At 35.0% G+C, this 72,089-nt stretch overlaps 3 protein-coding genes across 3 annotated transcripts; 2 read left to right on the forward strand and 1 right to left on the reverse strand.

Annotated features, from left to right (window-relative positions):
- Nucleotides 1-6,288: 6,288 nt before the first annotated feature.
- klhl20 (kelch-like family member 20) lies at nt 6,289-17,672 on the forward strand. The gene is made up of 12 exons (XM_051138613.1): nt 6,289-6,419; nt 7,615-7,981; nt 8,093-8,299; nt 9,982-10,140; nt 10,977-11,071; nt 12,443-12,558; nt 12,660-12,843; nt 12,937-13,080; nt 13,194-13,327; nt 14,187-14,395; nt 14,472-14,578; nt 16,453-17,672. The coding sequence occupies exons 2-12, from the start codon at nt 7,646-7,648 to the stop codon at nt 16,535-16,537; spliced, it is 1,776 nt and encodes a 591-aa protein (XP_050994570.1). The 5' UTR covers nt 6,289-6,419; nt 7,615-7,645; the 3' UTR covers nt 16,538-17,672.
- A 2,698-nt stretch (nt 17,673-20,370) lies between these two features.
- Nucleotides 20,371-24,508, reverse strand: cenpl (centromere protein L). Its single transcript, XM_051126274.1, has 5 exons — nt 24,447-24,508; nt 23,965-24,124; nt 23,626-23,877; nt 21,330-21,881; nt 20,371-21,240 (listed from the first exon to the last, which is right to left on the reverse strand). Exons 1-5 carry the CDS (start codon nt 24,461-24,463, stop codon nt 21,166-21,168), a joined length of 1,056 nt encoding a protein of 351 aa, XP_050982231.1. The 5' UTR covers nt 24,464-24,508; the 3' UTR covers nt 20,371-21,165.
- Nucleotides 24,509-24,757: 249 nt separating this feature from the next.
- Nucleotides 24,758-49,066, forward strand: dars2 (aspartyl-tRNA synthetase 2, mitochondrial). The gene is made up of 17 exons (XM_051122611.1): nt 24,758-25,301; nt 25,720-25,819; nt 25,898-25,964; nt 26,084-26,185; nt 26,273-26,368; nt 27,159-27,282; nt 27,372-27,418; nt 29,810-29,916; nt 32,502-32,571; nt 33,022-33,201; nt 34,872-34,979; nt 35,574-35,636; nt 39,517-39,669; nt 42,776-42,994; nt 45,379-45,489; nt 45,946-46,021; nt 47,803-49,066. The coding sequence occupies exons 1-17, from the start codon at nt 25,124-25,126 to the stop codon at nt 47,997-47,999; spliced, it is 1,998 nt and encodes a 665-aa protein (XP_050978568.1). The 5' UTR covers nt 24,758-25,123; the 3' UTR covers nt 48,000-49,066.
- The last annotated feature ends 23,023 nt before the right edge of the window (nt 49,067-72,089 follow it).

Here is a 72,089-nt window from a genome sequence, read left to right on the forward strand (position 1 = left end):
CATGTGATCAAGTAATGGGTAACTGACCTTATTCTCCAGAGAAACAAGCACCTCACCATCTTTAGAATATTGTCTTTGAACTTTCGTTTGTGCGGTATTAATTTCTCATTATTCCCACATAAAACATGGTTAGGAATGGAAATAATTTATTATCCACCTTTTTACTCAACGCGGAAGTCTTGCCCGAAAGGAACAATGCTTTGCATTTCTGGTTTCTGGTGTTTCTAGTCAAATTAACGATCTTTTTCCCGTTTTAACATGGATTTCTTTGGAGATAGGAACACGAGGCCACCCAAACGGAAGTTAGAATTCATCATGGTGGCGCTCAATGGTTACTCAGGACAAATGTGGATAACAGTAAGAGATGAGCATTTATTTTGACCATAGTGTGTTAATAAGTAAAATAGCAAACTTGTTACTTTTCATAATTGTGTTAGTTTAGTTGCGCTTCAGCTTATGAATTGTTTGATAAGCATATATAGACCCCAAGACTTTTATTTTATTATTTGCTCCGTTGAGAAATGCCAAGCTTTAGACAGCATAAAGTAAGAGTAAGTCTGTAAAATATATTATTTGCTTTAACTGACCACATTTACAATTCACAAATCGTCCCCAAGAGAAAGATGTGAGGTATCACATATGCCTGTTATTGTCCACCTAGGACTGTGTTCATATTTTGGTACAAGTTAAATATACTTTTTATGGGTTGCTAAATGGTTCCTAAAAATCAAACGAATCATGACCAGTTTCCTTTTTCAAACTGGCAAAACGGATACAGCTTTTGCTGATTAAGCTCAGACTGAGGGCTGTCATTAGTGGAAACGGTCAACCAATCAATGGCTCAAATGTGGTCGGTTCGGGAAGGTGGATTTGCTCGGACTGACTGAAGCGCCCGGGACTTTCCAGACCTGACCGTACACTGCACTTTCCGGATCTTACCATATCTTTGGCTTATTAAAAGTCATTATATACAGAATTAAATGTTTTTAAAGTCATTTTGTTGTAATTCTACAACCTGGTTGTCCACATAAGGCCATACTACACATTATTGTGTGTTTTAAAATAATATATGTGCCATTCTACAGAATTGTTTCAAAGACAAAGTTGGAAATGTCTTAAAGAAAATGTGTCTTTTTCCACATAATTTGTATGTATAATATCCAAGGTGCACATCTCTAGTAATTGTGCAGTGACATATTGTTGTTGTTTTGTCCTCTCCCCAAATTTGCCACTACTGAAACATATAATTAAATATATAATTTAATAAAAATATTGACCTGGTAAGATTTAGCTTAAATCTTCATTGTAAATGTATGTTTTTCTATTTTGTTAAAAGGTTTTTAGAGGTAAATCAATGACAAATTAAATTTCAACAATATTTCAGTGTAATTTATGAGATTTGTTGCATTTTGAATCAAATTGTTCTTTGTAAAAGGCAAAAAGTTGATCATACTGATTTCAAAGTTAAGGATTTATTAGTTTGAATATACATTGAACCAAACACTATTATAACATCTTAGTTGGTAATTTGGTATACATTTTATTTTTGACAAAACATCCCATGTTTTAGTCGTGACAGCACATTTTTGGTAGTGACAGTAATGGTTTGGTAGCGACCACATCACATTACAGAATTTTAATCCACATACCTAAACACTACTAAAACGTACAAAAATACTCCAAAATTTGCATAACAGTACAAAAATTGTGTTTATTTCCCCCAAATAAAGCCAACGGACTAAAACATACACTGTTTCGGTAGTGACATGAAAAATGCGAGGCACATTTTTTTTTTTTTTTTTTTTTTACATTTTACGTTTCATAATTTACAAAGAAAATATAGAATTAAATATTTTTTTGAACTTCAGTTTTAAAAAAAATCAAAAAGATGTTTTTAAAAACAAATATGGAATAAAATGCAAAAAATATTTCAATATCATTTTCATAAGTTGAAATTTAGGGGTTAGGGTTCAGGCCACCTTGCAGACTTAGGTAATCACTAAATGATGATTTTATTATATTAAGCTTACTGATATTTTAAATATTATGTGGGTTTCAAAAGATAATAAAAGGATCTTAGTAAACATTTAAGATTTGATTCTGCTTTTTAAATGTATTTTTTGGTTGTGGGACAGCAGTTTGCACCAGTTCTGTAGAATGACCCATATATAAGCGAAATCATTTTTGGTGCTTTGAAACTCATTTGCCATTCAGCATATCAATACATGTCTAGTTTCACATCAGTGAACATTTGTTCTGAACTACAGCAATTTCTCCTTTTAGTGCCGTGACTCCTGATTAATGATTGCCCTCTGGTGGGAAACTCAAGCGATGCCTCTTTTAGCTCCACTCATATGGTGCCTTGACTAGAAATGAGAATCATCTCTCTCTGTTATTCTCTTTTCTTGAAATATTACTCTTCAGCACTTGGTCTGTGAACTGCACTTTGCTATTTGACCTCGTAAATTTCTTTCTTCGATCTTGAGTTTTGGATTTTTTTCAACTTTGGGTTATTATTATGATCATTTTCAATCGAGGTCCAGGGAAATACTGCACAGGCTGCATATAGACGAAATATAAATATAGGATATATTTAATAATTTATTTCTCTTTTAAATAATTTATTCATTTATACTGATTTGAACTGAAACTACTGTGACCCTGATGCACAACCTAGCCAGCAGAAGTGTGAGGTTCTCCCTACAGCCTTGTTTATTTTATGGATTCTACCAAAATATGTTTTAACATATTAAACTTTTATTAAAATAAATAATTTATACACAATAATGTTTTTGAAAGAAAGTCTCTCATGCTCACCAGGACTGGATTTATTTGATCAAAAAATGCAATAAAAACAGTAATATTTTGGAATATTATTACAAATGAGTGTTTTCTATTTTAGAATGTCATTTATTCCAGTGATGACAAATCTGAATTTTTAGCATCATTACTCCAGTCTTTTCTCCAGTCTTCGATTTGGTGCTTAAAAAACATTTCTTCTTCTTATTATAAATGTTGAAAAGAGATGTGCCACTTAATATTTCTCTGGAAACTGTCATATATATATATATATATATATATATATATATGAAGAGATACAGAGATAACTCTAATTTTCAAAAATCATGTTTTTTTGCATTACACTTAATCTCAATCAAACTGCAGTTGGGTTATTTTGATTAAGTAAAAATAATTAAAAAATACAGCTAATTTCCACAATAAAAACATGATAACATGATAACATTAAAGTAGATTCTTATGTAACGTTATAAAAGTCCTTACTGCAACTTTAGCTAAATTTAATGCTTCCTCCCTAAATAAAAGTATTAATTTCTTTCAAATAGAAAAAAGAAAACTGTGCTAACAATGTCTCTTATGCTCTACTTATTATAACATAGTTAGGGCCGGAGCACAGTGGAACAACCTGGTAAGAATAAGTTCTTTGGCTAATTACAAGACAGCCCTTACGTCCCCTCCAGTCCTCTCCTCAAGAGTGGGCCCTCCAGGTCCAGTGGCCCCTCCCCCCCACCCAAACCTCAGCTGCCCCACCTCCTCCTCCCTCTCATCCTCATGCTCTTTTCTCCTGGTTGCCTGGGCAATGCCTAACAAAGCCATCATTTCACCAATTTCCACAGAAACAGGTGCTGGCACAATGGCCGCTTCCTTCTGCACTGAAAGAGAAGGTTAGTGAGGTTCATGGGAACTCGGGCGGACAATCTCAGGGCTGTCCAAGTGTCGTCCTTAGGCTCTGACATAAAAGAAGGCTAATTTGTTGTCGCTGTTTTCCCAGGAGGGGGGGAAAGGAGGGGGGACACATTTCGGGAGAAACAGACCCTCTGATATCAATCTCAGAGTAGCCGAGAGCTCTTTTTCTGATGTGCTTGACGTTCAGTGTTTTGCCTATGTGGAATGACACATGTTTTATGTGTGTGGTTGTAAGACAAAAAAGCCAGGACAAAAGCACAAGTGATGTCATTGCTATCAGATGTTTCACTGGCTATTTGATCCTGGTATTCACCTGGTATTTCACACTATTCCTGCTTCTTTTTGCCTTTACAACTCCTCAGAACTAAAATCCAGGGATTGGGTGTTGGCAGCAAAGTAAGTCTGGATTTTCAGGGAAGGGGAGGTCCCTTTTGCATGGTCCAAAATGATGTTTTGTGGTGAAACAAACTGTGTAAGACAATGACTATGTTTAAAAAGCATCACCTTTTTTCAGCAGTTGAAAGCCCTAATATAAATATTGGCAAAAAAATGATGCATGGGAAATAAATAAAACTACATCATTTGGATGCACAATATCCTATGCAATTTAATATGAATTTCAGACACAGCTAAATCCCTTCAGGTCATTTATGGTATTTGAGGAGTTCAGGCTGATTAATCAGTGTCTATTGAAAAGGTCTTGTTTACCTCTATTAGTGGTGTTGTTTCCCCCCACATCAGGCTCAAAAGCACTGCCTCCTATGGTTCAATTTGGGGGCCACCAATGCGCAAAGTAAAACACTTTACAAAAGAGTTTAATAAAACATGCCACAGAACAGAAACAGGGGAGAGAAAGAGAGAGACTGCAGGAGAGAGAGAGAGAGGGAGGGGAGGGGAGGGAGAAGCTGAGTGAGCGAATGAGAGAGAGAGAGAGAGAGAGAGAGAGAGAGAGAGACTTGTAAACCTGTCTGAAAGCATTCCAATAAACAGTGGAAGAATGTAGGCTCATTTGAGTCTCATCTAGAATGTCTTTGTCAGAAGCAACACACCTTCAAAAACAGACAGGCAGTCAGACACACACACGCATAATGGGTTCCATTTTTTTGTGGGGACATTCCATAGGCGTAATGATTTTTCTACTGTACAAACTGTATTTTCTATCCCCTTAGCCTAACACTACACCTAAAACTACGCTTAATTCTATATGATTAATAAGCTGTTTTCCTCATGGAGACCAAAAAGAAAAAAGTCCCCGCAAGGTCAAAATTTACTGGTATTACTGTACTTTATCCTCATTTCTATTTGGTTCTCATAATGTAGGGAACCCCAGGTACATAAGGATCAAGTGCAAACTGAAACAAACAAATAAACAATCTTATAATAATGCCTGAATGCCATAACGAAGTTATAATTAAAAAAACAAAACAAAAACAAAAAGACTTCAGAATTAAATGTGCTGGGAAACCATGTTTACTTTAATTTTATATATATATTTATATTATTTATAACTTATTTATAACTATTTATATTCATTATATGCTTGTAATTTAGGGGTTTAGTGTGAATTTAGTAACTAGAATTCGTTCACTTTTTATCTGTTTATTATTTTTTGTTTTTTTTGCTGACAGCTCGAAAAAGCAGTATTATTTTACAATTATTTATAATACTAATACTAATATAGTATTTATTAATATAATCTGTTATTTTTTATTTCCATTTTCATTTTAACTGTAGTTAATATGTTGTACCATTGTAAGTCTGTTGTACCTTTTCGTTACCCTTATGTTGTAATTTTTCATTATTACGTTTTTATTTAATTTCGAAAGTTATTTTATTTCATATAATTGCCAGTGCAACATTTCTATTGTTTTCTGATTTCTTAAGCTTAAGTTTTTCAGCAAATAGTTTATTTTATTTACATTTATTTATCTTTATTTCAGTTAATATTTTAATCGTTTCAGTTACTTCAGCCGTTATTTATTGCCACTTTGGTAACACTTTACAATAAGGTCATTAGTTAGCGTTAGTTAACTACATTAGTTAACATGAACTAAGAATGAGCAGTACTTCTAAAGTTAATTTCACCATTGTTAAAATCACAAGTTGTGTTTGGCAACATTAGTTAATGCACTGTTAACTAACATGCACAAACAATGGACAGCTGTATTTTTATTAACTAACATTAACAAAGATTAATAAATAGTGTTATAAATGTATTTTTTATTGTTTGCGGTAACACTTTATAATAAGGTGTCATTTGTTAACATTAATTATTGTATTAAATGACATGAACAAACAATTAACAACATTTATTACACTATTTATCTTTGTTAATGTTAGTCAATAAAAATACAGTTCATTGTTTGTTCATGTTGTTAATACATTAATTAATGTTAACAAATTACACCTTTTTGTAAAGTGGTACCGCTACTTTTGTTTTTGATGCTGGTATGATCATATAGATACGTCATAAATGTTAAAATTAACAAATTATAGTCTCCAAATTTAATTTCACGTATTTCTGGCAGAGCGCATAAAAAGATGCAGGACTTTTATTTTAAAACGCCCATTTCCTGTGACTGTCAGGAAGCTCATAAGGAAAATAAAAAATAAAAGTGGACGGTGCCCCGTAGACCCAGCGGTAGTCTTGATATTATCTTCCCAAATCCCGACGACTTAAAATTCAATCTGGACCGATTTAATGGACAAATAAGGTGAGGGAATCACGTCTGTTCTGTCGTATTCTTTACAATGCGTAACGCCACCTTTGAACAACTGCTAAAACAGTACAAATCCGATACTTCGATCAAGCTAAGCTAGAGCTAATTGACACTCCGTTAGCCAGTGTGTAAACAGCGAGTATTGCACACAGATATGCTTTAAACCTTGACATTATGTATATTAAAACCATACAATTATTTGAATAGTTCTGCATAAGGGATATCGCATCTACTACCGCTAGGGTTAGCATAAGGAATACTCTGGGCCCTGTCGAATTGATTATAAACATAACAAGACTAATCTTCAATACGTTAAACGTGTCTTTAAAATATGCAGAACATAATTGAGCTGATTTGTGTATGTATTTGCCTCACATTTAACTCCCATTTCTATTTTGCTGCATTGTCACATTACAGCATTTGGCTCTCCAGAGCAACCAGTTACCCCAAATAAGTACAAGTTATACTATAGTTAAATTTCATTAAATAGGTCTTAAACAGAAAACACTGCAGTTAAATGTCAGTACGTAAGACGTCCACGTGTTTTTTATTTGTTAAGGAACATATGGGACATTCTGATAGAGTCAGTGAATTCATTTGTGATGTTTACTATGGGCGTGTGTTGCGCTCATATTTGTTAGTCATACTGTTTTAAGCTTGTTTGCACAGAGTTCAACCTGCTTGATCTCTAGATAATAATTTTTCAAAGATAACTCAACATTATTGGTGCAACCTTCAGATTGCTCATGTGTGAACAAGAGAAGCGTTTGAAATCATGTTGGCATGCTTTGAATGTATTGTAAGTATGATATTTAATCTTTTAATCTCGTTATTTAAGTTAATTTCTATTTAAATAATACAAAAGTAGTTTCCATTGAGCAGATACGTCCATCTAAATTGACTTCTCACAGTCACCTTTATTTATATAGCAATAATACATTACCATTTTTTTCAAAAGCAGCTCTACAGCTATAAACAGTAACAGAATTACTTCAAATTTTGCTTTAAAGCAGCTCTGAAAAAGACAGTAGTGTTGTTATTCAGCTTGAGTAAGTTTGTTGAGTTATTTGAGTTCATTAACTGTAAAGTTAATGAGTTATGAAACATGTTCAGCTATAAGCACTCTAAAGAAGGTGAGATGAAACAAGAATCGAACTAGCATCAACTAAAACCATTTTTTTTCCTTAAGGGGTACCAGTGCACGCCCAGATACCACAGGAATGGATATCACAAGTCGCTGCACCCTTGGTGACCCCAACAAGCTCCCAGAGGGAGTACCCCAGCCTGCCAGGATGCCCTACATCTCGGACAAGCATCCTCGGCAGACCTTGGAGGTCATCAACCTGCTCCGCAAGCACAGAGAGTTGTGCGATGTGGTTTTGGTGGTGGGAGCCAAGAAGATTTATGCACACCGTGTGATCCTGTCTGCCTGCAGCCCCTATTTCAGAGCAATGTTCACGGGGGAACTGGCCGAGAGCCGACAGACGGAAGTCGTCATCCGGGATATCGATGAACGAGCCATGGAGCTGCTCATCGACTTTGCTTATACCTCGCAGGTATGAGTTTCTAATGCTGTATGTTCAATATTAAAGTTCCATTGAACGTTCAACTACTGTAAATTGTTGCGTATTGATGTTCAGATGTTAAACTTTAAACCTGGCCTGCAGGTGACTGTGGAGGAGGGAAATGTGCAGACTTTGCTGCCCGCTGCCTGCTTGTTGCAGCTGGCAGAGATTCAGGAAGCCTGCTGTGAATTCCTGAAGCGGCAATTGGACCCCTCGAACTGCTTAGGCATCAGGGCCTTCGCCGACACTCACTCCTGCAGAGAGCTGCTGCGTATTGCTGATAAGTTCACCCAGCATAACTTTCAGGAGGTAATGGTTGACCTCTACACACCCTCTATTGTGTTGACAATGAATGTACCATGACTTTGAACTTTAATCTTTTTGTTTCCATTCCTTACTTGTTTTTGCTGTCTTTGTGTAGCACAGGTCTAAGTATATTCTGTTTACTAGTAGTAAATGATCTTATAATTTAAGAAGGTTCAGTTTGTTGATAGATTAGGTGTCATTAACAACTTAATTTTTACAGCATTTATTAATCTTGGTACATTTTGGTTTATAAATATAATGTTCATAAAACACTAACATTCAAAAGTTTGGAGTCAATTTTTGACAGTTATACTTTTATTCAGCAATAAACCATTAAATTTATCCACAGTGATAGTTGTAGATTTTTATTTCAACTAATTGCAGTTCTTTTAAACTTTCTATTTAAAAAAATCCTGAAAAAATGTATCACAGTTTTTACAAAAATATTAAGCAGCCCAACTTTTTAACTGTAAAAAAAAAAAGTTTCTTGAGCACCAAATCAGCTTATTAAATGATTCTAAAAGGATTCACAAGAATAAATTGCATTTTAAAATGTATTAAAAATAAAAAGTGATTTTCAATCCTGGTCCTGGGTGTCCACTGCTCTGCACATTTTGCATGTCTCCCTTATTTAACACACCTGATTGAGATCATCAGCTCATTAGTTCAGTTCATGGACCTCTCTCCTAATGAGAACCACTGTTTTAAATTGTAATAGTATCTCACAGTATTACTGTTTGTACTGCATTTTTGACTAAATAAATACAGCCTTGGTGTTTCAAGAGATGTTTCAGAAACATTACAAAATCTTATTGACCCCAAATCTTTGTGTATTAACATAAAAAAATAACATAAACCTAGTTTAATAAATGCTGTGCAGTTATTATTCCTTGTTAGTTTATGATACTTAAAGAAACCTTATTGTACCTTGATGTTGTATGATTTAAAAAAAGAAGCTAGATTCAGTAGTTCTAGTCTTATTTTTTTATAAGTAGGGTTGTCACATTCCTGGAAACCTTGTAAAAGTGGTTTTCCAGGTTTGGAGGAGTCTATAGTCAATATAAATGGTTCTAGTTATAGTAAATAAAAATGTCTTAGAATTTACACTACCAGTCAAAAGTTTTTGACTGGTAAAAAAAGCTTTGAATTAAGTACATTTCATTTTAAAATATATTCAAATAGAAAGCAATTATTTTAAAAAGTAAACACATTTCAGAATTTTACTGTTTTTGTTGTACTTTGGATCAAATAAATGCAGGCTTGGTGAGCAGAAGAGACTTCTTTAAAGATTAAAAACATAAAAGATCTTACTGTCCAAAAACTTTTGACTGATAGTGTACACTGATCGGAAAGTGTAGGAACCTTACATAAGCCTCAGTTGTGACTTCCCTGTATCTAATTTTAGCTGTGCCCTCAACTTTTCCATCAGCTAGTTTAGGGTTTCCCTGATGACTGTGCAAGCCTGTTATTTTTGACTCATGGGAAGAACCCCCATTGCTGGTATCAAATTAACACCCCCGTATTTCTTCATTTAGTTTCAAAGGGTCAAATACAATACAACGATCATAGGTTTGATTGCCAGAGAATATATAAACTGTGTTAACAAACAACTGGGATCTGTGTTTTGTGAAGTGAAAAGTTGATACATGTCACATTAATGTTTTTTGATAATTTCTGCCTTTTAGGTGATGGAGAGTGAAGAGTTCATGCTGCTGCCAGCCAACCAGCTGATAGACATCATCTCCAGTGATGAGCTCAATGTTCGGAGTGAGGAGCAGGTGTTTAACGCTGTAATGGCCTGGGTTAAATACAGCATCCAGGAGCGCAGGCCTCAGCTGCCACAGGTCAGACATAAGCATATAAAGCACTATAGATGTACTGCTTATGGTAGATACTCATAATTTGGAATAAAAAAATGCAGTACATCAATGTTTAAAGCAGGCGCTCTGTTTAATATGTGACCCTGGACCACAAAACCATAAGGGTAAATTTTTTGAAACTGACATTTAAACATAATCTGAAAGCTGAGGATAGGACAATATTTGGCAGAGATGCAACTATTTGAAAATCTTGAATCTGAGGGTGCAAACAAATCAAAATATTGAGAAAATCACCTTTAAAGTTGTCCAAATGAAGTTCTTAATAATGCATTTTACTAATCAAAAATTAAGTTTTGATATATTTACGGTAGGAAATTTACAAAATATCTTCATGGAACATGATTTTTACCTAATTTCCTGATGATTTTTGTCATAAAAGAAAAATCGATAATTTTGACCCATACAATGTATTTTTGGCTACTGCTACAAATATACCACAGCGACTTAAGACTGGTTTTGTGGTCCAGGGTCACATATTATTCTGAAAACCATGATGCGTCATTTGATGAACAGACCGTTCAAAAGAACAGCATTTGTTTAAAACAGAACTACTTTATAACCTCATGCATGTTGTCACATTCCTGTTGAATAAAAGTTATAATTTTTGCATTATATTTCTGTAATATATTTTTAATAATGACAAGCTGACAGGCTTTTAAACGGTAGTATATATCAACAGGATTAAAAAAGGGGTTTTATGTAAATTAAATGTAAATTATGTTATTATTTAGACCTGCATCAAAGAGATGATTGAGATGAATTATTCATGAGACCTCTCATCTGTTTTGTCATGACAACAGGTTCTGCAACATGTGCGTCTTCCCCTTTTGAGCCCGAAGTTTCTAGTTGGGACGGTGGGCTCAGATCCTCTTATCAAGAGTGATGAGGAGTGTAGGTGCGTATGTATAGTCTCTTTTAAATTTAATGAGGTTTTTATTAATGTGCGAAGATCCACTTCTATGCCCCTTTTGTCCAATATCTCTGAAGCATATTTTAAAGAGAAACCCAGGTATTAAGACTGTGGCTTAATGTGGCTTAATATAACCTAAATGATGTTTCTTACTGAAATGTGTAGTAGAAAACCTATGAAAGATTTACGTTATTTTAAAAAAATTCACATCGTTTTGGACTATGGTTGGACTCACTGAGCTGCTGGCACTAACTGTTGCTATTTTTACCACAAAACCACTCAGAAAATAAAATACTGATAAGATAAGCACAGCTACTGATAGAACTTACAGGTGGCGATGCATATAAATGTAGGCTTAAACCAAATGCCGTACCATCGATTTTTCTCCACAAGGAGTCTAAACGCCACTGGATATTGAGTGAAATCTACGCTGAGAAACTTCAGTGGCTGCTGCGTCATGACAAGCGTCAGCTTGTTTACATCCTGCCAGGATAGCATCTAGTGTTTCTTGTCTCTGCCGTTTATAAGCTCTTTTATTAGCTGTGGTCTACTAAAAGCCTTATCAGGGCTAAAGTGGAGAGAACAAAATGCAGGTCTTTAGGAAGTTTTATTCGTCCACAGGTATCTTCCCATTCTTTTCTCCTCTACTTATTGCTAGGAAATCAGTGAAGACTTACATCGCTTCTTGTTGGCCTTCGAGTGAAAATTACAACCAAAAGCCACACAATGTGACATAGTTTATCATATTTTATTTTACAAGTTGTGTTGTGGTAAAAATAGCAACAGACAGTGCCAGTAGCTCAAAGAGTGCAGCCATTTCACGTAATAATGGTGCTGCCGTAGTCCAAAATATGTATAAAATGTTGTGGTTTTTAAAATCCCTTTAATAGATCTGAATAGGTGTCTTTACTTTTTAGTAAATTCTTATGAAAAAGTTTTTAATGTAGTGAGACCAGACTTGGTTTATTTAAAAAAAAAAACCTTGAAAAAAAAACTTGTAAATTTGTGTGTATTTATTTATTTACATTTTTCTATTTTTCATTTGTCTCTCACCTTAAATATACACCGTAAAGGCTGACATAGTGCTCAATTATGAGCAAACAATACTGTATTTTGTGGAATTTGTACTTAGTCATGCTCTTCAGATTGAATATAGTATTCAATAAATATATAAAACCTTTTTGGAGGCTGTTGCAAAATTCTAATTTTATAGATCACCTAGAGCTTTTCTCTTATTAAAAATCTATTCTTACTTGGCTTACAGCCATTTGGAATTGATCTGTACCATTAAAATACATGTTTTTAATTCTCTAACATTTAAATTAAATTTTTAAATTTTACATTTTTGCCCTATAGGGACTTGGTTGATGAAGCCAAGAACTACCTCCTGCTTCCCCAAGAACGCCCCCTAATGCAGGGACCTCGAACCAGGCCCAGAAAGCCTATCCGTTGTGGAGAAGTACTGTTTGCTGGTGGGTGTTTTAGCAGGCATATTTTAGTTCTTATTCTATTGATTGATTTGCTTTGTGATATTTTTCCCTTTGCACATCTGACTTGTGTTTGTGTGACTCAGTGGGAGGTTGGTGCAGTGGTGATGCTATCTCAAGCGTTGAGCGCTACGACCCTCAGACCAATGAGTGGAGGATGGTGGCGTCCATGAGCAAACGGCGCTGTGGAGTGGGTGTCAGTGTTCTGGATGATCTGTTGTATGCAGTTGGCGGACATGACGGCTCATCTTATCTCAATAGTGTGGAGAGGTGCTGCTTGATTAATATAAATGAATCAGATGTGAATCCGTACAGGATGAAAAATAAAAACTTAACAGTTCTGCCCTCTGCTGGCTCTGGCAGGTATGATCCTAAGACTAACCAGTGGAGCAGTGACGTCGCACCTACAAGCACCTGCAGGACCAGTGTGGGTGTTGCTGTTTTAGGAGGGTATCTGTATGCTGTGGGAGGTCAGGATGGTGTTTCCTGTCTCAACATTGTAGAAAGGTATGATTAAGATGATTACACAAATATTATCTAAATATCTAAATGTGCATGTTTTAAAGTTTCCTTTAGGAGTTTTAATTAGATATTTGTTTTTTGTTTTTTGTTTTCTTTAGGTATGATCCGAAAGAGAATAAGTGGACTCGTGTTGCCTCAATGAGTACCAGGCGGTTGGGTGTAGCTGTAGCTGTATTAGGAGGTTTTCTTTACGCAGTAGGTGGTTCAGATGGCACATCCCCACTAAATACAGGTAAACACTGAAAGGTGTAGAGGAAAAAAAAAATCTGATTTTGCTATGTTTGCAGTTAATACTTAATGTGTCTTCTGTATTTTTAAGAATAATTGCAGCTAAGGAGTGTTTTGAATGTGAACAGATTCATAACCGACTGTATTTACATTTACATTCATTTTGCACTCAAGTTCACAGAGGCAGAGACAGCAGAAATCGCATCCTGTTTGCTTTAATTATTTTACAAAAGCACAACGTTTCGTTGTTATTGTGAGTGCACAAATGTAGCTTCTTTACAGATTCGAAAGATGTATTACTTTTATCTTTCTAGATTAACACTAGGTTGAGCTGCCATTTAAAGTTGCTACTACATACATCTTTCAGATGAAAAGCCATATTTGAGGTCGATGAATGAATAGGTGAGCATTTGGATGTCCTGTCCGATGTACTGTGCTACCACATAGACCGATCTGTCTGTCACGGACTGCGTGATTTCGCCACTTCCTGTGGAATTTTCTTTTTCTGAGACTAAGCTACTAATAAAATTTTGGTCGACCAAGCCTCTTGTCGTCAACTAACGGTTAGTAAATCAGAATATTACAATGATTTCTGAAGGATAATGTGACATTGAAGACTGCTGAAGATTCAGCTTTGCTGTCACAGGAATAAATTTTTTTTTTTATTATTATTATTATTATTATTATTATTATTATTATATTTTAATAAAATAAATGCTGCCTTGATAAACATAAGATGCTTTTTTTTTTTTTTTTTCAGAAAAAAAAAAAATCTTACTAGGTCCAAATGGTAGTGTTGATTTGCTGCATTTTAGTTATAAAGGAGATGCAGAATGTTTATTAACAGTGATTTTTGTTGGCAGTGGAGCGGTATAACCCTCAAGAGAACCGCTGGCATACAGTGGCACCCATGGGAACTCGTCGGAAACACCTGGGCTGTGCCGTATACCAGGATATGATCTACTCTGTTGGCGGCAGAGACGATACCACAGAACTGAGCAGCGCAGAGCGATACAATCCCAGAACCAATCAGTGGTCTCCTGTGGTTGCAATGACGTCCAGAAGGAGCGGGGTATGTGAATCTTTGATCTTGTTTAAGCCTCTGATAAAGGAATTACTCAGCATATAAATTCTCTCCATTGTTCTAGGTTGGTTTAGCAGTAGTAAATGGCCAGTTGATGGCAGTTGGAGGATTCGACGGTACCACATACCTAAAAACTATAGAAGTCTATGATCCTGATGCCAACACATGGAGGTATGTACAAAAATATTAAGCAGCACAATTTTCTTTAACATTGATAATAATAAGAAATGTTTCTTGAGTTCCAAATCAGCATATTAGAATGATTTCTGAAGTAGCATGTGACACTGATAACTGGAAAAATGGCTGTTGAAAATTCAGCTTTGCATTTTACATTTAAATTGATATTATTTCACAATATTGCTTTTTTTTTTTTGGTATTTTTGATCAAATAAATGCACTCAGGTGACATTAAAAATCGCACAGTCATGGCCAAAAATATCGGCACCCTTGCAATTCTGTTAGAAAATGCAACCCTTCTCTCAGAAAATTGTTGCAGTTGCATATGTTTTGGTACTCACATGTTTGTTTAATTATTTATTTTCTTTGCATTGGAACAACACAAAAAAAAAAAAACAGAGAAGAAAAGTCAAATCTGATACAATTCCACACAGAACCCAAAAAATGCACTGGACAAAATTTTGAATTATTGGCACCCTTAACTTACTATTTGGTAGCACCCCCTTTTGGGAAAAAATAACTGAAATCATTCGCTTCCTGTAACCATGAATGAGTTTCTTACACCTCTTTACTGGAATTTTGGACCACTATTCTTTTGCAAACTGCTCCAGGTCATTCAGATTTGAAGGATGTCTTTTCCCAGCTGCTGTTTTGAGATCTTTCCACAGGAGTTCTTCAGAACTCTCCAGCGCTTTGTTTGTAATCATTTCTGAGTGCTTTTTGAAGTGCATTTCGAGCCATTGTCCTGCTGGAAGACCCATGACCTCTGGTGGAGACGCAGCTTTCGGACACTGGCCACTGCGTTATGCCCAAAATTCTTTGGTAATCATCAGATTTCATGATACCGTTCACACAGTCAAGGCATCCAGTGCCAGAAGCAGCAAAGCAACCCTAAAACATCTTTGAACCTCCACCATGTTTGACTGTAGGGACTTTGTTTTTTTTTTCTTTGAAGACCTCATTTCTTTTTCTGTAAACAGTGCCATGATGTCCTTTACCAAAAAAGCTATACTTTTGTCTCATCTGGCCACAGTACATTCTCCCAGAAGAACTGTGGTTTTGGCAAACTCCAGTCTTGTTTTTTTATGCCTTTGTGTCAGCAGTGGTGTCCTCCTGGGTCTTCTACCATAGCATCCCTTTTCATTTAGATGGCGACTGATAGTGCAAGCTGACACTGTTGTACCCTGTGTCTGCAGATTGAATTTGTTTGGAAGTTAATCGGGTTCTTTATCCACCATTCGAACAATCCATCATTTGTAATTTTTCATTAATTTTGCTCTTCCTGCTACAGTGCCATGGGCTGTAAACCTCTTGATGATATTGCGCACAGAGGAAACAGGAACATTAAAATCTCTGAAGGACTTGTAGCCTTGAGATTGTTCATGTTTTTCCACAATTTTTTTTTCTCTCAAATCCACAGACAACTCTTTACACTTCTTTCTTTTCTCCAAACTCAGTGTGACACACAACACAAAGGCTGAGTCAACGTTTCTCCATTTTAACTGGTTGCAAGTGTGATTACTATATTGCCCACACCTGTTACTTACCAAAGGTGTGTCTAAATACAAATTACAGGAGCATCACATGCTTGAAAAGCAATTATTTCTTACAATTTTGACAAGGTGTCAATAATTTTGTTCAGTCCATTTTTGAGTTCTGTGTGAAATTTTATCAAGTTTAACTTTTATTCTGTTTTTTTGTTGCAGTGCAAACAAAAATAATAAGCATGTGAATATCAAAACATTTGCAAATGGAACAATGTTCTGAAGGGTTGCATTTTTTTTTTGCATTTTGCAAGGGTGCATGACTGTATTAGCCCAAACCAGTTGCTGATTGTTGTTTCTGTTTGTTTGTTTTTTTCCCTCAAGGCTCTATGGTGGAATGAACTACAGGAGGTTGGGAGGTGGCGTTGGTGTAATAAAAATGACTCACTGTGAATCGCATATATGGTAACACCTACAGTATCCATCTCACAGATGCCTCACCATAGCTCGTGCCTCATAGAGACATTGTGCATCATGCAAGAGGAAAGCCTGTTAAAAACTGAGTATTGTCTCCAGTTACTGAGATGGTGAAAGCAAAGGTATACCATCTCCTGAAGCTGCTCTGAGGAGACTCACCTGGCCATAGAGCATCAGTCCATTTTGTTTTTAAATTTGGTTTCTCTTTCATACTTGAGAATAGCCAAAGGCAATGTTTTAAGGAGAGAAACAGCAGCCGGAAAAGCGGTTGGTTTTCTGGAAGGAATTATAGGCTTCTGCCGGTCTGTTTGACTGCATTGAAGAATAACTACAGTAACCTGAAACACACGCCGCTGGGGATTGGTGTGAATGACGCTCGTTCTTACGAGCAAATGTTATTGGATCTGAATTAGATGCACTGTGATATCTTTACCATTTCTTTAAGTTTGTACACTGAGCATTAACTGTTCCTCTGCATTTTTACCAGATGTAAGCAGCTTAGTTGATGTTTGTTTGTTTTTTTTTCCTCTCTCTCTTCCTTTGGTGTACTGAAAATGCAGTCCCTCTTGAAACATTGCAATCTAATGAAGGCTGTTGAAGAAGAAAATAAGTTATTTTTGAAGCGGTCAAAAACAGGTTTGACGTATTATCAATTTGTTTACTTTTATACAACTGAATGCATCAATGAATCAGTCCATGCACTTTAGTCCACTAAGATTTTTTATATTAACGTTTGTATTTTTTTTTTCTTTAAAAAAAAAAAATACTGTTGGATGTATTGTTTTATGCAAGTATGAGGACCCAAGGTAGGTTTTTCATCATCTGAAATTTAAGAACAAACAGGTTTGCAGTAGTAGCCTGTACATATGGTCAAACTTAATGTTAAGCTTGTTACTGAATATGAGATGAATCTCTTTGAAATGTTACAACTGCCCTTACTTTTTTTTTTTTTTTTTTTAAATGAACACTCTTGTTTTCCCACAGGACAGTTATGTGTTCTACTCTTGGTGTTGAAATACGGTTACATAAAGTATATCTTCCATGATCTTATTTAATTTTAAAAATGTTGAACTGTCTATACATTTCAAAACTTTGAAAGTGAAAATAAAAAATCCAAAGAAAAAAGATCCAAATGTTCGCAGTCATTATTAGGACCCGAGCACCGATGGTGCAAGGACCCTATTAGAATTGCTCAGTCTTTCTTTGTCTCCTTGCACACACCTCAGAAGTGGTGAAAATTTACATCTGAGATGTGTTTTAGAAGTGGGTGTGGCAGAATGACTCGATAGCGCCACCTATAAAATTTCAACGAAGTGTCCCTCGAGCTGTGTTTCACATACATGTACAAAATTTGGTAGACATATTTAACACACCAATCCCTACAAAAAAAAAGTCGCCCGGTATGAAGTTTGAAACCCAACAGGAAGGCTGTTATTTTGAATTTTCTCTGCAAGTTTTGTGCCGTTTTTGCCATTTTCAGGTGTATTTAAATGAACTCCTAGAGATTTAGTCAGATCAACACCAAATTTGGTCAGTGTAATCTAAAGCCCTTTGTGACGTTAAATTGCAAAGCTCTTGAGTTTTCGTTGAAGGGCATGTCTGTGGTGGCCTGACAAACTTCAATGCTTCGGCAACTGTGCTGACTTTAACAGGTACCATGGAGTTACAACAGAGAAGCATATCAGTAATCCCGTGAGGAGAATAGGTACATCATTCGCCAACCTTGAGCCAAGAGTAATTTAGAATTAACTTAGAATTCATTTAAAAATTCTCAGTGGTTGTGTAAAACAACACCCTTTTTACCTTGTCAAAATGAGCTCTGCAAAAATCATCCTATTCTGAGGGATTGTTCCTTTAAATGCAAATGAGCTCTGCTCGCCCCGCCCCTCTTTTCTCTCTGTGGAGTGACGAGCTTCTCTGAGAGATTGTTTACTTTAGCTGCATTTACCGCATTTAGCCACAAAACTTGCTAACTAGCACGTTATTAGAAAAGGTGATTGCAGAGATTCATAAAAAAACATTATACGCACTTCTGCTGTAGGTGAACACAATCCACTGCATCTTCAGCGGCTCAGATGTCGGGAGTAAATGACGACCACTATGTTCATCCATCAACACAACACCTCAATCGCTCAATCTGAGATATTCTTGTTCAATTTACATCCCTGCTGCGGTATTAAAACAATGGAGATTGGACTGTTACAGCTGATCTGAGGTAAGACACTCATGTCAATCAACTATCGTTGGACAAGCCCATAGAGGGTTTGCACTTACGTCACGGTTTGGATGAGCAGCCATATTGGAGATACTCAGATGTAAACAACAGCATTGATTGCATGGTTAATGTATTACTGAATACGTTTGTTAATTTATGTGGTCTAAATGCTAAATCATATAGAGAAGGACTTAGGAAGCAGGTTGCAATATTTTGATAAATTAAAAAAATGATTCAGTGTCACATGATTCTTCAGAAATCATTTTTAATATGCTTTAATATGATTTGGTGCTCTTATTAGGGGTCAACCAATGTGTTTATTAGGGCGGATGCTGATGCTGCATTCATGCCATTCCGTAATTCCCAGATGAAAACACGTGACATTCTACTCTATCTGAATTATGTGTTTCTGTGGCAACACTATAAACGCCAAAGCCCTCACGTGTTCCTGAACTCGTAATTACAATTTGTAAACTCTGAATGTTTTTAGAATTATGGCTTAAACCAGTTACAGATGTACCACATGACCGCCGTCAGGTTCGTTTTGGCGCTACTTAGGCCCTAGCTCAGAGTCGACAACATGGAAAACTATGAGTAAAATATCACGTCTTGTCACCTCGGAATTAGGGTAATTACAACATGGCATGAAGGCAGCATGATACTGTTACAATTGAATGTACATAGATCAATAAAAAATATAGTTTATTAGATCAATAACCTACATTTTGAACCTATATATGTCTGGTGTAAAAATGACACTGAATGTCCAAGAAGTCTTTTTTGAATGCCCGATACTGATAACGATAAAAATGCTTAATATCGGTGCCGACAATCAGTTGATCCCTAGCTCCTATTATCAAATGCTGAAAACAGTTGTGCTGCTTAGTGTATCAACTGCAAAATGATTATTTGATGAACTGATGATTAGCTGTCACACTAATTTAACACAGCGCACTGGTTGCATTTCTGACTCCAAACTTATGTTAAAATGTTGATGGTATAGGTACGTACAAGCAGTATTAATTAAGATATAGCCTAACATTTACATACCTGACCAGAAATAAGAACAAACACAAATATTGTCAAGGTTCTTGCCCTGGAAATCCTGGTTTAGTTTGGCCAACCACAAACGCTTTTTGTTCCTCATAGTTTTTGCACTCTTCTTCTTGATTTGTTATAACTTTTGTCATTCTATAGTACTCCAAATGTTCTTCCCAGTCTGACCAATTAGTACAGCCCAAAACATGACAATAACTGAACATTTCCAGCAGCAATAATCAGCTAAATTTGCAAGGTCTGTTTGGTTCAGTGCCATTGTTTACGTTTAGTGCCACCAATATGGCCGATTGATGACGTGCCATAAACCTCTTTATTTGAAGTTTTTTTTTTCTCTCCAAATTGAAAAAGTTTACCTTCTACTATCTAATCTCTTTTTCATGTTTGACATGTTTTTTTTAGCTTTTATCTTATATGCATATAACTTATTTTAAATCATTTTAAGGCATCCTGCAGCCATCTGCTTGAAAACCAATGATTTAGACTCAAATCTCAAATCCAAATGTCAATTTCTCCTCATGAATTTGGAGATCTCTTAAAATATAAATAACAACTTCAACTTAAATTTGTGCTTTATTGAGAGACAAAAGGTAACTCAATTCAAATACACTTTGTTATGCACATCTTGGGTCCTTTTCTAATGTAAATGTTTAAATCACATGTTCTGAGTGCAAATTAAAGTAATATGCAACAACACAAACAATCCATTTTAATCTGTTACAAAATAAGAAACCAATTTTAAAATCCAAACAAACTTTAGAACACAAACGTCTGCTTGCCAGTTCTAGCTACATGCTTTAGAATTTGTAATACATTTAGAATGTTAGATTCTGACATTGTTGGCATTGTTAGCAAAACGTAATCAGATAATTTCAGAGTCAAAACATCTAAACAACCAAAATTGAGCCAGTATTCATTATGTGAAGATACCAAATATCCCTAAGCGATTTACAAACTACAAAAGGTTAAAAATGTTTGTACGAAATAAAAAAATGTTACAATATACTAATATTGACACCTATATGTGTGAACTCTTTATAAGAATGTATACATGTAGTAGTGATTTACACATTAGATTTATTTGCAATAAATGAGTTGTATCACATTAACAGAAGCCTTATGGACTGACACAATGTTATTTGTCTTGATAAAACTCTAGTAAGTTAAAGAAAAGAAAACCGGCATTTGAAAACAGAATAAAAAGTTCAATTTTAAAAGCTGGAAAACAAACATAGACATATTTTACAGCACAAAAAATAAATACGAGACAATAAGCTTTAAAAGATATAAAAGTTTTGATGGCATAGAAAAAAAAAATGTATTTACAAATCTAAAGTAGAAAGCAGATTTTAGGTTGGCATTCTCAAAAGAGCACATTCTGTCAGCAGGGTAAGTAACGTGGTGATGTAGTCACTGTTTCCTATCTGAAAGAGAGAAAAAAATCAAGTTGTAACAAATAGAGATGCAACACAGGCTGTATATACAATGAACAGACATGAAACATAGCAATTACCTTGATTTTCCCATCAAGATGTGCTGATCCCAGAGCGGTTGATACTTTTACGAGTGTGCCGGCAGACAGGTAGATCTTAAAGTGTCTGAAAAAATGAGTCTCCAGTCCGTTGATGAAAGACTGGACTTCTTTAATATCAATCCGGTCATCTGTACTCTCTTCTGAGTGAATGCTGTTCCAGAGCTCCCATGCATCCTGTGGGTTAACTGTATATGAGACATCCAGGGGTGGCTGTGTCGGAAGGCTCCAGGCCAGTTTTAGATGTCTGATATTGCAGGTGGGATGGCAACCAGTCCATAGAGCCGCCAGCCATTTGAGAGTGGTGGAGTTTAAAGCCAAAGATCCAAAGTTGCAATCAAAAGCCCTCTCGAACCAGGATTTAACCAGGTTTGTAAGAGACTCCGGTCCGCTTGTGCAAAACAGAGGTAAGCTGACAAAATCAGGAGGCAGCGACCTAAGGTACTCAGGGTCACCATTGACGCACGTTAGCCAACCACGCCAGACAACTTTCGGTGCATCTGCCGCTGCAGCAAATACAGGTTTGGACTGGATCTGAGGGAATAAGAGAAAAGTTGAGATGAATGTGGCATATTTATAAGCTACAGTTCAAAAGTTTGGGGTCTGTAAGACTTTCTGAAACATTTTCAGCAGCCATTACTTCAGTCTTCAGTCATGAAGAAATCATTTTAATATGCAGATTTGGTGCTCAGAATTATTTGGTCCCAACCAACTTTCTGACCCTAAACTGTTCACATGATCCTTTGGAAATCGTTCTAATATGCTGATTTGGTGCTAAAGAAATATTAGTAATCTTAACATAAGTTAGCTTAACATTTGTTTTTGTGGAAACCAATGTGCATCATTTTGTAGGATTCATTCACTAAGAAATTCAAAAGAAAAACACTTGTTTAATATCTTTTGTAACATCATACACTACCAGTCAAAAGTTTTTAAGATAAGTAAGCCTGCATTTATTTGATCCAAAGTACAGCAAAAACAGTAATATTGTAAAATATTTGTACCATTTTAAATAACTAGCTTTAAATAGCTTTCTATTTGAATATATTTTAAAATGCATTTTATTACTGTGATCAAAGGTTAACTTTCAGCATCATTACTCCAGTCACATGATACTTCATAAATCATTTTAATATGCTGATTTGCCTTGTAAGAAACATTTATTTTATTATTATTATCAATATTTAAAACAGCTGAGTAAATTTTTTTTTTTTTTTGCAAATCTGAAAAAATTCTACTCAGCTGTTTTTAACATAATACTAATAATAATAAAAATAAATGTTTTTTGAACAGCGAATCAGAATATTAGAATGATTTCTGAAGGATCATGTGACTGGAGTAATGATGTTAAAAATTCAACTTTGAAATCACAGGAATAACTTACATTTTAAAATATATTTAAGTAGAAAACACTTATTTTAAATAGTAAAATCTAAATTTTGCTGTTTTTGCTGTACTTTGGATCAAATAAATGCAGGCTTGGTGAGCAGAAGAGAATTCTTAAAAAAAAAACTTACAAATTACAAATAACAATGGCTCTGACAAAAAAAAGTTTCTTTAAATTCTTCTATAGACAAACTGGTTTTGAAAGTGACCGATACCGACAACCATAAAATTGCTTAATATGGGCGCCGATAATCAGTCAACCACTAGCTATTAGTACTATCAATTTTAAAAACAGTTATGCTGCTTTTGTTATGTCAGGATTCTTTGATAAATCAAAAAAAAAAAAAAAAAGGTAGCAATGTCAATGTATCTACTGTCACATCAGTTTAATGCATCCTACCGATTAAAAACAATTCACATGATTCTTCAGAAATCATTTTTATATGCTGACTTGCTGCTAAAGAATAATCATTAATGTTGAAAACTGGTTTGCTGCTTCACATTTTTATTTTCATGTAAGCCATGATGCATCTTTTTAGGATTCATTGACCCTAAAATCATTTATTTAATATATTTTGTAACATACATTTATTTAAATGTTACTTTTTGATCAATTTAATGTGTCCTTGCTGAATAAAAGAATTTATTTCTTTCAATATTTTGTTTTTTTGTATTTTTAAAACTTTTTTCTTTAAATATTTTTAGTATTTTGTTATTTCCTATTTACTTGTTTTATTTTTATTCTTTTTATTATCTGTGTCTTGTCACTTTCATTCTGTTTGTGCTGTGGAAGCTTCTGTCACCCAAACAAATGTCTCATATGTGTAAACATACCTGGCAATAAAGCTCTTTCTGATTCTAAACCTGATTCCTGAAGCCTGTTCGGGCTTACCTGAATGAAAACAGTCTCAGCATCCTCATCGGTTTCAGCCAGTCCAAGAACCGCAGTAAACGTGACCTTAAATCCTGCTTCTAACCCGACTTCAACTGCAACTCCTTGCTGTTTCTCTGCTACGATGAAGGCTGAGAGATGTTTGGAATATGATTTCAGCTGTGTATGTCTGAAATGATGCAAAGGGGTGACGTAGGACAGCTTCCACTCATTTTTCACCAAAAGAGCTATGTGCTCAGGGTCAACCTTATTCTGTAGAGAGAATAAAGACATTTGACACTCAAGCCACTGGATATTAATAGCAACATACTAATATATACTGAATGAATAATCTCTTACAGTGATGATTTGGGATTTGGCAGCCCCTCTACTGGTTGGGATCTTCAAGACTGTTAAATGTCCAGGTGTTTGCCAGAAATATGAGGGTGCTTCCACACAACTCCGACCATAACTTTTGCTTCTTCGAGTAACAGGTCTGCTCGCGGGAGTATTTACGGCACTGCATGGAAAATAGAATAATAATCAATAATGACACTACTACTAACTGAACCGACAATGGTCGATACCTCCTGTGTTAATGAATAAATTATTATATCTCAACTGTGCGCTTAAATACACTTAAACAATAAATTTAGAGCATGTAATCAAACAACCTCATCAGAAAACAAAAGACAACAGTTCAGACAACCGCTATTAGCAGTTCGCTAAACCGCCGCATTTGCGTTGTATTAAGTAAGACGCGCATACGTGTTGTATTTCAAATAAAGATTCTGCGCGATAAAACGTTTTAAAACAAGGTTAAAATCTTAAATCTGTCGTACCTGCCTCTCCCCTCCATGATGAACAAAAACACTGAGCGAAAAATGCAGGAAGAGGATTTGAACATCCCGCTTTCCCATCGTGCAACGGGGCGGGACAGGAATACTAATCGGTTGCTGCTAGCAAGAGAAATATGTATTATAAATTTCTGCATTTAGTAGGCTGTAGATCATACTTACTACGACAGATAAATACCGTTGGCAGATGAAATATGATGATACATAAATGTAATAAAAGTTATTTATTGTCATGTTACAAACGCCTAAATCGATTTAATTTGATTCGTCACGTCTACGCATTCCACGCGCCGGGCTGTAGCGTACGGATGTAATGTTACTTCATAACTGTCATGATTCAGACTGTCAGTGAAAATGTATCTGGGTTAAGAAATATTTTAATTCATTTATTTTTATACGCCATGTGAGGCGAATTTTATTGGTGTTTGTGTCGAACGATTTAGGTATAAGATAGGAAAGGAAAGAGCAAAGGTGACCGTCAGCGTTACATTCATTTCAATAATGTAACTGGATTTATAAATCTAGATTTGTTTACACTAAGACATGAATAAAACATACACAATTATGTGTAGTAACAGCTCTTAGAAGTATGTTTTTATTTATTAAAGACAACAAAGAATAAAAAATATAGCCTGAGACACTACGACCTCGCATGCAGGACAATGGCAAACAAATACAGGTTATTTAGTCTTAGATCAACCCAGCAGGCGTTGAGGTGTCTGTATAGCAGAAGATCAGTGCCTTCTATAAATCATATTTATTCCACAAAACCATCTCTACCTCCAAATTCGTTGGCGTGGGCTTATAACTTCTCCAGGAACTGCTCAACTTGGTTGTCAGGTAATTGGACCTTTATTAAACTTGATAGTTTAAGTGTAATAGCCTAGCCTTTTTTTATTAGTTTCAGTGTGATATTTCTAATCTTATATGTGTGTGTGTGTGTGTACTTTTTTTTGCTACATTGTGGGGACCAAATGTCCCCACAAGGGTAGTAAAACCTGAAATTTTTGACATTGTGGGGACCGGCCTGCAGTCCCCACAATGTTAAAAAATGATTAAAAATAGTAAATGGTGTTTATCTGAAAGTGTAACGATGCAAACATGTTTTCTGTGAGGGCTAGGTTTAGGGTTAGGGTTGGGTTAGGGGATAGACCATATCGTTTGGTCAGTATAAAATCTATAGAAGTCTGTGGAAAGTCCCCACAATTCACAAAAACAAACATGCGTGTGTGTGTTTGTGTGTGTGTGTGTCTCGTAGGTCAAAGCAGTTTTTCATTGAGAAGCCACACATGTGGAGAACTGTGTTCCAGTCATATAGACCAAGAGGTTACTTTATGTGGCTGGATTCAGTACTTGAGGTTTGAGACACTTTGCTTATTTTTTTCACTGAATTACATTATAATATCAGGCAAACACTTCTGTGCTTGATTCTTTAGGCAAGATCTTTTTGTGATCTTGAGAGACTTCAGTGGATTGGTGCAAATTCTTATCCCACAGGATGAGGTAACAACATGCTTTGATTGCTTATTTTGTGTCTGATCAGTTGATTCTGGTGCTGCCCACTAGTGGTGGTACATTTAATGCAATAACATGCTTTTTTTTCATTGACACTATTTCTTTAGTCCAAATCTGAAGTGAAGAACGCTTTTCTTGGTCTCACCGTGGAGTCGGTCATCATGGTTAAAGGAAGGGTCAGGCATAGACCGGAGGGACAGGAGAATAAGGTTGCTATGTTTGTTCATATGCACATAAAGAGGAAATTGTGTAAAATGTGAAATATGTGTATAATTGTTCTTTTTATTCAATTTTAGAAAATGTCCACAGGAGAAATAGAAGTTTGTGCTGAAAGCATAGAAGTGTTGAATACCTGCCGAAAGCTGCCGTTTGAAATTAAAGAATTTGTCAAAGTAAGTAAAAATAATTTTTGACTATATTAAAAAAGTGTTGCATGCGTTATATTTCGAAATGCATTATGAAGTGGCTCTAGTTTTGTCAGCGGTTATTCCAGAGTGAATCTCACAAAGAACACAACATGGTGGTATTTCACTACAAAAACAAACGGAAAAAAATTATATTATCATTCAGAATTGTGGGTTCTTTCAAAAAACGTTTTTATGTTTTTTAAAGTCTCTTGTGCTCACAAGTGTTTATTTGATCAGAAACAGTAATATTGTTATATATTAGCACAAATTAAAAGTATAAATTATTACAAAGTTCTATTTTAATATATTTTAAAATATAATTTATTCTTGTGATGAAAGCTGAAACTTCAGCAGCCATTACTCTATTACTTACAGCCATTAATTGCATTAATTACTGTGATACTTTTTCAGGATTTTTGAGCAGGAAAAATCGTTATAAAAACTATTTCATTTATTTGATGTTACTTTTTTTAAAAATCAATTTAATGCATCTTTGCTGGGACAAGGACAAAATTCTTAATTCATTTTTGTGGAAATAATGTTAAAACTTCAAACATACGAAAAATGACCTTGAGTGTTGAATGAGTGCTTGTTGACAGTGTTTGTGATATTCACCCATTGTCATTTGCGGTGGAGTGGCCAATGAATTCAATTACAAATTGATGTCTTTTCATTATTTATATGAGGTTATGAGGTTCACGGACTAATACTTGTTGTTCAAGTAGAATAAAAATCCCTAATATGTTTCATTTAAATTCTTACGTTTGCCTTGAAGAAATCGGAAGCCCTCCGGATGCAGTATCGGTATCTTGATCTTCGGTCGCCCATGATGCAGTACAATTTAAGACTGAGATCACAAATGGTGATGAAAATGAGGGAGTACCTTTGCAATTTACATGGTGAGGATTTAGAGTGGTATTTACATACTTGTACAAACATCTATTAAAGTACCGTAGTGCTCACTGAACATTACATGTCTTTTCCCAAGGATTTGTGGATGTGGAAACACCAACGTTGTTTAAAAGAACACCCGGGGTAAGTGTGTGTTTGTTTGTTTTTTTTTTGTTACAGAATCTAAGGCTACACTCATTTTATCAATATGGAATTGTTAAGGAAAATATATTTATATGTAATCTGTGCTTATGATTCATATATAACTTCAGGAATTTAGAAACATGGCCATGATCACCAAAAATCTTAGAGTGTTTATTTCTATTAATTTTATTAAACTTCCAACATTAGCTGAAAAACACTATACTAATATAATACTTACTGAGCCAATTCCAATCTCAAATATGAGACAGAGTATTGTGCAGAATGCAGCTCGGCTAAGCATGAAACGTTTTGTAATGGCAAAAACATTGAATTTATGAGAGCTTATTTTACGCTGCACAATGCTTCTGTGGTGACTCATGCTTCTGTTTCTTGTCTCCTGCAAGACACCCCTGTAAGTCTTGCCCAAACATCAACAAAATACAGCTGGTGCAAAATTTGCCAGATCATTACCCGAAACTTTGTGAGCAATCACATCACTCTGATTTCCTCCCTGTGGCTTTGTTGTTCTAAGACTTTTTACATCTGTTTTCAGCAAGTGGACTTTTAAAACTTTTAAAGCTTAAAGAAGTCCACTTCCAAAACAAAGATTCACATATAATGTACTCACCCCCTTGTCATCCAAGATGTGCATGTCTTTCTTTCTTCAGTCGTAAAGAAATGATGTTTTTTGAGGAAAACATTCCAGGATTTTTCTCCATATAATAGACTGATATGGTGCCCTGATTTTGAACTTTGACCAAAATGCAGTTTAAATGCAGCTTCAAATGTTCCCAAATGCGGTTGTAAACTATCCCAGCCGAGGAAGAAGGGTCTTATCTAGCGTAACGATCGGTTATTTGAATAAAAATAATGCAACTCTCATACTTTTTAATGCCAAACGCTCGTCTTGTCTTGCTCTGCCTGGACTGTTTTTGTTCCGGTTCATGACAGTTAGGGTATGCCGAAAAACTCCCATCTCATGTTCTCCCTCAACTTCAAAATCGTCCTATAACGCTGTTTTTAAGGGTTTTTGATCTTCTTTGCATGTTCACTTTGCATAGCATTCATGTACAATGTGTGATTGACACACTTAAAAACGGAAGCATTTTCCAACACTGACACTGGCATAACTGCAGTGTTTTTCTATACATTTAAACAATATTTTAAAAATCATTGAAACCTGTATGTTTTTGTAGTCACGCAACTTGAAGTTAGTGAAATTACTTCAGAATTATGCTGTTATTAGACTGGTTAGATATTTCCATATTTTCAATTCAGTACTTTTATCGAAATAAATTCATTTATTTCATCATTAGAAACAGCCTTACAAATAGTCCAAGCACAGTTGAAGAAAAGTCTATGACACAACAGAATGGTCTGTAGGGGGCAGATGATCATCTAAAATGTCACAATGTCTGCTAAATGGCTTAAATATGAAAACCCACACGGTTTTTACAGTTGTAGGTGTTGAATAACAAATCTATCTTACGTAGGAGGACTTCTCTGTATACAAAACTCATCTATGTTTGAATAGAAGGATGGGTGGGTGGATGGATGGATAGACAGACAGACAGACAGACAGAGAGACAATTTTTGAGTATTTTGAAACTTTTAACCTTCTGTAATAGTTGCAGAAGTTCCTTCAGTTGTCCTCAGTGTGAAAAGATGGATCTCAGAATCATACAGTCATTGTTGGAAAGGGTTAAAATACACAAAAATGCTGGAAAACCAAAGAATTTGTGGGATCTGAAGGATTTTTCTGCAAAACAGCAGGCAGTTTAACTGTTCTGGATAAACAAGGGAGTCATGAACAACTATCACTAAACAAAGAAACACAGCTGTGGATCATTTAGGTAACAGCACAGTATTAAGAATCAAACGTATGTAAACTTTTGAAGAGGGTCATTTTTATAAATTCAACTATTATTTTCTTACGTGGACTATATGTAAACATCTTTTATGTGAAATATATTATTCAGGTCAGTACTAAATAAACAATAACATGCATTTTGTATGATCCTTCTTATTTTGGTAAAATAATGAGCCAAGACATTTTTCAGTATAACTCTGATTGTATTTGTCTGAAAGAAAATAAGTCATATTTTCATTTTTGGGTGAACTATTCCTTTAAGTTGCACTGATATAGAGATAAATCATTGAAAGCCAGTGAGGTGTTTTTAATTTTTTAAATTTTTTAAATTTTTAAAAAATTTTTTAAAAATATAGTTTTGTTCTCCCTCTGCATTGTGCTAATTTATTTTTGCTTCTCTCTTTTGTATTTCATAATGCGACTTTCATTTATCAGATTGGCTTGAGATATGCTGGCTGATTCAGTTCTCTGTGAGAGGCAGGAATACACAGAGTTTATTCAAGTGTAACTGTGTTTCTCAGGGTGCCAAAGAGTTTGTGGTGCCATCTGGAGACCCTGGGAAGTTCTACTCTCTTCCACAGAGCCCACAGCAGTTCAAACAGCTTCTTATGGTGGCTGGCATAGACCGGTAATAATCATATTTCCTTGCTTTTTCTGTTTCCTCCATATTCACAGATTGTTGTCAGGTGCTTGGCACGTTCACTAAACTCTGCCTTCACTGACTGACAGCACCTTGAAAACAAAGCTACATTTTGTTGGCCAGCATAGCATGCTCTCGGAATCAGTCTTATTCTTAGCTGTTAGCAGCTCTGAATTATGCAGAACTGCATTTATTCCAATGCTGTGCGAAATGCCAAAACAGTGACATGTATGTGGAGTGTACAGCCTGATACGGATTAGAATGCTGCTTTGAATTCAAGACGCTTTCTGAAGATTTTTTCTAATTTGGAATTCAAATCAAAGAATTGTAAGGTAGAATTAGCACATCAGTCACTGCGTGGGTTGCTGCCGACATGTTTAGCTTTGTTTCAAATGGCTGTGTATTAAAGGAGTCTGGGGCCAATGCAGGTTGTTGACATTAATAGCAATAGTAGTCAGATTTCACAGATATGATCATTTTAAACTCAAATGATGTAGATGACTTGGCTTATAGTAGAGTGACACTATAAAGAAGATAGCAGAGATCAAAAAGTTTATTAAAATATTTAAAATGTTGCACTGAGCACTACATATAAAGATGAATGTTTGAGCATCTACAAAATAAACTACACTACCTATCAAAAGTTTTTGAACAGTAAGATTTTTAATGTTTTTTTTAAAGAAGTCTCTTCTGCTCACCAGTCATTTGATCCAAAGTACAGCAAAAACAGTAACATTTTGAAATGTTTTTACTATTTGAAAGTTTTCTGTTTTAATATATTTAAAAATGTTATTTATTCCTGTGATCAAACCTAAATTTTCAGCATCATTACTCCAGTCTTCAGTGTCACATGATCCTTCAGAAATCATTCTAATATGCTGATTTGCTGTTCAAAGAAACATTTTTATTATTATTATCAATATTTAAAACAGTTGAGTACATTTTTTCAAGATTCTTTGATAAATAGGAAGATCCAAACATCGGCATTTATCTGAAATAAAAAAAAAGGTTTATTAACATTATACACTATACAATCAAATGTTTCAAATCGGTATATTTTAAATAATAAATTAATATTTTTATTTAGCAAGGGTGCTTTAAATTGATCAAAAGTTATGATAAAGACATTTATAATGTTACAGAACATTTCTATTTCAGATAAATGCTGTTCTTCCGAACTTTCTATTCATCAAGGAAACCTAAAAAAATGCTACTGACCTGTTTTCAACATAATAATAATAATAATAGTAATAAATGTTGTTTGAGCAGGAAATCAGAATATTAGAATGATTTCTGAAGGATCATGTTACTGGAGTAATGATGGCAAAAGTTCAGCTTTGAAATCACAGGAATAAATTACAATTTAAAATATATTCAAATAGAAATCAGTTTTTTAAATAGTAAAAATATTTTAGAATTTTACAGTTTTGGCTTGGTGAGCAGAAGAGACATCTTTAAAATATTTAAATTCTTTTTGTTCAAAAACTTTTGACTGGTAGTGTACTTTTTTGCATGTGCAGTGATTATTAAAATTCTCTCAGATATGGTGAGCAATACTTTTTTCTACATAAAATTAAAGATAAACTCTTTCTAAATTCTACAGTGTGTTTGCTAGATATATGCTTAAGTATTAAATTATATGCTTAAGTATTAAATGATTATATTTTTTTAAACAATAACTTTTAAAGTGAGTGTAAGATGATGGCAAATGTAATATAAATGTAAACACAAAGGAAATTAACATACATACAATACAATAAAATATCCTTGGTCAACTGATAAATAACAAATCTCTAAAATCGACCAATAACCAATATGGGCCTGTTATGATTTCCTATGCAACTATTTTTTATACTCTACCGTTTAAAAGTATGGGGCAGTAAGATTTGTTTTAAAAAAAAGATATTTTATTCAGCACCAAATCAGCATGTTAGAACGATTTCTGAAGACTGGAGTAATGGCTTCTGAAAATTCAGACTTGCCATCACTGGAATGAATTACATTTACTGAAATAGAAACCGTTATTTTTTGAAATGGTAATAATATTTCACAATATTACTGTTTTAAAGTTTTTTTTTGTTTTTTTTTTTAATTTAATGAATGTAGCCTTGGTGAAAATAAGATACGTTTTTCAAAAGCATTGAAGAATCTTCAAATGTTTGAATGGCAGTGGTATATTATTTATTTATTTACTATAAATATTATAGTATTTTTCTGAGTGCACCTTTAAATACTTAAAATAAGATATTTTGTGAAATAACTCGGAACAGCCACCCAGAAGGCACTTGCTTTGTGCATTTTTGCACAGATAAGCACCTCTTTCATTTTATTCAGAAAGTGCAAAAGTCTAGTTTCTATTAGATTTTAAAAAATGATAGAGACCACAAAAGTCTCATTCTCATTTCAATTTTAGCAGCCCGTCTTTTTGAATTAGTAGTTGCGCTAAGCCAGGACTGCAGACTAGTGTTATGAAAAGTCTGTCAAAGGAAAATGATATGCTATGCATGATTTAAAATTGTCAGCCAGTATTGGCCCACAGTCACTTACGTGCTGGTTATCTCCCGCAATCTCAGGTACTTTCAGCTCGCCCGCTGCTACAGAGACGAGGGCTCCAAACCTGACAGACAGCCTGAATTCACACAGGTAATGATGTGCTAAAGGTTGAGGGGTAACATGCCGCTGCACGTCTGACAATATCTGCGAAACTGGAGCTCGGTTCTGATGCGGATGAATATTGAGTGTTGTAATGATGTAGCTCGCTCTAACTTCCACTCGTGAGGGTGAGACCTGCTAATAGGCTTTTGCAGGATTCTCACTCAGACTAAATATCATGAACCCCAAAAGACCATTTTGCTTTTGTACAGACAGGCAGCAAAAATCCATTTTTGTTAGTGCATTCGAGTCAAATTTGATTAGTTATTAATGTTCTGAATGACAAATAAAGCCACGTGATATGTGAAACCTGATACAGACGTTATAAAAGTAATTTTAAATTTGATTGAGATTTTATACACAGCAAATCCGATTTATGTGCAATGTAAACCAAGCATTTTTTTGCTCATTTCTCTCTTTTTTTGTTTACAAATCTCCTAGGTGGATATTGAAATATCCTTTGTAGACCAGGCGGGAGTCATGAGTTTGATTGAAGGCTTGCTCCATTACTCCTGGCCAGAAGACAAAGGACAGATTAATGTTCCTTTTCCCACCATGACTTATGAGGAAGCCATGAGAGACTACGGAGTTGACAAACCAGACACTAGATTTGGGATGAAGGTGACCGCACGTTCTTTCTTTGTACACATCATCGTAGATTGGACGTAAGACTTCAATGAGGTTGTTTGCATGCTGGCCGTCCTTGGCGTCACGCTGTGCTGGCATCCTGTTTCCCCACACATCACAGATTTTCATGCGGTGCTCAACAATTAAAAATGAATCTCTCGTGATACGTTTTCTCGCACCGTTGTGCGTCCTGATTGCATTCGGTTCTGCTCATGGAATTACAGAGCCTTTTGCTGAATCTGTGATATTGTAGCATTTAGATGAGTAAGCGATAAATATTAAGTTCAAAAGTTTGGGGTCAGTACTTTTTTTTGTTTTTTCATGAAATTTCAAATAAATCTAAATTAAAGTATATTTCAAATAAATTCTATTCTTTTGAACTTTCTGTATATCAAATAGTCCTGAAAAAAGTATTAATTTTCATAAAACTGTTAAGGAACAGCTGTTTTCAGCATAGCTAATAATAAAATGAGTCTTGAACACCAAATCAGAAAATTAGAATGATTTCTGAAGGATCGTTTGATGCTGAAAAAATTCAGTAATAAATTACACTTTAAAATATAAAAATTACATTTTTTTTTTTTTTTAATTGTAATAATATTTCACATTTCTGTTTTTACTGTATTTTTGATCAAATATATGCAGCCTTGGCAAGCATAACCCAAACTTTTGAATGGTAGTTTATGTATTTATATAAAAATGTTTTTTTATTGTAATTTTAATTGTAATTTTTGTTTAAAATGTTTTACAAATATTTACATATATTCCATAATAAAACACATTAAGTACATTGCTGTTTAAAAGTTTGTGATCAGTAAGATTTTTAAAGTCTGCATTTTCAAGTCTGCATTAGTTTGAAAAATTAGTTTATATATTTAATTTAATATATTTTTTTGTAAATATATTTTAAAATGTATTTTGTTTTTGTGATGCAAAGCTGAATTTTCAGCATCATTACTCCTTGTCACATGATCCTGCAGAAATCATTCTAATATGCTGATTTATTATCAATTTTGGAAACAGTTGTGATACTTTTTTGGGGATTCTTTAATAAATAAACAGTAAATAAACAGTATTTATTTATTTAAAATAGAAATCTTTTGTAACAATATAAACTACCATTTAAAAGATATGGTCAGTAAATTTTTATTCTTTATTTTTTGAAAGAAATTAATACTCACTGTGTTAAATTGATAAAAAGTGCTAGCAAAGACTTATATTTTTAGAAAAGAATTCTATTTTGAATAAATGCTTTTAAATTCATGGACGAATCTTGAAAAAAAAAATCACAGCTTCCAAAAAATATTAAGCAGCACAACTGTTTTCAACATTGATAATAAAAGTAATAAATCAGCGTATTATTATGATTTCTAAGGATCATGTGACACTAAAGACTGGAGTAATGGGTTTGTATCACAGAACTAAATTATATTTTTAAATATATTAAAATAGAAAACCATTATGTTAAACTGTGATAATATTTCACAATACAGTATTAAATTTTTTTCAGTTTTTTTGATCGAGTAAATGCAGCCTTGATGAGCAAAGGAGAATTTATTTGAATTGAATTAATAAGTTTATATTCTCTTTGTGATAGTTGTGATAGTTGTCGCCTGAGTTGCAAAACTCAAAAAGTTAATTCTGAAGTATTTTCTTTTATTCAGCTTGTGGATGTCACCACAGCATTTCAGGGGACACAAATCGAGTTCATCAAAGATGCACTTCTTAAACCAGGTGGCTGCATTCAGGCCATCTGCGTCCCAGAAGGAACGGTAAGAACAGAATCTGGATATTCTGACTCTTCTGTACCAACACCGCAGCTGATTTTACAGCACAAACAGCGTAGTCTGATTTCCAAACAAATTAATCTTTTCAATCAGTTCTTTTTAGTGATTTAAAACTGACAACACAATCAGCGTAGCCTTGTATTTTTAAATTAATATTTATTGTGAGCTGAATTAATGTATCAATCAATTAAATAATTTGCTACATTAGTGAACTCAGTATTAAATAAAACTCATTTGCACCTCAAAAGAATGAAATGAATTGCTAACACATTAGTATGGATAAAAGGATTAAACTTCTTTCTGCATTCCTTAGAATTCATATTCTTGTCCTTCGAGAAGACACCAAAGCAAAAATGTGCTCCTTTCAACTTGTATTATGGAAATCAATGAGCAGCATAATCATTGATACAATTCACAAGGTCCTCATTCTGTTTAGTCACTGAATGTGTTAAATATTACAATTTCTCCCATTCATATATCTATGAGTGGACTGTCTCCTCTTCCTTATACTGTCTCTGGAGCATGAAGTTGAAGCTTACTGTGTGTTGTTGTTGTTGTTGTTGTTGTTTTTTCCCACAGAAACACCTGAAGGGCAAAGACTTGGAGTTCCTGAAACAAACAGCCAAGACGCAGTATGGTCAGGTGAGTTCTGTGTCTCTTTCCCTCTGTTTGCTGATGGAACGCCACCAGCATTCAGTGTGTGCACATCACTGGAAGTCTCCTGAAATATTTATCTGAAAAGCAATCAATAAGTCAGAATGATTTGGTGGTAAAACAGTCAAATGTAACACACAGCATACTTACCCCGAGGCAAGATCGACCTCACTAGAGGGACACAGCTCCCTATTTGTGTTGCAGGCTGTCCGTGGAGTCTTATAAAGGGAATGTTATATGTGTTTTTTTTTTCTCCTCACCATATGTAGTACATTTCTAATTTATAGCTTGTAATGATTCATGTTATATGAAATTGTTTGATCCATTTTTCATGTTAATTCATGTTAAATGCTTCGTACTGAGACAAAAACTAATACTGATTTGCATATTGTCTCAGTCTGCTCTGTATGAAAGTCTGTTACTGCCACTGAATGAAAAATAAAAAAGGAAATTGCAACTTTTAATCTCACAATCTCAGAATTGCCTGATACAAACTTGCAATTCTGACTTTTTACTCAGAACTGCGTTTGTATCTCCCAATTCTGACTTTTTTTTTATCTTGCAATTCTGATAGTATAACTCACTTTTTACTTTTTTATTTAATCTCAGAATTGCGTGAACGTGCAATTTTGACATTTTTTTTTCAGTACTGCGTGTTACAAAATTGCAATTGCAATTACAAGTTTAAATCTTGCAATTCTGTTTTTTTTTCTTGCAATCGCGAGTTTATATCCTGCAATCCTGACTTTATATCTACCAATTCTGACTTTTTTCTCAGAACTGCGTGATACAAAATTGCAATTCTGACTTTTTTTCACAGAAATGTATGATATAAAGTCAGAATTGCTGGATAGAAACTCACAGTTCTGACTTTTTTCTCAGAACTGCATGTTTGTATCTCGCAATTCTGACATTTTCTTGCAATTGCAAGTTTATATCCTGCAATCCTGACCTTATATCTCGCAATTCTGACAGTATAACTCACTTTTTGTCTCACAATCTCAGAATTGTGTGATACAAAATTGTAATTCTGACTTTTTCTCAGAGCTGTGAGATATAAACTTGCAATTGTGAGTAATAAAGTCAGAATTGTGAGATATAAACAGGGAATTCTGACTTTTTTTCTTGCAATTGCGAGTTTATATCTTGCAGTTCTGATATTTTCTTGCAATTGCGAGTTTATATCCTACAATCCTGACTTTATATCATGCAATTCTGACAGTATAACTCGCTTTTTATTTCACAGCCTCAGAATTGCATGATACAAAATTGCAATTCTGGCTTTTTGCTCAGATCTGCGTGATGCAAAATTGCAATTCCGACTTTTTTTCTCAGAATTGTGAGATATACCCCGGGTTTCATGAACAAGTCTTAAACCTAGTCCTAGACTAAAATGTAAGTCTGAGCTATTTCAATTGAAATAAACTTGCACTGACTGATCTTAAAATATATCAGTGCCTTTGTTTTGTCATTAGATGCACACCAGTATTGTTTTTTTAAGGCACGTTTATAAAAATTACTTAAATGTCCTGATTGAACAATAGAGGATTAGACTAATCCTGGCTTAGTCTAAGCCCTGTCTGTGAAACTGGGCCATAAACTCGCAATGTGAGTAATAAAGTCAGAATTGTGAGATATAAACAGGCAATCTGACTTTTTTTTTCCCTCAGAATTGCATGATATAAAGTTAGAATTGCAGGATATAAACTCACAATTCTGAATTTTTTTTCTCTCAGAACTGCATGTTTGTATCTCGCAATTCTGACTTTTTCCTCGCGTTTGCAAGTTTATATCTTGCAGTTCTGACGTTTTCTTGCAATTGCGAGTTTGTATCCTGCAATCCTGAATTTGTTTGTGTCATGCAATTCTAAGAAATAAAGTTAGAATTGCGAGATGTAAACTCTTTTGTTATTCAGTGGCGGAAACAGGCTTCCCTCAGAGTTGTCATCATTTTCTCACCCTCATGTCATTCCAAACTTTTATGACTTCTGCTAGGGGAAAGGAAGATCTTAACTTTTTTTGTTTATACACTGGAAGTCAACTGGTCTTATGTTGACTTCCTATATTCAATTTCCTTGTATGAACAAAAAACAGAAAATCAAATTCAAAATTTTCTTTGTGTTTTACATTACATTACTTTGTGATTACAGTAAGTCATAACAGATTTTGGAACAACTTTAAGGTGAGAAATTGAAACATTTTTAAACATTTTGTAAATGTGTAGTTTAGTTTTCAAAATGAATGGATCTTTTAAGTAATTTGTTTTTTTGTAAATCAACTGATTCCCAAACAAATTATCTTTGAGTCATTTATTTTTGGTAAATCAGAACTATACAGTGTGACCAGTGTAGTCTGAACAATTTCTAAACTAATGATTCATGCGAGTTTGTCTTGAATAAAGCATATACACTGCCCTCCAAAAGTTTGGAAATTCCCTAGAAAAGTAGGGTTTTGGACAATACTGGTATGAATCATTTTTAATTTGTGATAATTTTGCACTGATAAGGGACAACACAAACTATGAAAACATATTTTATTACATAAACAGTTTATACATAGAAAAAAACGTACATTTTCGATTCATCAAAATATCCACCATTAGCAGCTATTAAAGCTCTGCATAATCTTGTCTTAAATTAATTGTATTCTAAACTTAATTGGCAATCAATTGTTGAAGCTATTAAGGTGTGCTGACCCAAAAATCTTTTAAAAACCCGGGCCAAGTTTAAACCAGTAACCAGGCATCACAGCTGGCAAAGGGGCATGTCTGACTTTGACATGTATATATTGCCATTATTATGTAATCAAAATGAAAATTATTATTGCTGGTCTTCAATGATAATGTCAAGTTACTTTAATGTATTTGTCCAAAAAATTATGAGGATTTATGCTGATATCATCCGAAACCACACTTTGCCAGGGGTGTTTCCAAGTTTTTGGAGGGCAGTGTAGCACAACCAGACTCCTGAATCGCTGATTCAGACCCGTAACAGCTTATGAGTCATTTCTTTTTTGGTGAATCAAAACCATACACCACAACGAGTGGTGTTAAACCTCATAATGAGTGACTCCTATGAGCTTGTTATTTTTAGTGAATCAAACATAGCTTACAGCTTACTGTACTTGAGGCTTGTGAAATGTAAATCAGTATAGTTTTTTCAGTAGTACTTGATAAAAAATTTAATTGATGAAATGTTGCTCCTTTTTCAGTATTAATTATCCTAACTTAATGCTAACCGTAAAGTGTATATTCATTTTAACATCTTGAAAGGTACGTCTTGCTCACATTTTTTAAGTGGGAAAAAAAAAAATCGTATTCCTGTCAAAAGGGGAACATTGTGTTAATAATAGTTTCTTGTAAATTTCAAGAGTAATGACGAGAGACATAACTTAATGTTAATGTTCCTAAGCACTTCTGTCGAAGCCAATAGCCTTGTGTGGTTGCGACCCAATTTCCAATTCTGGCTCGTTTTACTTTCCAGTGCTGTCCACCTCTGACATTCCACCCTATCCAAAAATAAATCTAAAAATATACAAATATTCTTTAATATTTGTGATAGCCGACTGTTCTGCTTAGTTTTCCTACTCGGAACACTCTTATGGTCTTCTGTCTGTATTTATAAATGGAAAGTGAACTTTGAGCTAGTGTTTTTGGCTTGAACTAAATGGCACCGTCAAAGGTGATTCTCCATTGCAATCCGTTTTAGTCCAGGTCTTGGCTTCGTTTGAGTCTGGGAAACCAGCCCGCAGTGTTCTCGAGACTGATGGTTGCTCAAGAGTTTGTGCCCTATGCTGTCAATGGAAATTGAATATGGGCCGGTGGAGGAAATGGATGATCATTGCTGTGTTTGCGCTGTGTGTCGTACAGGAGGTGAGTGTGGCTCCAGTAAGGGCAGATGGTTCACTGAAATCCCCTCTCAGCCGGCTGCTTTCGGACGCGGCCAAACAGCAGCTGCTCCAGATGGCCCAGGCCAATGCTGGAGACCTGATCTTCATCACAGCCGGACCCCGGGAGAACGTGGTGCGTATCCGCCTCTATTTTGTTCCGCGTCCTCACAGATTCGTATAACCATGCTGATTTAATCTCATGAACACATCACGAGAGCTCAGCGAGCTCTCAAATATCTACATAAAACTGCAGTTGGATCACAAGTACATGAAGGCATTTTGGGTTGGAGTAAATAATTCAGCGCCCAGCGTCCCTATTTAATGTCCTCAAGTACCTTCCCTTCAGTTTTTATGCCCTGCAGTGATTGATAACTAAAGGTTTTGGAAAATATGGCTTCAGAAGAATGCTGACATGATCTAATCACTTTTAAAAGAATATTCATCTTTTCCGTGCCTCGGCTCTCGCTCGGGGCCGGTGCAGATGGTGAGCTTGGCACATAGTGAGACGGCTGTTTAGTCACAAAGCAGAGATGTGGGAGATGGCTAGGGATAACTGGCGAGCTTTGTGAGCTGAGGTTGTGGGATGAATGGTGATGTTGCTTGTGCAGAAAGTGGGAGAAATGAGAGCTGGGGGAGATCTCTTTCTCCACAAATATAGTTTTTGGAGATTTAGAGATTCGTTTGCATGTTGCTGCACTCAAATTCATCCGTTGTAAAAGCCTCTTGTGGGCTCGTTTTTAGCCGTTTCATGAATTAACAAAAATCAAGAGTTGTAGTCAGATTTTTTGAATTTTTAAAATGACCAACCCAAGGTTAGAAGTTATTCTCAAATGATCTGAAGCGCCTCAGAATGTGTCCTTTTTAAGGCAATCCTCAGTGTCCTGTTCTTACTTGAAAGATTCATAATCTTTTATGTATTTTAAAGGGATAGTTCAAACAAAAGTGAAAATTCTTTCATCATTTCCTCATCTTTTATCATTTCCTCATGTTGTTCCAAACCTATGTGACCTTCTTTCTTATGTGGAACTAAATAAAAGATATTTTGAAGAAAGTGTGAACTGTTTTTGTACTTACAGTGAGAGTCAGCAGGGTCTAAAATAACATTTGACTTTCATTGTATGGACAAAAAGCGGTCAAACTTTAGTTTGGGGACCAATTCTCACTATTAATTAACTATTAACTGGGTCACTATAGAGTGCCTTTCAACCGTCACAATACTCAAAGAGAATGGTAAATTAAGACCAAAATTTTTATGTCATGTCATAAATAGTTAACACTCAAGTACAAGCTCCCACACATTTTTTTAGATAATTATGGGCCATTATTTGAAGCATAAACCATACGATATGTCCACCCTGTCATGGACATACATATTACTGTTAAATATGTTCTCATTGCAGTATTGAGATGTAAATTATATTTTCTGAAAGGTATAATGTCCCTTTCCTAAACAGGGTTATTTGTTTCCTTTTTAAATTATAAAAACATAAAAGATTTTATGTAAACTATGTGTTTTTAAAGAAGCTAGTACAATTCGCACATGTATTTTTTTATTATTTGGAGAAAACTGTGATATTTGGATGCAGTTTTTTCTTTGCATGTTATTGCCCACACACATAGCTATCGAACACACTGGATTATATAGATATGATTGAATTATTATTTAAAATATTAAGATGACAGGGTGGACCATTATATGACAGGGTGGACACATAAAGCAGAACACACAAAGCGTGACAAAATTTGACAAGGAAACATTTATTGAACTTTGAAAAAAATAATTTAATTACATTCTTAATCGCACAAAATGAATAAACTAATTTAAATTACACCATTTTGATTTATTTTAGTTTTTAGCAATATTAATTACAGATGAATTCTATGTCCAATTTTCAGATGAATTCTATGTCCACCCTTTCATGTGTATGTCCACCCTATCAAGTCTAAGGGGCCGACAGGGTGGACGTTTTGAGCTTCAATTTGCATATTAGCTTACAACAAACTGTGACTAGCTAAATAGTTAGTCTGGTTGTTGAAGAGAATTTGGTATATTTAAACATACATATTTTGAAAATACTGTATTCTAAACACTTCCGGCATATTTTTTTGCAGACAGGGTGGACATGTTAAGCTTAGGAACTCATATGAAGAAAATTCGTCAGTTGTCACCAACAAGAGACAGGAGATCTGTTGTCCTGATGTCACTAAAGGGGATGACCTTTTCTTAAAGGGGCAGATTCCTCAATACGACAAGGTGGACAACCATTCAAGGGACATGGACAAACTCTTCTTTTTTTATTAAATAAAAATATCGTTTTTATTACCAAATGGTCAGTACACTCAAACTGAGTTATCTCTTATTTAACAAAATATTAATAGGAGAACAAATTTTTAACATTTTATGATTTGACTTAGGGATGTTCATTTCGGTTATTTTTCCTAACCGACAGCCGACGCTCGTTAACCGATTATTAACCGTTAACCGACAAGATTATTTTAAAATAGAATTTAATTATTTTAGAAAGGATAAGTGTCTGTGACTCGTTAAAAATACCAAAATTTGTTTTCCAGTGATTAATTTTACATGTGCAAAAAGCAGCAAACAACAAAACATGAGGAATCGCATGGACGCATCACATCACGCACTTGCAGCGCTTATGCCAGCGGAGAAAAACATCATAAAGCTAGGCTATATATATAATGAATGAGTAGGCCTATACAGTAAATATTTTTACTAAACAAAACAAAAGAAAAAACTGTGCAACAAGTAGCTATAGTATGCAGAGTTTTTGGTTCATTTTTGTGCTGCGTGAAAGGAAGACGGCTAAAAAGCGTCATCCTATTTTTTTCTTTATTTTGCAAAAGCACAAAGTTTTGTTTATTATAGAGTGAGAGCATCCCTAATTTGACTATATTCTACTCACATTCAAATTTAATGAGCAGTGCATGGGACATAGCATAATAACATGCATCCTCATATACAAAACTTGCAGGGTCAGAAAGCTCTAGAATTTCATCAAAAATTTCTTAATTTGTGTTTTGAAGATGAATGAAGGTCGTACGGGTTTGGAACAACATGAGGGTGAATAATTAATGACAGAATTGTCATTTTTGGGTGAACTATCCCTTTAAGATAAGCCATTGTGGGCATTGTAGGTGTTCCCTCTTTATGTCCTAATGATTTCTTGTAATGCTATTTAACACTGTTTAGCTATATAATAGAATGTGTCATGTTTTAGCGCCCTCTGTTGGGGAAGCTGAGACTGCAGTGCGCGGAACTGCTTGAGCGCTACGGCGTGCCTGTTCGTGATCCTTCTGTCTTTCACTTCTTGTGGGTGGTGGACTTTCCTCTCTTCTTACCCAAAGAGGATAATCCAGAGATGCTTGAGTCTGCCCACCATCCCTTTACTGCTCCAGTCCCTGAAGATACCCATCTGCTGTACACCCAACCCCACAGGGTATGTACCATCACATCTCAAGCAGTACATCAACACAGATTGTCCTTTTTATACTTACAGAAGCATAGCTTTGCATTTTGAATAAATGCTGTTCTTTTCAACTTTATATTCATCAAAGAATCCTGAAAAAGTATAACAGATTCCAAAAAATATTAAGCAGTTTCCAACATGAATAATAAATCAGCATATAAGCATGATTTCTGAAGAATCATGTGACACTGAAGCTAAAAATTCAGATTTGCATCACAGAAATAAATAAGAAAGTATATTAAAATAGAAAACTGAGACTTCTTCAAGAAACATTAAAAATCTTACTTATCCCAAACTTTTGAATGGCAATGTACATTTATGACCCCAGAACTGTGGAACAGTGATGTATATTTTTCTGTGTGGCTGTGCTTTGCTCTAAAATTTGCTCATAATTAGTCATAATGATTTATGAGTAAATCATTCTTTGGAGTCATTTTATTATACAAGTCAAATTGGTTCACAAATTGGTCTGAATGATTAATTAGCAAGTTGTCTGAATCAAAACCATTTTAAAAAACCCTTATCCAGTCATCAAAATCGACTGGAAATGTAATGTAAATGTCACAAAAATAAAATTAATTGGTTTCATATCTGCCAAAACAAACCTACTTCTGACATCCAATAATCCATGTCAAGGACAAAAGTGACATTTCAGATTATTATATAATGGTTCATCGCAATATATTGAATCGTGACATACAGCATAGTGGGGTCAAAAGGTCTGAGACATCATTTTAAAATGCGAGTTTACTTTTTAAATATACAGTTGAGGTCAAAAGTTTACATACACCTTGCAGAACCTGCAAAATGTTAATTATTTTACTAAAATAAGAAGGATCAGACAAAATGCAAATTATTTTTTATTTAGTACTGACCTGAATAAGATATTCCACATTAAAGATGTTTACATATAGTCCACAAAAGAAAATAATAGTTGAATAGTTGAATAAACAGCAGGCAGTTTAAAGGACAAGTCCACTTCCAGAACGAAAATTGACAGATAATGTACTCACCCCTTGTCATCCAAGATGTTCATTTCTTTCTTTCTTCAGCCATAAAGAAATTATGTTTTTTGAGGGAAACATTTCAAGATTTTTCTCCATATAATGGACTGATATGGTGCCCCGATTTTGAACTTCCAAAATGCAGTTTAAAGGTGGCTTCAGACGATCCCAGTCGAGGAAACAATTGGTTATTGCCTGAACTGTTTTTGTTCCGGTTCATGTCAGTTAGGGTATGTTGAAAAACTCCCATCTCATGTTCTCCCTCAACTTCAAAATCGTCCTATATCACTGTTTTACCTTTTTTGTTAAGGGTGTTTGATCTTCTTTGTATGTTTACTTGGGTCCGATTGGGTCGGTACTTCTGCAGCGATGTAGGATGATTTTGAAATGATTTTTGAAGTTGAGGGAGAAAATACGATTCGAGTTTTTTGACATACCCTAACTGTCTTGAGCCACAATACACAGAGTTCAGGGAGAGCAAGACAAGATGAGTGTTTGAGATTAAAAAGTATTTAAATTGTATTTTTTTAATGAAAATAACCGATCGTTTCACTAGATGAAACCCTTCTTCCTCGACTGGGATCGTTTGCAACTGCATTTGGGATCGTTTGAAGCCGCATTTAAACTGCATTTTGGAAGTTCAAAATCGGGGCACCATATCAGTCCATTGTATGGAGAAAAATTCTGAAATGTTTAACTCAAAAAACAATTTCTTTACGGCTGAAGAAAAAAAGACATGAGCATCTTGGATGACAAGGGGGTGAGTACATTATCTGTAAATTTTTGTTCTGGAAGTGGACTTCTCCTTTAACTGTTTAGGACAAACAAAGGACTCATGAACAACTAAAGTAACAACAGTATTAAAAATCAAGCGTATGTAAACTTTTGAACAGGGTAATTTTTATAAATTCAGCTCTTATTTTCTTTTGTAGACTATATGTTAATGTCTTTTATGTAGAATATCTTTTTCAGGTCAGTACTTAATAAAAAATAACATGCATTTTGTATGATCCCTCTTATTTTGGTCAAATAATTAACAATTTGCAGATTCTGCAAGATGTATGTAAACTTTTGACTTCGACTGTATTTAGCCCTAGATAGCATTGTAAATAATAACATCTGTAATAAAAAATGTTGTGTTCAATTAGAAAAAAGCAAAAGGAAAGCATTTTGACCCTAGTATGTATTTAGATGTGCATGTACCGTGAGATAGTTGGCGATACCCAGAAATAGTCTGGTGTTTTATCACTTTGTAAGTCTACAGTCATGAGCCGAGTATTTCATAGAAGAAATTTATAATCTCGCTCTGAATTCCATGTGTTTCCCCCACCTGTTTATCTGCTCCCTCAGGTGCGTGGCCAGCATTACGACTTGGTGCTGAATGGCTGCGAGATCGGAGGAGGTTCAATTCGCATCCACAATGCCTCTCAGCAGCTGTACATCCTGGACACGATTCTCAAGGTAATGGAACAAGAGTGAAAAATTACACAGCGAGCACAGAGCATCATTTAATGCTACTCTGACAGCGAGTTAAAGCACTTGTAATGGACGTGTCCAGATACCCCGACTGCACCATTTTCTTATTTGTGACTCTTACTTAACACCCCCGCACCACCGTCAACCCATTCGGTCGCTGTGGCAACCCATTAAGCTATATTTAACTGCCTTTAAAGAAAACAAATGCTTTGGATCTTAAGAGCCAGGGAGAAGAAACATCACATTAGGGTCGATCTTGAGATTTGTGTCTACAATGGAAACCTTTTTGAAAGTCTATTTACTCTCTTGACACTAAAGTAGTTGTATGGATCGGTACAATTTATACATGCCGAGACTATGAACAATTCCCTTTCATGCTGAAAAGGCTGTGAATTACAGGGTCCACTTTGTCCTTTTTCCTGTGTCTTGCCTGTGTTATAGGAGGATTCGTCACTTCTTTCTCATTTATTGGAGGCTCTGGACTCCGGGGCCCCTCCTCATGGTGGAATCGCATTAGGTGAGAGAGCATTCAACACATGCTACCTTGGACTTTCGCAAGGTTGTTGGGGTACCACTGTGACGAAAGGCCTTGTTGATTACATTCTCCTGTCTGTTAAAGTGGAACGGTCATGCTCAAAAACTCAAATTGCTTGCCCAGCCAAGAATTTTTGGCAGCTTTGTTTCAGTTTGAGACTGTAAACTGAAGCATGAAGTGCCCTTGATTATTTGAGAACCTCTGTTTGGGTTTATTTCTGTGTATGGCAGCACTAGAGCTGTTTTTACAGCTTGCATAAAGTGTGATACACAAATTTGCCAGGTTCTTGTTTACATTATAAAGTCAGAAGTGTGAAAATAAGTCAGCTTAAATGTGTGTAATTATCAGGGATGCACTGATGCCATAAAAATTCATTTGCAAAATTATTCATATTTTTAAAGATTAACTGTCACGATTCCTTAATTCAATTCGAGTACTTGATTTAGACTTAGCGCATTCCACGGTCGAGAATTCATAAAATGTATTATTAGACCATTTTCGAAGGCTACATAATATATTAAACCCATTTTAATATAAAAAAAGCATAATAATAAATGCTGCTCCACACAAACTGTACATGTGTGGAATGTCTCAAACTCCATCTTTACATATTGTTGTGAGCCATTTCATCAGATTTGTAAGGTAAATCATTTATAAACCTACACAAACACAGGAGAATACTTCAATGTCTTTCTCAATATTCTAAATATTCATCACAATTTTAAAATAAAAGCTCAAACCCTCGCTTTGGAGTTTACACGTTTTGATGTCCACATATTCAAGAAATTAGTGGCTGTAGCATCTCTGTCATAAATAAATGGCCAGATATTAAAGATTAAGTGGACATTTGAATTATTGTTTAATCAATATTAAACAAGGATTAGACCGTGCAGTAAAGTGTGAAAACAGTCATCATTTGTTATAATGCGTAATGTACGTTAGCTATATTGTTTATAATACATTATGTATTTTAACATTTTTGTTCAGTAAAACCATATGATTATTTGCTTTTGATACCTTATTTGAACTCACTATTATTGCCCCATTGCTATTATATATGTATTTTAAGTAATTTTAAAGGCTGATTTTTGATTAAGTCTCTTTTTATTACAAGAAAATGTATTATAATTATCCGTTTACTCGATTAATCATCAGAATAATCGACCGATTACTTGATTACAGAAATAATCGTTAGTGACAGCTCTAATTTGATAATGACAAAGGACATTTAATTGTAAAAATGAAGGAAATGAGCATGCATGATTAAATGAATTGAATACTTTAATATAAATACACTATAGTTCAAAAGTTTTTTTTTTTATATTAATTAATGTAATACAGCAAGGATGCATTAAATTGATCAAAAATGACAATGTAAAATCTTCTGTTTTAAAAAGTAAAGAATTCTGAAAATTATCAGTTTTAACAAAAATATTAAGTGTTTTCAACATTGATAATAATAAGAACTAAGCACCAAATCAGCACATTAAAAAGATTTCTGAATGATCCCAGAGTTTTGGTAATGACTGCTAAAAATTACATTTAAAAATAGATTGAAATTTATAAAAGATACATTTTTTATAGTATTTTTTGACCAAATAAATCTGAGCATAAGAGACAAAAATATTTGACCAAAACTTTGACCAGTAGTGTATATTAATTACATTAATTAATTACAAATAAAAAAATATTAGTTGCACATAACAAATATGGAAACAACATATTGTGCATTCCTAATAATTGCTGTTTTTCCTCTTGCACAGGACTTGACAGATTGGTATCCATCATTGTAGGAGCTCCCAGTATCAGAGACGTCATAGCTTTTCCGAAATCCTTCAGAGGTCACGACCTCATGAGTCGTGCTCCAGACTTCGTCTCTGAAGAAGACCTGAAGCCGTACCATATTTCTGTAGTCTGGCCTAGCACAGATACCGAGGGTCAACAGGACAACTCAGTGTAAACTCTAAAATGTGTGTTAACATGCGTATGATGTTCTGCTGGCATAAGGATGCATAATGGTTCACAATTTCCACCGGCCATCTGTGTCCACGCCTTGTGATATCCTTCAGAGCAGAAACAGCAGGATCACCTCCTGTCCTGGGAGAATTGAGCACCATCTTTTGAGTAAAGGTGACGTCTGTGTCCCCCACATCACAAAACACATTCTTCTACTGCTTCAACAAATCAGTCATGTACTTTCTCATCATATACATGATTCGTAATTAGTGTTTTCAACTGTATATTTTTAATTACAATATTTCAGTAAAAAAGCAGTGGTTGGTTGTGAGCATAGCTGAGTATTCCAGTAGGGGGCAGCGTTGTTCCACTGCAGCTGTTTACCATTTCCCCCCCCTTCACATGCCCTGCGGTGAAGTCAGCATGCACCATATCCTACATTTTTTTTCTCACCACCAGACATACCAAATAAAGCTACATTTCAGTTTTTCTCAGCGATGCCTTATCTGCAAAAGCAGATGCTCATTTTTCATGCCCAGGTACTGCTACTCATTACAGCCAGTGTTGTTTTAAAGCAGACCTGTGCGTTGGCCACCGAGCTGTGAGCACAGTTCCGTGTAAGACATGCTGTTTTTGCTGTTCTTCCAGTGACTTTTTCTTAAGTACCCACTCATTGCCTATTTACATGGCCATGTTTACTTGAAAGTACCTGCCTACGTTCGCTAGACGTTTCCATTAGTGCTTTAGAGACAACTGCAGTACCAAACCATGGCTGTTTGATACGGAGCTCTTCATTAATTGTTTATAAATGCAACCCACAAATCAATTTTAAAATTCTGACTTGGCTGTTATCCTGTAGTCTTCTTAAAAAGGGATAGTTCACCCAAAACATGAAAATTCAGTTTGAAACCAGCTTGAGTTTCTTTCTTATGTGGAACACAAAAGAAGATATTTTCAAAAACATCTCCATGTTTTTTTTTGTCCTCTTCAAAAATAATCTTCCTTTGTGTTCTCCAGAAAAAAAAGAAATTTATACAGTTGCACCAAAAATACCTGGAACAGCACGAAAAAGATTTTGACTGTTAGTATTTGTTTTGTACACATTTGTGCATTAGCTGCAACGCATTTTGAGAAAATCTTTAAAAGGATAGTTCACCTAAAAATGGAAATTCTGTCATTAATTACTCACCCTCATGTTGTACCAAACCTGAAAGACCTTCGTTCGTCTTCAGAACACAAATGAAGATATTTTTGATGAAATCCGAAAGCTTTTTGACCTTGCATAGACAGCAATGCAACTGACACGTTTAAGGCCAGAAAGGTAGTAAGGACATTGTTAAAATAGTCCATGTGACATCAGTGATTCAACTGTAATTTTACGAAGCTACAAGAAAACTTTTAGTGCGCAAGCAAAGAAAACAAAAAAAATAGCAACTTTATTTAGTGAAAAGAGAAGTCCACTTATAAAACAGAGATTCACATATAATGTACGGTGAGTCATCCAAGATGTTCATGTCTGTCTTTCTTCAGTAGTAAACAAATTATGTTTTTTGAGGAAAACATTTCAGCATTTTTCTCCATATAATAGACTGATATGGTGCCCCGATTTTGAACTTCCAAAATGCAGTTTAAATGCGGCTTTAAACGATCCCAAATGTGGTTGTAAACGATCCCAGTCAAGGAAGAAAGATCTTATCTAGCAAAATGATCGGTTATTTTCATTCAAAAAATACAATTTAAAAACCTCAAACGCTCATCTTGTCTTGCTCTCCTTGAAAAACTCCTTGTCGAAAAACTCCAATCGTATTTTCTCCCTCAACTCCCTCAAAAATCATTTCAAAATCATCCTACATCGCTGCAAAAGTTCCAACTTAGTCTTTGCAAAGTGAACATGCAAAGAAGATCAAACACCCTTAACAAAAAAGGTAAAACAGCGATATAGGACGATTTTGAAGTTGAGGGAGAACATGAGATGGGAGTTTTTCGACATACTCTAACTGTCATGAACCTGAACAAAAACAGTCCAGGCAGAGTAAGACAAGATGAGCATTTGACATTACAAAAGTATATAAATTGCATTATTTTTATGAAAATAACTGATCGTTTCACTAGATAAGACCCTTCTTCCTCGGCTGGAATCATTTACAACCGCATTTGGAATCGTTTGAAGCTGCATTTAAACTGCATTTTGGAAGTTCAAAATTGGGGCACCATATCAGTCCATTATATGGAGAAAAATTATGAAATGTTTTCCTCAAAAAAACATCATTTCTTTACGACTGAAGAAAGAAAGACATGAACATCTTGGATGACAAGGGGGTGAGTACATTATATGTGACTTCTCCTTTAAGTTAATATATTTTTAGTATAGATTTTATATAATACAAAACGTATGTAAATATGCAGCTGTAGCCTTTTTTGCTTCAGCTGACTGACAGCCTATTTCTATTTTTCACAGCACCGCAGCTACTCCATTTTATTTTGCCGTCTGAAATGAAATGATTTACAAATATCTGTGTATTGATTGCTGTGTGTTTTAGTCCTTTTATGTTTAATAACTTCTGACCGTTACATCAAAGCAAGTGTGATATTTCTGATCTTTTAATGGAGATCCTACCTGCGTGATTGGCAAGAAGAAAATTGCATTTCTTGAGGAATACAATCTTAGGCGTCATTACTCCTCTCAGCATGTAGCGTAGTCTGTTAGGTGTGAGGTTGAGATGAGCCGCTCAACTCCGAAAAGGTGTAACCATGCATCATTAGCTCTATATAGTTAAACTCCATAGCCGTGAAAGCCCACAACTCTTCAACTGTCCACCACCTGGTTAGTAGTCACCAGGTATTTTGAGTTGAAAATTTCCTGATAATTTACTCACCCCCATGTCATTCAAGATGTTTGTGTGTTTCTTTTTTCAGTCGAAAAGAAATGTTTTTGAAGAAAACATTCTACGATTTTTCTCCATATAGTGGACTTCAATGGTGTTCAGTGGGTTGAAGGTCCAAATTGCAGTTTCAATGCAGCTTCAAAGATCGACACTGGCAGAGTAGATACTTTTTTTTTTTTTAAATGACCAATCGTTTCGCTAGATAAGACTCATATTCCTTGACTGGGATCATGTAGAGCCCTTTGAATCTGCATTGAAACTTGAAATTTGGACCTTCGACTCATTGGCCACCATTGAAGTCCACTATATGGAGAATAGTACTGGAAAAATCCTTTTGCTGTTGTCCCATCAGCATCCTATTGGGTTCACGCAGACCTTTACTTCTGCCCTACTGTTTTGGCGACCGGCCTGAGAAATGCTGCAGGGAATTTAGTGTCTGAGAAACCTGTCTGATCACTATCAACAAAATTGACTGGGTATCTCCGGTCACCTCCATTCTCATCTTTCTTACTGGTGTGCGGCACATCCACTTGTCTGGTTTTGTCTCTAATTGGCCTACATAACCAAAATGGCCTATGGTTTTTCACAGCAAACATAAAAGTCACATAAAGGACAATGAAAATTTCCTCTGGATAAACCGCGTTATTTTGCAGTACGTGACTTTCGGTGACGGAAAGGTAATTATAATGTATTCCACCATGAGACGCTTTTAGGCCTACCTAATTTGTTTCTTTTTAATTCTCCCTGTTTTGTAATCTCGAGGGACCACGCTCTGTGGAGAATAAACCAAGCGATTTGACGGGAAGACCCTTTAGGTAACTTACAAACATGGTGGGGGATAATGAGCTCAGTGGCTTTATACCTTTTGTTTCAAATGGCTTATGTTAAAGCACTCAGACTAAGGAAATAATTGGCTAGTTCTTGTTTCTGTTCATCAATAAAGAATATAGGTTGCCTTGCAAGTGAGATTCACATTCAATTTATTTCTTCAAAGGTGTGACTCAGGTCAGTACTGTTTTTAGTTTTTTTTCAACCTAACAACAATGGTAGTTCATGTTTTGGTTTGCACTATAAATGGAATTATTTATATGCAATCTCAGGGGGTTATAAAACTAGTGTGTTGGCTCATGTTAAAGTAAACATACATAGGGTATATGTTGAACGTCACCTGACCAAACCCGGAAAACGGGTCTCATTGTTTGTCATTGAGTCGCTGGATTAAATAATGGCGAGCCAGCAAACCGAGATGAGGTACAGCGTTGTGCCAGGTAACTCCGCCCACAACAATCTTGATGTATGTCAATTTTCAAACATAGAAGAGTCAAGATTATTTGTTAAACTTTAGAACAGTATATCACATTTTCCTCACGTTTCTGGACAAGCATCACGGAAGACATTAGAATGCAAGGTATGTTTTTTTCCCCTGCGTTGCGTGTGAGGGAACTGATTGTTTGTGTTTAGTAATTGATAGAGTCTGGTCGACTAAGCGAGGCACGTTTATTTTTAACTATTGGTGTTTTCGTGTTTCAGTTAGCTTACTTGCTTGTTAGTCAGTGAACTGGCTAGGGAGCTGGCCATATTTAGGGCCGTGTTTATATACTACTGCACTGTCGAGTTCGTCTAGGACTGTGTCTGAACTCTGTGCAAGCCCGTTTCCGCCACAGTTGAGTAAAAATATGATTCTGTAAGTCATAATAATGAGAAACTTTCTCATGGTAATGACTTTCTCGTAATAAGAAGAAACTTTCTCGTAGTAATGACTTAGTTTCTTGAAATAATGAGAGACCTTCTGGTAATAAAAACTTTATCATAATAATGACGTAGTTTCTATAATAATTGGCGTTTTAGACTGGGTTGTTGTAATATTTTAATGTGTTGTATTTTTTTTAATCTATCTATCTATCTATCTATCTATCTATCTATCTATCTATCTGTCTATCTGTCTGTCTATTACAGTTACTTAGTTTTGTTGTTCTTAGTTATTTACCTATAGTGGCTAATACATTGAAAGTCTCCCACATTCCCAGAAAATAGCTTACCTCCACATTGATAAGGTGGATACCAGAAGGATATCAGTTATGACTCTTAAAGCAAAGTTCACTTTTTCATGTTGTTTGAACATTAATGTGTGTTGGCAGAGTATGACAAATCTACGCTATAATGTTAAAAATCCATGCAGTGGTTTTTAATTAATTTGTAAAAATAATATCCCCTTTTTCAAAACGAGCCATTCTCAGATGCTGGTGTGCCGTCACACCCACAGAGGCCGCTCCCACGATAGTTGATTGACATGAGCTCTTACCTCAGATCAGCTGTCACAGTCCAGTAACCTCCATTGCTCCGATGCCGGAGCAGGGATGTAAGTTCCCTGATTGAGGTGCTGTGTTGCTGGATGTAATAATTAACATAGTGGTCGTCATTTACTCCCAACATCTGAGCCTCTGAAGTGGATTACGTTTGTGAAGGGAATGCAGCTCCCGATCTACATATATCCGTCTATGTTCGCACGAATCATTCATGATCCAGCTTTACTTACAGCGGAAGTGAGTATAAGGGTTTTTTTTAATAAATCTTTGTGATCGCCTTTCCTTATAAAGTGGTAGTTAGGAAGTTTAGCGGCTAAATGCGTCTAAAGTAAACAGGCTTGTCACTTCACAGAGAGAAGAGAGGGGTGGGGCGAGCAGAGCTTATTTGCATTTAAAGGAACAACCCCTTAGAATGAGATGATTTTTGCAGAGCTCATTTTGACAAGGTAAAAAGGGTGTTGTTTTAGACAAGCTTTTTGAGTCCTCTACAGGAGAGAGCAGTTCTCAGCGCCACGGATTTTCACTTCTTCAGTGAAATGTCAGTCAGCTGCATCAGCAGCGGTTGTTTCGTAGGATGGAGACGCCTTTTGCCTTGAATAAAATAAATTGAATTTATTCGTTATTGTACTGAGTTTAGTCTTAAAATATGTTCTTTAATGTCAGTACTGTTTGTTTACGGGCAGTGTTTGGAGTCAGTCATGGGATCTTTCAGCTAGGAGTGAAACGCGAGGGGCGGGCCAAAGTTTGCAGTTAACCCGGCGTACAGCAGCCCTTCACCGGCTCAGATTTCGGCGACACACCGGCATGAGAACTAGCGCTATTTCGGTAATAAGCAATTAAAGAGAACGGTTGAATACACTAAAATTAAAATTCTGCTTTTAAATGTTACATTTTTATGTCTAAAATGATTTTTAAATGAGATTTAATGTATGGAATATGGTATGCTGTATTCACCCAAATAAATTAAATTTGTATTTTGTCCATGTGTTCTTGCTTAATAATAAATGTTCCTCTTTTGATGATTTCTTTTGCCTCTAGTAACGTTAATTCTGTGTTTTTATAAGTTCCAGTCCATTTCAAACCAGCAATATAATAATTTTACCAGATAACCAAATAACCCAGCATGTGTTCAGTGCTGGCTTTTCAAATAACCCAACATTTTTTAGAGTGTAATCATTTCACAGGACATTCAGTTACTGATATACGAATTTACGTCATTATAAACTAGGGAGTGAAATGAAACTTCTTTTTTTTTTTTTTTTACTCAAAATGTGATCTTTATGCAAACTCACTTATTCCAACTACTGTTGGAAGACAAGTTGACCATTGTGACTCCTTCCTACTTCAAAACCGCATCCCTATGGATTTTTATACATTAAGAGCTGAGGAGATGAGATAAATGTATATTTCTCAGAGGCTCTGAAGATTGATTCAGGGGTTTTATAGTACATAGTGACTTGTAGCTGAAATCACTTTAGTGCTCCAAGCAGGAGAAGTGTACTACTGTTATATCAGGCTGCAATCAAGTGCCTGACAATCATAGAAAATCACAGGATTTAATCTCCAAAAGCATAAAAAGCTTTCTAGTAGCTATGCTGCATTATGGAAGTACTGGGGATATTCAGTGAGGTTTAGTGATGAATGGTATGCTTCATGATGCTACATTGTTATGGAAAAACTCGTTGGGATCCTTTGGGAGAGAAACAGAATCAGGAGGGTTCAAAAAGGCAATAGGATAGAATTATTTAAAGGTACGTCGCAGTGTCAAGCCATCCAGTATTTATTAAAACTCATTAAGAAAGGCTTGCTGGTAAATTCCCTAAGGTTTGAAGAAGATTGCTTTAATGATGTCTCAGGAAGCAAACTGTACAGTCTGTACAGTCTATGCACAACCAAATTAGCTTTAGTCCACTGGTATTTTGAGGTAGTTCTCAGAAAGTGAACTATACAATTGGTTGATTAAGATGCAAATATTGAAATATACCCCTAGGAATACAGACATGAATGTCTGCAGTTATAATTGTGTTTCCCAAGCGATACTTGACACTGTAACAAGTCTAGCCGCCTTGCAGTTGACATGGAGTCAGGGATGTCAGCTGTGTTTCTTTCTGGCAAAAGAGATTGAGTATTTGTCCTCTGTCCTTAAATCCATCAAATTGCATTGTGACTTGAATAATAGATTGTCTGTCAAGCCTCCTGATGTCATTTTTTTTTTTTTGTCAATATTGAAGTAGCTTGTGTGTCGTGGTACACTATGGGAGTTGCTGCTCAGTGCAAGCCTGCTGAATTATTCCGAGCACAAAGATAAACTCATCCAAAATATCTAATTTGAAGGCACGCTGACTGGTTTGGTAAGGAAGCGTGAATGTTGATCAATGGGAGCTGTGTTACTAAAATAGAAAAAGGATCAATAAAACAAGCAAGCGCATTTTTCCAGTACAGTTCGAATACGTCAGAAAGAGACGAATGGACGTTTTTCTTCCATTTCTTGATGATTTTCATTTGATTGATGTGCATTGTGAAGGTCACAAGGCCTTGAATGCTTGTAAACAAGTACTCTAGCTTGAAAGTGCTTGTTTTCTACCTGGACCAGACTACCCCGAAACCAGCCCCTTTCCATTTGCACAAAATGTAAGGAAAAAACAGCAAGAGAGACTGAAAACCTAACCTCGTGGGCAACATCCATTTCAAGTGCATGTTAAGTTTATTCCCTCCTGCTATATGTGAAATTTTGCTTGTAAATTTAAACTGATAACACCTACAGCTGTTTTTTCGTTTTTCTCAGTCTCAGTCCCAAAAGTGTAGTGCTCTGAAACTAGCAGGAAGGAACATTTTTAGAGCTCTGTCATATACAGTTCCGCTCTTAAGCTTACATACCCCTTGTAGAATCTTCACGATGTTTGTTAGTCACATTTGGCTAAAATAGATATTAAAAAAATTTAATGCAAGATTTAAGGCTTTGCTTTATATTTTTTTAATTTTTATTTTAACTAGGGCTTCGATTCAGTTCGATTCAGTTCGAGTACTCGATTAAAAGGAAAATCCTCGATTGCATTTTGCCCATGTCAAGTAACTGGAAGTGGCACATTCCATGCATGAGAATCCAAGAAACACATTATTAGACTGTTTTCCAAAACTGTGTGATATTAAACCCATTTAAAAATCATAATAAAGCATAATGCTAGTGTGAATTCATAAATGCTGGTTCAATTAAAAAAATACAGTTGAGGTCAAAAGTTTGCATCCCCCTTTCAGAATCATTAAAAATGTTAATAATTTTACCAATATAAGATGGATCATACAAAATGCATGTTATTGTTTATTTAGTACTGACCTGAATAAGATATTTCACATAAAAGATGTTTACATGTAGTCCACAACAGAAAATAATAGACTCAGTTCAAAAGTTTACATCCCCTTGATTCTTAATGCTGTTTTTACCTGAATGATTCAATTTTTTTTTTTTTTTTGTTCAGTGATAGTTGTTCATGAGTCCCTTGTTTGTCCTGAAGTTAAACTGCCTGCTGTTCTTCAGAAAAATCCTTCAGTGCCACAAATTCTTTTTTCTTTTTTTTTACAGCATTTTTGTGTATTTGAACCTATTCCAACAATGACTGTATGATTTTGAGATCCATCTTTTCACACTGTGGACAACTGAGGGACTCATATGCAAGTACTGCAGAAGGTTCAAACACAAACTGATGCTCCAGAAGGAAACAATGCATTAAGAGTCGGGGGGTGAAAACTTTTGGAATTTGAAGATCTGGGAAAATGTAACTTATTTTGTCTTCTAGAAAACATGTAAGTATCTTCTGTAGCCTCTGAAGGGGAGTACTAAATGAAAAAAATATGATATTTAGGCAAAATAAGAAAAATGTCCAATCTGTTCAAAAGTTTTCACCCCCTGACTCTTAATGCATTTTTTTTTTTTTTTTCCTTCTGGACCATTAATGAGTGTTTGAACCATCTGTAATAATTGCATATGAGTCCCTCAGTTGTCTTTAGTGTGAAAAGATGGATCTCAAATCATACAGTCATTGTTGGAAAGGGTTCAAATACACAAAAATGATGAAAAACCAAAGAATTTGTGGAACCTGAAGGATTTTTCTGAAGAACAAACAAGGACAAACAAGGGCTCATGAACAACTATTCAGGTATACCATCCAGGTTACAACACAGTATTAAGAATCAAGGGGAGTTTTTTTATTTACTTTATGTAATTTTAATATTTTGATTTATTTAATAACAGATAAATTATTAACATCTGATTACTTGATTAATCAGGAGATCTGCAGTGACAGCCCTAATTTTTAACTTTAATTTACAATTTTTAAATGGCATTTTTATTTAAAATTTTAAATAATAACACAACTTTTACTTTACCTTAGAGATGTTTATGACTGGTAACTGTGGGGCTTTATAATAATGAAATGCTAAAGGCAATTTGAATTTAGTATGTCTGTTATTATATAGCTCGAATATAACTCAGATAGAAAGGAACTATGAAAGTTCTCAGAAAGCAAGTGAAATATGAAACTCAGTAAAGGCCATACCGAACTGTGAAAAATGAGAGTGCAGAACATTTAATAGTCCTCCGGTGTGTCATTCATTTCAGTGCAAGACCTAGTGACAAAAGACATTTGAGTTATTTGTTAAAAGCTTTAGGGACTTCAGTGTCCCCACCCACCCGCAATAGTTTCCAAGTATCAAAGAACAAGCTTTCTGGTATCAGTTAACTCCACTCACAGCTGGTGGTCTTGTCATGCTACGTTTAATTTTAGAAAGAGCAATTTTTTTGTATCGAGTCAGCATCCAAAGGCATTCATCTTAAAGCAAAGTCAAACTTTGTGATGAGATGGAGCTGTAACAAGATGTTTTCTCTTAGGTGAGGAACTGCTGCTGTTTTTATTTTCAAGCCACAAGCTCAAATTTTGATGGTGCCCTTAAAGCTGAAGCGTGTGATTTTTGTGGTATTACAAAATTTTCTCCTCTTGTCCTAGCTTGATTTCCCCTGAACTGCGTACATAGTAGCGCTGTCATCATCCTGACAAAGCAACAATGTCTTTAAGGAAAAGTTCGCCCAAATAAAAATGTTCTGAAAATTAACATCTTGTAAACAGTGTTTGATCTTTGCATATTTCTCTTCTGAGGAATATGGGCAAGAAGGTTTTTTTATGGATAGAGGGCTAGGAAGCAACCGGAACCAATCCTTCAATACTACAAACACTATCAATTTCTGGTAATCACAGCTGCCATTTTTTAATCATAAAAGTTAGTGAAACTAATTGTCTAATTGTTCTTCCTCAGTGATGGATATATGATATGATTTGGTCAAGCTCAGTTAGACAGGGTCAGAAAGAGGAGAGATTTCATCATGATGTCATGTGGAATATGTACTTTGTGTTTTGAAGGTCAGAGTATTTTTAAAGCTAAGTATCTCCACGTGTAACTGAATAGAACTGCAATTATTCATTTTGAAAGGTGCTTAAGTATAGTAGTGAAGTACAGTTGCGTATTACATATTGACATTCTCTACATATGACCTTTTCAAAATGTGTGGCTAACCTTCTTACAGTGATGAAATGAATCCATGATCCACACTGCTTTTATGTCTCCATAACTGACATGAAATGCATCTTCAGTCACTTTAGTCATCTACCTGCACTTTATGAACCCCTGGGAGAATCAGGCACTGTCAGATAAACACGCATGTCTTATTATACAGCACATGACGAAATGATCAAATGTTTTTGCTGTAAATTCAGGTCAGTTGGGTTATCCAGCATTAAATATGTGAGAGTGTTTCCAGATTAAGGTAACCTAAGTTTATCACAGACATCCACTGGATATTTGATTAGGGGCTATAAGCTCTGGCTGGTATGGTTTTGCATGCACAATTATGCCTAGAGCAGAAGCACTTTAATTTGTGCCAAGAGTCTGACCCTGGGTGACTAAATCACAAAGGGTGACTTTGTTTTAAAAGACATCAGATAAATGGTCATTTGTTGATGGTGAAAGCTTGTTTGAAACATTTAAAGAGCTAATTCGCCCAAAAATGTAATTAATTATTCACCCTCATGTCTTCATAACCTGTATGACCGCTCATCTTCAGAAAACAAATTAAGATATTTTTGATGAAATCCGAGAGCTTTCTGACCCCGCACAGACAGCAACAGAGCTACCACGTTCGAGGCCCAGAAAGGTAGTAAGGGCATTGTGAAATTGGTGCTGTCCAATTGATTAATCGCAGCCAAAATAAAAGTTTGTGTTTACATAACATGTGCGTTTTCTGTGTATATTTATATGCATTTATGCATGAGGTCAAAAGTTTACATACACCTTGCAGAAACGGCATAATAAGAGGGATCATACAAAATGCATGTTATTTTTTATTTAGTACTGATCTAAATAAGATATTTAACATAAAAGATGTTTACATATAATCCACAAGATAAAATGATAGTTGAATATATAAAAATGACCAGTGTTGGGGGTAATGCATTACAAGTAACGGGAGTTATGTAATATTATTACTTTTTCCAAGTAACTAGTAAAGTAACACATTACTTTTTAATTGACAAGAAAATATGTAAGTTACTTTTTCAAAAAAGTAATGCCAGTTACTTTTCCCCCCATTTATTGATTAAAAGTTCTCCTGTCCCCATCTTAAGAGAAATCTGGAGTAGGATGTTAGTTCTAGAATAAATGTGAACATGCATTAATTCATCTCACTCTCAAAAAACTGATTCAGTATTCCTAAATATTAATAAAAGCAGTGAAATTTAACTCAGAATATGACGCAACCCTACAATAATTAAATGTTAAATAATACAAATATCCTTTATGCATTTATCCCATTTTATTAACCGATGTCTTTGCTAGTGACCTTCGATGATCCAATTTAACCATACTAATAAGCAAAAATTACTTAAGATAATCTAACATTTGTTTTCCTTTGTTTTTATTGCTGAAGAGCTGACATTTTTTTCTTCTGTGGTCTACTGTACAGACGTGAATTTATGAATGACTTTTCTCAAAACCTGAGGCTTTTGGTGTGATAAGGCTTTTACATTTGCCAAAAATAGAATTGTTTATATTAAAAACAAACAAGAAAGCCCTGGCCAGATTTAAAAACTAAAGCAAAAGTAAAGTAAAGCATTACTTTCCATAAAAAGTAACTAAGTAATGTGATTAGTTACTTTCTTAGGGAGTAACTCAATATTGTGATGCATTACTTTTAAAAGTAACTTTACCCAACACTGAAAATTACCCTGTTCAAAAGTTTTTTTGTGTAGTTACCTGAATGATCCACAGCTGTTTTTTTTTTTTTTTTGTTTAGTGATAGATGTTCATGAGTTTTGAGATCTGTCTTTTTTTTTTTTTTTGTTTAGTGATAGATGTTCATGAGTTTTGAGATCTGAAGAAAAATCTTCAGTCCCACTTTAAATTAAGTGGCCTTAACTTACATTTAAATTAATAATTTGATACAGTGCACTTATTGTGTACATACATATTTTTACATTGCACTTATGTTTGAAAAAATACCTGCATGTAATTGCCTCTGTAAGTTATTTGTGTCATTAGTCATTTATAGTTACACCGCTGACCCATCCCTTACACCGCAACGCACCATCAAACCTACCCATACCACCAAACCCGTCCCTGACCTTACACATATCCCACCTCAATAGCAGCAAAAGTGTTTTGCAATACAATATGAACACAATAAGTACTTAATTTTTGATGTAAGTTAGGCAACCTAATATAGAGTGGGACCAAATCTTCATTCTGTTCAAAAGTTTTCACCCCCGGCTCTTAATGCATCATTTTTTCCTTGTGGAGCATCAGTGAACATTTGAACCTTTTGTAAGAGTTGCATATGAGTCCCTCAGTTGCCCTCACTGTGAAAGGATGGATCTCAGAATCATACAGTCATTGTTGTAAAGGGTTCAAATACACAAAAATGCTGAAAAACCAAAGAATTTGTGGGACCTGAAGGATTTTTCTGAAGAACATCAGCCAGTTTAACTGTTCAGGACAAACAAGGGACTCATGAACAACTATCCCTAAACAAAACAAACAAAAAAAAAAACAGCTGTGGATCATTCAGGTAACAACAGCATTAAGAATCAAGCATATGTAAACTTTTGAATGGGGTCATTTTTATAATTCAACTATTATTTTCTCTTGTGGACTTTATGTAATCATCTTTTATGTGAAATATCATAATCAGGTTAGTACTAAATAAAAAAAGTAACATGAATTTTGCATGATCCCTCTTATTTTGGTAAAATAATTAACATTTTGCAGATTCTGCAAGGTGTATGTAAACTTATGACCTGGATTATGTAAACACAGATTTTATTTTGGATATGATTAATCGCGATTAATCATTTAGACAGCACTACTTTAAAATAGTCCATGTGACATCAGTGCTTAAGCCGTAATGTAAATCTGTATAAAGCTGTAAATCACTGACAACCTACGCAAAATCGTGCTCATTATCGCAGATGAATCGCATTCGATTATGAGTGTGATCTTGTGTAGCTTGTCAGTGATTTACGGCTCTGTGTATTAATTGCCGCTCCAGCTGAATGCAGTACTAATCACAGAACAGGCTTTAATGACTAAAAGCGCATGACAGTCACATGCGATTTATTGTGCAGCAAGAATAATTTGTGTGCGTAAAGAAAACAAAAATAGTGACTTTATTCAACAATTTCTTCTCTGGCTCCTGCGTCAACAGCACGACATGAATACGTGGTACTCTCATGAACGCACATTGAAGACTCACACGGAAGAGAAGAAAGAGTTAATTTTAATCAAACCAAACGTGAAGTGTAAACACACATGCTTAAGTCTTTTGAAACCCATTTAAAATGAAATGGTTTCTCAAGATTTTCACAACATGTTGCTTTGATGGCGAGGAGCGAAGAGCAGTTCATATCGGAGGCAATGATGTTTTGGAAAAATTAGATTTTACCCAAGCCTCTAATAGTTTTATGGTGTATATGCCCTCACAAATACATTATAAATATGATAAAGCAGTTTGAGGTAATTTAATTAGCCTTTTGCATGATTGCTTGCTCACGAGCAGAATGAGCAAGTAAAGCGCTCCAGGGACGAGCCGGAGATTGCGAAGGGTGCCTGCACTGAAGTGGGCCCCGCTTTAAAATCCCGATGACTATTCATCGATAGCGGTCCCTGAGCAGTGAAGGGTAAGAGCAGTGCACTCTGGGATGGAAAACCATCCACACCAGAATTGGAATATTATTCCGCTGCATGCCTCCAATAGACTGCAGTTTCCTTTCTGAAGTGCGTTAAGCCTCAGAGCCTCTCTGAATTCAATCAGTCATCAGAGCTGGTGGCAGGTTAGTGCTTCTCTCTATTGATTTCAACCTAGGGAAGCCAGCAGCTGACAACATGCATTTTCAATCTCGACGGCTCTTGTGCTACTGTGAGAAGTTGCATAAATAATACATCCAATGCATTTTCATCAGCCGCTGTATTTCGGTGCGCGCGTCGCATAGCGTGACGAGGCCGAAAGATGTGCATCTAGAAGCGCTGAATAGAGCTCCGCTGCTCTGCCACCATCAAGATCATGTCCTGCAGCGATGTTTTTGTTTTAAGATACATCGATACTTCATTTCTGAGGTGTGAAGAGGGGTAATGAATAGTTAATATTTCTGCCATTCACTGACAGTGATTAACTAGAATTATTACTAGAGTCCTTTACCACCACACGCAACACTCTCCGACTCCAGATGATGGATGACGGATTCATCCAGAGACTTGAAAACACCCTAGACATTCGTTATACAGAGTTCAATGAGATTCCAATCTGCCAAAGGCATCCTCTTCTATTTCTCTGTAATAAGTGGACATTTTTCATATTGGTCTGATTTGTCTGTGGAAGACGCATTAATTCATTGAGATTTACAATGGAATGACAATCTATAAAAAAATAAAAAATAAAAACAGTAAGAGCGATTGCCCCGGGGACATGCTGGGTTTCTATTCGCACTATAAATCTGTTGGTGAGAACAGCGTGGCAGACGATATTAAAACACTGCTGAAACCGTCACACCTTATCTGGGTTAACCTTGAGCTCATGTCATCTTCTTTGCCGTTCCGGCTGCCATTAATGAAAACTCTTCAACGGCGAGCTAAATTGTGAACGTGCGTTTGTCACATTCTTTCGGTTTCTAATTTACATGTGTTTCTTTATCACTCCTTTAACAGTTTGTGTAAGAAATGATGACACTTTTACTAAGGCTGCATTTATTTAATCAAAAAATACAGTAAAAATAGTAATATTGCTTTAATGTATTTTTGACACTACTCCAGTCTTTAGTGTCACGTGATCTTACAGAAATCATTCTTATATCCTGATTTGGTGCTCAAGAAACATTTATTATTGTCATTATCAGTGTTGAAAACAGCTATTTAGTATTTTATACTGTTACACATTTTTTTTTTTTAGAATTTTAGAATTTTTTAGATTTTCTTCGAAACCACAAAACCAGTCATAAAGGTCAGTTTTTTGATATTGAGATTTATACATCTTCTGAATAAATAAGCTTTCCATTGATGTATGGATTGTTAGCATAGGACAATATTTAGCCAAGATACAACTATTTGAAAATCTGGAATCTGAGGGTGCAAAAAGATCTAAATATTGAGAAAATCGCATTTAAAGTTGTCCAAATTAAGTTCTTAGCAATGCATATTACTAATCAAAAATGAGTTTTTTGTATATTTATGGTAGGAAGCTTACAAAATATCTTCATTGAACATGATCTTTACTTGATATCCTAATGACTTTTGGCATAAAAGAAAAATGGATCATTTTGACCCTTACAGTGTATTTTTGGCTATTGCTACAAATATACCCATGCTACTTAAGACTGGTTTTGTGGTCCAGGGTCACAAATATTAAGTTTAAAAAAACAGCTTTTACATTTAATTAAAGGGATAGTTCACCCTAAAATAAAAATTCTGTCATTAATTACTCTCCCTCATGTTGTTCCAAACCCACAAGACCTCCATTCATCTTCAGAACACAAATTAGGATATTCTTGATGAAATCTGAGAGCTTTCTGACCCTGCATAGACAGCACCGCAACTACCACGTTCAAGGCCCAGAAAGGTAGTAAGGATGTAAAATAGTCCATGTGACATCAGAGTTCAACCGTAACTTTATAAAGCTACGAGAACACTTTTTGTGTGCAAAGAAAACAAAAATAACGACTTTATTCAACTATTTCTCTTCAATTTGCTGGCTTCTGCGTCAGCATGCATCATGGTACTCTCGTGGCGAAGACTAACATGGAAGAAAAGAAAATGATTGATAATGGCCACATTTGCAAATTGCCTTTATTCTTTAGAAGTAGCATAATGACTTATTCTTTTCTTTACAGCTTTAAATTGTTTAAATTCACAATTTTTGCAATATCATGCGCTGTCCACGGTCAGTTATTTTTAACTCATATATTAATAGGGATTTTGCATATGCATATTCTTTTTTCTTCCGATGAGCTGCAATTACTAGACAACCTAATCCCCATATCTAATCCTCCTGCCATTTTCTCTGCTAGGGTTGACCTCTATCACAGATAAAGGGACCACCTGCTTTTCTATTCCTCATTAATAGTCCTGAGCCCAGCCTGATAAACTCTCTCTTTTAACTGCATTTTGTCAGACAGTGAACCTTGACCTGTGAAACACAGTATTCAAGTGTTCACATTAACCAGATGAGCCGAAGATGGAGGTCTCAGGGGAGCGATGCGTTATCTATAGAGGGCAGTATTGACCCGATGACAACTATTGAAAGAGGGATTGTACGTGGTGCATTGAGCAATTACATTTTTACACTGCGTGGTCAGCAATGAAAGGATTGAAATTACTGTGATGGTGCCATGGTAAAATAATTGTATCAGATGGTAATGGAAACAGGATTGATGCCACATGTGACCCTGAACCACAAAACCAGTCATAAGTAGCATGGGTATATTTGTAGCAATAGCCAAAAATACATTGTATGGGTCAAAATGACAGATTTTTCTTTTATGCCAAAAATGATCAGAATATTACAGGTAGAAGTAAAGATCATGCTCTATGAAGATATTTTTGTAAATTTCCTACCGTAAATATATCAAAAAATAATTTGTGATTAATAATATGCATTGCTACTTTATTTGGACAGCTTTAAAGGTGATTTTCTCAATATTTAGATTTTTTTGCACCCTCAGATTCCAGATTTTCAAATAGTTGTATCTTGGCCAAAAAAAACCATACATCAAAGGAAAGCTTATTCAGCTTTTAGGTGATGTATGAATCTCAATTTCAAAAAAATGGACCCTTATGACTGGTTTTGTGGTCCTAACTAGGCACAGTGCTATAGCTTTCCATCATTCACTGTAGGTTCCCTTTTTAAGCTTTAAGATCTTAAGGGAGATTCTGCTACTTAATGGGCTTTCAATAATGCATAGGCTTGCATCATAAAGCAGAACCACCACAACTCCCAGTGACAATGTCCGAAGTACTAATTGAGCTAATCAATCACTGACACGTTGCGCAGTAGTTGAGACAGTGAGACAGCTTTTGTCATTAAGCATGCAGTCTGTTGGTGTTATTCAGTAAGGTCACGTGTAATGAATTGTTACATGCTGCCGTATATCTTACATTATTTGATGTTGGCATGGAAACTTGAAGTGCAGGAAGTTCTAATAATAAAGTACAAATGATAGTTAAATTGTATTTGTAATTGTACATGAAATGTTTATGTTGTAGTGTGGTTTGGTTATTGGTATTTGAAATAGCATTTTTTAAAGTACTGAAATAATTTTTTTTTTTTACAAGAACAAAAAAATAAGTAAATGAACTTTCAATGAACAGTACCATTCAATGGTTTGGGGTTGGTATGCAATTAATACTTTTATTTAGAATTGTTATTTGTATTCACTAAAGAATCCTGAAAAAATAATAAAGATTTCCACAAAAATATTGAGCAGCACAATTGTTTTCAGCATCGATCATAATAAGAAAATATTGCCATCAAATTAATAAATTACATTTTAAAATATATTAAAATACAAAACAGTTGTAAAATTGTAATTTGTAATAATATTACACAATATTACAGTTTTTTTTATGGTGAGGTTTTGACAAATTTCAATTGACAAATTTGATTTGATTCTGTTTCACTAGCTTGCAATTTGATTTAATTTCAGATTCGATTCAATATTGTTTATTTTGGATATATTTATATAAAAAAATTTTAAGATAAAAAAATGCTTTAAAATATACATTAGAGTCAGTTACTACATTACTATAATACTGTAACTGTAATTTGTATACAAACGCTTAAATTACACTCAATTAAGTTTTTATAATAATAAAGTTACAATTATAGAATTATATTTCTGTGTCAATTCGTTTTTGACATAAACATTTAAATGGTGGCTGCCATAAAATAATGAAAAATATTGAAGAACAGTAAATATATATTAATATACACTACCGTTCAAAAGTTTGGGGTCAGTACATTTTTATTGTTTTTTTTTTTTTTTTTTTTTAAGAAATTAATACTTTTATTCACCAAGGATGTATTAAGTTAATAATTAAAAGTTTATTAAAAGTTAATAATAAATAATTTACATTGTTATAAAATATTTATATTTTGAATAAACACTGTACTTTTTAAACTTGTTATTCATGAAAGAATCCTGAAAAAAAAAAAAAAAATCACAGGTTCCAAAAAATATTTGGCAGCACAACTGTTGATATTATCCAACATTGATCATTCTAATAATAAATCCGCATATTAGAATGATTTCTGAAGGATCATGTGACACTTAAGACTGGAGTAACAGCTGATAAAAATTCAGCTTTTCATCACAGGAATAAATTCTATTTTAAAGTATGTTAAAATAAAAAACATTATTTTATATTGTAAAAACATTTTGCAATATTACTGTTTTTTTCTATATTTTTAATCAAATAAATGCAGCCTTGATGAGCATAAGAGACTTCTTTAAAGACTATTACAAGTCTTACTGACCCCAAACTTTTGAACGGTAGTGTATATTTACTGTGTATGTTTACTTTATGTTTTCTAGCTGACTAACGAGTTTATGGTCAACAAATACAGTAGGTTTTTTCTGAGGTAAATGTGACGTTACCTGACATTGTTTACAAAGCTGTTATATATTGACGTCTTTCCGCGTTGGAACGCTGATTGAGGGATTACATGAGACAGGTATATGTTCTCTCAAAACAAGTCTCTTCTTTTACACAGTTTTGCTTCTTAAAAATGTTTCCTTTCTTAAGAATATTTCTATACTTTAACAAAACAACAAAAATATTGATTAAAAAAGCTCCTTATTGCATTGTGCACAGACTCAACAGTGCTGTGGATAATAATGCAGAGGAGTGCTTTTCTTGTTTGTGATGACAGGTGCTTGGACTGCTAATAGAGAGCTTGTGTGCTGTCAGGCGCATTTCAAGGCCACGTGGTCTGCTGATGGGTATCTTGGGAGCTTTCAATGGCTTCCAACAAAGCCTTCCCTACACCATCTAAAGCACCACACATCCACATCCTGTTAGTGGTCATTGACAGCTTAAAGTCACTGGCTTCTTGTTGTAAACAACACATTGGTTAGAATGTGGTGAGAAGTGAAGTTTTTGTTTATTTATTCCACTCATTTTTCTGTTAATGTTTATGTCGTTAGCAAAGGCTTTCTCACCAAAACAACCCGCACAAGTGACAAATCCAGGACAGGTAGATAAGAAAACAAGTCATACACTAAGCTTAAGGCTAAAAGAATAAAAAGGAGCGCACAAATGAAATGATACAAGAATTTGCATATACATTGAAACACTGTTTACACAGATGAGTCAGAATGGGCTCAATAATATAGATTTTTAAATTGGCATTATTTGTATTTTTCTGAACTATTGTTGTTTTGTTTGCAAAAAGTGAGTTCTATAATTAAAAAGCATTAGGACTTCACCTGACAATAATATGTGTTTTCAGCATGGCTCTGAATGTAATGTTAAGTTTTCACATATATTCTGTCATTCCGAGAGAATTAAAGCTGAATTTATTGTTGCAGATACAAGGAAGGCGATACGGGAATAAAGTCCAGAGAGTAAAAGGGCAAACGCTAAGAGCAGAGAGAGTAATGAGGTCCAAAGTCCTTAAATATATTCTCACGACTGAGATAATTATCTGGCTGCATGGACAAATCTCTCATTCAGGGATTTTTAATAGGTTAATTCTGCTTACATTAAAACTATATCAATGCTGTAAATAATTTTCTGACATCACTACATTAATTGGATGTTGTAAAGGTGAGGTTACTCATTTTAAATTAGCTGTGGCTTAAAGAAAGCATTCGTTAGAGCTTTGGCAATTTCAGACAGAGGAAACCCTGTAATATAAAAATCTATATAATGTAATAGACTTTGCAACCATTTTCCAAGCACATTAAGAACACATCAAAATGACAAAAGCAGAGTCATTTTGATATCTGTCCAATTGCAATAGCTGTAATTGTGCAATAGTTTTGTAGCCAATTAAATCTCATTGTTTTTTTTTTCCCTTTTCACTCAGAGTCCTTTTGTACAATCGCTCAAGCATCGCTAAGCTGTACAAACACATTTCATGACAACTGTTTCAATATTTAGATGTGTACCGATAAGCTTAATCAACCTTTCCCATTGCAGTGCGTTCAATGACATCTAACAAATCTTACAAACAATGCCCCTCTCTTCTCTTGACACTTTTTCTGCAACACGGTTTATTGCAAGGCTTATAACGAACTCATTATCATTATCTTTTATCATCGCAAATGTTTATTCTGCTCAGTTGAGTCACATTCCTCTTAAGCTGTTATTTACGCAGGAGTCCGTTGCAGAGCGACTGCGGTTCCCGCTGGCATCTGTTATTGAGGCTTTTAAAGCAGAAAAAAAACACTACAAAGTGAGCTTTAAACTCATTAGGCATTTACTTCAGAGCTCGCTTCCCCTCCCATCAACTTCACATCCAGTCAGTCCAACCCGAGACAGACAGGTATGAGCGAGGGGGAGTAGAAGCCTTCCAAGACTGAATATCAAAGACGACGTCTGCTTTTTCATCGACTGCTTAGGGATCAGATTGGAGAGTGTTTAGAGATCTCAATGGGCCTTGAATCCTTGGAGGGGGTGGGGATTGGTTAGGCGTGAAGGCTTGAGCTATTGTTGACAAACTTGTTTTCAGAAGGATTTCTTTTTTTTTTTTAAGCCTCCGTCTCAACATGAGATGCAGCCATCCATCATGGCTGTTCTTTTGTATTGAGGTCCGGCTAGTGTTTGATGGAGCAAAAAGATGCGGTCTGTTTCTGAAAATGAGTCACGTAGTATTTTCGTCGACGATGGAAACCTGAGGTGTGCTAACTGTTTTTTTTTTTCCTCGTCATTTCTCTTTCCATCAGGGTTCAAGCATTTTAATTGGCTCTGTAGGGTATATAATGGAGAGTCGGAGTGCAGCTCATTTTAAGCAGATTGCATTTTATAGGTTTAGTAAAGTGTAAAACGGCCGTGTCAGATCTTAGAGGAATGAACACACACTGTGTTGCTTTCAATGTTGGTGGAAGTGCAGCTGGCCTTTTTACACCATGTCCTAACCAGATGCGACAAGGACATTTTGTCAGTCGCTAGTTTCCCTGGTGCTCTTGCCTATGTCTGGGTGATAAATGATATTGATACTTACCAAATAAAAATGAATCCATGATATTCACCTAGTCCTCTCCTTGTTGCTATTTAAGGGTTATCATACAACCAAGATATTTTTTTAATCCATATTTTAATTTATACATTATAAAATAAATATAAAATAAAATGCAATGTTTTGTTGTAAATTAGTTATATTTTCATTTAATTACATTAAAAAAAAAATCATTAAGTTTTATTAGATACCATAATTAATTAATTTCATTAGATACCATACAAATTTGTATTAAATTATGAAATACAGAATTCAATAAATAAAATAAAACAAAATATAAAAAATTAAATTGAATTTAATTAAAAATAAAAGATAATATAGCTGTAAGTAGCGATAAGCGCATATGAAAAAAGACTGTTTAGCAAGCTTGTGACCACCTAAATCAATGATTTAAAAAAAAAAACATTTTTGGCAAATCCAGATAATTTACCATAGAAATATTGTGTTTTTTAACAGTTATGACTGTTATAGTGCCAGCTGTGGTCCGATCTCCCTAAAACTTTGCATGCTTGTGTAGAATCACCTGTTGCATGTGCTTAGCAGGTTTTTGTGAAGTTTTGAGTTTTCTTTTAGACTTTATAGGATTTTAGGTAAATTTGGACAGGCCCCTTTTCTAAATGGCCCTGTTTTAGCCTCTCAAGGCATAAATTTCAACATTTTTTGATAACTATTGACCTAGAGAGTACAAACGATTTAACAAATTTTAAAAAACAATTTGATTGACAGCAGTGGTTCTAGAGGCAAAGTTGTTTGGATAGAGGAGTTCTATCGTATGATTCGAATATTATGCATATGTGCGAAAAACCGTGTTATGTACAATCATTTATGCCCTTGAAAAATATTGTTCCCCAGTGGCCAATTTCTTTCAATTTTCTCTCAGACCTTTGGGGCTGTGAGTTGAACAAGCCCGCCGAGTTTCATTCTGAGTTCGGCCTCTGTTAACCTTGTCTCACAGGTGCTCAAACTTCATCGCCCAATGGCGATCAGACAATGTTTCTGGAGATATGCAAATGTCCTTGTAGACACTTGTGGCACTTCGGACCCGTGCACACTGATTTTCATGTTAATAGGACAAATGGTTGTGCAATTATAGCCATTTTTATGTTTTTTCCCCTCTTATAGTGTCACCAAGTGGCCATACTCTGTGATTTTTATTTTTTTTTTTCCTGTAACCTCAGATTGAGCTCTTACATAAGTGTCCTGAGTTTGCCAGAGGTAAGTCATTCCGTTCAAGAGGTATAGGCATTTTACTAAAACCCTTTCGAAAGTTTTGGCGCCCCTTTGCGACGGTGAGTCGAAAGTTCAACCTTTTTTTTTTTTTTTTTTGATAATTATTGATATTCACTGTCCAGAGAATCTTTCTGCACTGGTTTGATTCTGAGCGTGTGAAAAACTAGGGCTAGTTAGCAAAAGAAGGTTTTTCTACCCGAAAATTTCACCATGGTCACGATCGAATTTGAGGGTTGTGAGTCAAGGATTCCAATAACATAAGACACTTGAGCCTGCGACTGACAGTTTAGGAGTTATGAGCGATTTCGGACTTTTGATTGCTGTAGCGCCCCTGTCAGGCCGATTGGGGCGAGCCTTGGTCACGTTGTTGGTGGTGTGAGCACTACCAGCCCTCCAAGTTTCAAATCTACGACTTAAGGTTTGGTCTGCACAATCAGTTTTACGTGGAGGTCACTGATCTGTGACCATTCTAACAATTACAATAGGGTTTGAGGTGTAAACATGTAGTATGCATTTCCTGCCTATTAGTGGTATGAATATATTCTTAGTTATCAATATTGAATTATATGGTAAAAAAAAATACGGTGGTAATATTTTTTGGCCACATCATCTAGACCTACCCTTGCCCACTATGAAATTTTATTGGTTCAAAATCCTGCTCATTAAACATCAAAAGTCTAATTGTTTTTAATTTATGTGAAATTGCACTTGAAACATGAGTTCACCCATGATCTGTTCTTGTTACACTAAATTTAGAGTTCATGGAATACTTTTGAAGATTTATACAGAAAACTGAAAGTGTGAGACTTTTGAATATAAAGCATCATCCAGCCATTATTTCTTTAAAGACATTTCTATTCCACCTCCATCAAATATTGCATAATTCACTTTCTGGGTAATTCTGG

This window comes from Labeo rohita, chromosome 2 (genome assembly GCF_022985175.1).
Source record: "Labeo rohita strain BAU-BD-2019 chromosome 2, IGBB_LRoh.1.0, whole genome shotgun sequence".
Lineage (NCBI taxonomy): Eukaryota > Metazoa > Chordata > Actinopteri > Cypriniformes > Cyprinidae > Labeo > Labeo rohita.

What these genes read in the sequence shown, in the direction of transcription:
- dars2 (XM_051122611.1), top strand. Translation starts at nt 25,124, where the DNA reads ATGGCAAACAAATACAGGTTATTTAGTCTTAGATCAACCCAGCAGGCG. An exon ending in GGCTGGATTCAGTACTTGAG is followed by an intron (nt 25,820 to 25,897) that starts GTTTGAGACACT and finishes TTGATTCTTTAG; the next exon opens with GCAAGATCTTTTTGTGATCT. An exon ending in TGTACACCCAACCCCACAGG is followed by an intron (nt 42,995 to 45,378) that starts GTATGTACCATC and finishes CTGCTCCCTCAG; the next exon opens with GTGCGTGGCCAGCATTACGA.
- klhl20 (XM_051138613.1), top strand. Translation starts at nt 7,646, where the DNA reads ATGGATATCACAAGTCGCTGCACCCTTGGTGACCCCAACAAGCTCCCA. An exon ending in CCCAGCATAACTTTCAGGAG is followed by an intron (nt 8,300 to 9,981) that starts GTAATGGTTGAC and finishes TCTGCCTTTTAG; the next exon opens with GTGATGGAGAGTGAAGAGTT. An exon ending in TGGAGAAGTACTGTTTGCTG is followed by an intron (nt 12,559 to 12,659) that starts GTGGGTGTTTTA and finishes TGTGTGACTCAG; the next exon opens with TGGGAGGTTGGTGCAGTGGT.
- cenpl (XM_051126274.1), bottom strand. An exon ending in CCAAATCCCAAATCATCACT is followed by an intron (nt 23,878 to 23,964) that starts GTAAGAGATTAT and finishes TTCTCTCTACAG; the next exon opens with AATAAGGTTGACCCTGAGCA. An exon ending in CTGAGACTGTTTTCATTCAG is followed by an intron (nt 21,882 to 23,625) that starts GTAAGCCCGAAC and finishes TTATTCCCTCAG; the next exon opens with ATCCAGTCCAAACCTGTATT.